This window comes from Centruroides sculpturatus, unplaced genomic scaffold, assembly GCF_000671375.1.
Source record: "Centruroides sculpturatus isolate CEXI.00-Female unplaced genomic scaffold, Cexi_2.0 scaffold3, whole genome shotgun sequence".
NCBI classification, from domain to species: domain Eukaryota; kingdom Metazoa; phylum Arthropoda; class Arachnida; order Scorpiones; family Buthidae; genus Centruroides; species Centruroides sculpturatus.
In genome coordinates this window covers 735,012-796,649 of record NW_019384366.1, presented here as the reverse complement: position 1 = coordinate 796,649, position 61,638 = coordinate 735,012, and the positions used below count along the sequence as shown (strand labels likewise).

Here is a 61,638-nt window from a genome sequence, read left to right as displayed (position 1 = left end):
AATTTGATAACATTTATATATAAATAAAAATTATATATAGATCTACATATGAACAGATATTATTTCTCGTTAACTTTACTTAATATATCTGTTATATTATCCGTGAAATGAAAAGAAATATTTTTAAATATTAATATTCATTTTCATAAAATTTAATATTTTTTATAATTAATTATGTTTTAAATCATGTAATCTAATGATTAGAAAATTCATAAGACCAAAAAACAAGTTATAAGGTTGTTAAAATCCATACCCTGAAAAATGTCACTTCATATTGAGTTATTTAATGAAAACTTGCTGAATTAACATTTTATTGGAAAGAAATCGAAGATTATAGATTAATTAAAAGTTTGCAGAATTTTTTGATTTATTGATTAATCAATTAAGTGACATGATAAATCACTTTTAAAGCAATATAACTACGTGCAGTACAATGATATAAATATATTTATAAATCAATACCTTTTAAAAAGAGTTTTAACATGTTTAAAATGAAAAAAAAAATGTAGCGAAATGTGCATGTAAATTATTTCCAAAATGTATGTAAATATTTTATTTTAAAAAAGTACATTAAAAAATACATTAATAATATTGAAAAAGCCTGAATTCCTTTAAGGTAAAAACTTCTTTATGTTCATAGAAAGAATTAGTCACATTATTTTCGATTGTCGAATGACACGTAACCTCAACCTTTTAGTTAAAGTTTTACTTCAAGATGTCAAATAATATCTTCTCGTCACTCTTCATCTTTAGCCTCTTGACATCACAGCATCAATCTGTCATTTTCTTTTAATATAAATATAAAGTGAAATTTTAACGAATGAGAAGATACTTTACATCAATAAATCAAATTTATTACATTTTTTCATTCATATTATTATTTCTTTTTTGTGTAAACACCTAATCATAATTAAGAAACAAACTTAAGACTTGACTATTAAAATAAGTATTTAAAGTAAGTCATGGGAGTGTTACGATGCTGGAAGTCCCTATACGTATCAAACTGCGAGCAGCGTGATTTTTCTTGTAAGACTATTTAACTAAGTAAAATAACTGGTAATTACATTAAACTTTCATAAGAATGGAAAATTATTAAATATTTTTTAAAACTGATAGATAAAATAAGCATTTAAAGTATAGAAATATTGATATACTCTTCTGTCTTTTAAGATATACTCNAGTAAAAATATATAATATAACAAAGTAAATAATTACTTGTAAGTATTATATTTGTTTATGCTTATTTGCACCACATTCTTACTGTAAAAATGTATTAAGAATTATAAAAAAAGGAGTTCCAATAAATATATAATAGTATTAATTGTCTTATTTCAAGCGTTAAATTGTAAATTTTGAATAAAAATGTACAAAAATTGAAAGCAATAATACCGAAAATTCAATACTTTTTCCCAATGCAAGTATTGGTTGCAGGAATGTAAAATTGAATGTTATCTTGCTTTTGATGGAAAGGCATCTAAATGTGTCAAAAGTAAAATGTTTCCATTTTCTGCACAATCATTCAAAAAATACTACTTTTTTCAATCACGAACAAAGCTTTTTTTTTTTAAAAAAAAAATACAAACATTTTTTTTGTTAAAAATATTTAAAATAAAATATTTAGAATAATATTGTATAAAATCCATTTATTATCTCCAAGTATGTCGAAACTAAGAATATTAAAATTTAATATTATTATATAAATATTAAATTGTGTACGAATAGCTTTAAAAACTTAAGAGAGTGAAATCTCTTTGTACAATTTCTACATCCGTTTTGATATAAAAAAATAGTGTTTGGAAAATACTAAAATATAAAAACTGTAAAAAACCCACAGTAAAAAATTTTATAAAGTAGAATAAAGAGATCAACGTAAAGATTTACAAATAAATCTTCATGTTGATCTCTTTTATTCTACTTTTTATTGGTCAAGATTCAAAACCAGCAGATTTGTTTTTTATTTATTTACTTTACTTTTTTGGTCTTCGTTTCTATCGAAGAAAAAATAAATAAAAAATAAAATAAAATAAATTGCAGATTCACAATAAATTGCAACTCGGATACTTCAGCAAATAACTATTACTATCGTTATAAATAATATCTCAATGTTGATTTTTTTTTTCTTCTAATGGCATCGTTTATAAGAAAACTTTATGAATTTTCCCGCTTACTGTTGAATGTATTATTCAACAAATATAATGTGAATAAGAAAAGAATTGAGTAAAATTACGAACAATTAAATTTTTTGGCAGAAAGGAAATGATATTCCGTGACTTTTATAATTTGATATAGATAGAGTCTGAAGTTCTTAATGACAAAAGCGCAACTTCACTCTCATTTTTCACTAAAATGTAAAAGTTATGCTTCCTCTCTCGAGTTTTAAATCCTTTAAAATTAAGCTATTCGTATTTTAAGAAAAATTGCTTTAAATATTTTGTATAATGAAGGTCATTATTGAAAAATCTACTACATATAATGATAATTTTCACGAACTTCGTGTATTTAAATTATCATTTCTTTGTATCCAAAGAATATCTTAGTAATTTCGTTGCGTCAAGTTGTCTCAATGTTTACATTATTTTATTCTGTTGTAAATCCAATTATTATTATTCTTTTATATATTTTGTTTAGTTTTAGTATAACATGCACAGTCATTATGGGAGATCCACCAATTACAATACAATGGCTACGAGATAATCAACCATTAGTCAAGCAAAATGATATCAAAATTCATAATTTAGCAGATTATTCATCGACTCTACTTTTTGAGGCAGTGAAACCTAATCATAGAGCTAACTATTCATGTCTAGCGAAGAACGAAGCTGGGATTGCTCAACATAATGCAGCAATGGTAATTCACGGTAGGGCTATTATATCACCTAGTGATATCTAAGCGACTAGTGTTTTCTGTTGTTCTTGGTAATTAAATATCTTCATAAATAATAAATAACTGTCCCTCTTTCGTCTTTTCTTCAAATACCTAAGACTCTTAACAGATGTTCTTTTAATATTATAAAATAATTTAATGAAAGAGTTTGATTCTTTGTGTATAATTAAGAATAACCTTACTATACAGCTGTTGTCTTTATCAATAAATCGGCAGATGTTCCATGCTTACTATAAAAATCATAAAAATACGAACTTTATACTCGACAAGAACAGTAATATAGATGTAAAAAATTTACGTTTTATGTTCTATATTGAAAAATTGATATCGTAAAAATAATGGATGCTCTAATTTTCTTGGCCAAAATGAAGAAATTGCGTGTTAGATAAGATTACTTTAATATTTTCATGTTAATTTTTTTCGTGTTTCTATTTTTTTTAATTTATCAAAACTTTAATTACTCATTAAAGAATTAAATAATCGTTAAATTCTCCTTGTTTCCATCGGATTATAATGCAATTTGTTAAATGTAATCCTTATATAATAATGAAAATGTTCACAAATATTGATTAATGAATCTTTATAAAAATTACTTTTATATTTTTAATCTTATTTCAGCTGTCATCGAATCATTAACTTGAAAATTTCTCATTTTCTTAGTTATTAAAACTTTTCTTAGTCAAAAATGGGAATTTTGAAATGTTTATTCCGTAGGGTTTTCTTTCAATAAGCATAAACAATAAAAGTAATCTTGGATTTTTGACAGCCAGTTGCTGAAATATGATTGGTTGCTATCAGCATGTTCTGTTGGGTGTCGTATTTCACTTCTTGTTGGATGTGTTCCGCAACATAAACTTGCCCTGAACTAAACATCGTGTATATCTGAGTTATGTTTACCAATCTGGAATAATATCGAGTATATGATATAGTTCATATTACTTTATATAAGTAAAATAAAGATGTTTAAAATATCAATAAAATTCATTTAACGTTAACAGCTTTTAAACAAATTTATTAAATTAAGTATATTTCTGTCTTATTGTATTTACATTCCAAAAAGATATCTGACATTATAAAATTTAATATTAAATGTTAGGCAACAATATTTAATAACGATTATATATTATAATATTTTCTTCTTCTTTATAATTAAGAATTAATTAATTAATAAATAAAACGTATGTTATAACGTTTGTATTATTCAAAAAATAAATAGTTTATTACTTACATTTACAATTAAAGAATAGTTTCTACTTTTTAATATAATTAATTAACATTAATCATGCTGGTTTAATTTCTTTAACTAAAAAATTGTTATTATTGTATTGTATAATTCTATCTATGTTTTAAAATATATTGAGATTCAATATAACATTTTTTGTATTCCATATTTTCCTGCATAGTCCAAAGCTTAGCTCATTATTCTATGATATTTAAGGATCTTAAGATAGATTTAACAACTGCTAAATACTCGATAAAAAAATTCGAATTTAATGTATTGAATGTATTTACAAGTTTAAACGAAGCTGTTTAAATTACAGTAAAATTTTAATTATAAATATGTAAAAAGTTTTATGTGAAACATTTAACTTATTAAGATTAATCAAAATTCTTACATAATTTAAGTAATTGAATTTATTCTACATTATGTTTATAAATACTTTAATGAAAATTAATAATATATTTTTAATAATCACAGGTTTACTGAGCTATAACTATATTCTACAATATAAATCAGATAAAATCATACTAATTGATTTCTTAATATACTATATTATAACATTAAGACTGAAGTAACAGTAATGTATATACAATTGATCTCAATTAGATATAGATTTTTAAAATAAAATTTTATAATCATTTAATTATAATGATTACAATAATAATAATAATAATAATTTAAGTTGAATATAGCAACGCATTCTCATCAAGAATCTAAATAAAGATGGTTGATATCTTCAGTGATAACATAATTACATCATAATTTATTTTTAGTGTCTTGTAACTCGAATCTAATTGATGAAATTTTTAATTTTCTTCAAAGAGATTTACCACAATTTTACCTAATCTTTCTACATATCAGAAAGCGGTCAAGTAGCTAATTGATGCTCGTAATTTCATAAAGTTTACACATCCTCTAACACATTTCACTCATTTTATTTATGAGGCTGTCTGTCATGAAGTACAGTCTATAAAAATATTAAATATGACGAAAGTTTATGTTGGAGATTTGAAAATCCGAAAGGTAACAATAGTAGCTATAGGAATATTAGAATTGTCATATATTTCTGTACCAATTCATTTCTACTGTTTCATTTATTATATTTTGTATTTTCAGATAGTTTTGTATTTTTCAATCGATATGGCAGTATCGATTCGGATTTACAACTTTCTTTACTATATTTCTACTTGATATCATGTGTAGTTACAGATAATCATATTAAATTCAGTTGTTAAACATGAAACTAATGTTTAAAAGTGTTATTCATAGACTTTTCTATAGTAAAATTTTTTCTTCTAGAAGAAAAATTCAAAAAATAATTTATTTTTTTAGAGGAAAAAAACCAATAAAATCATGAAGTTGCGTACAATTCTCTTGATGATAACAACTTGATCAATACAAACCTTCTTTGTATAAATAAAATGGGCTGGTGCAATTTATAATAGATAAAAATATTTTCATATATTATAATCGTTCGTAAATTGACTGAAAATAACGTAAATTATGATGATGATGATGAGGAATTATCTTTGTCTCTTCTTTGAAAAAGAAAATTAATTAATTTGTTTACTATAAAGAATTTTAAGGGGTTATAATGCACAATTTTTGTAAATATTCCTTATGAAATCAGATGAATGCATTTATATTTCATTGATAATTGATTTAATTTTTATTTAATAAAAATANTTTAATAAAATAAAATATTTTTAATATTAACTTTTATTGTATAAATATATAATTACATTATTTTAAATATTTATATAAAAAGTATAAAATTGTAAACGCATATGTAAAATAATAAAAATAAAATAAAACATTTAAATTCAATACTTTTATTGAAACAAAAAGGTATTTCTTCGAAAACAAGACATTAAAGAATTGTTACATTTCGAATGCATAAAAATCAATAAAACGAGATTAATAAGGAATAATTTTAAAGTAGTTTTCTAAATAATGGCTTGTTTTAGATGCTTTAAAGATTTATTAACACTATTACTTGGGGTTTCCAACCTAGTAGCTGAATACCCCCTGAGAGATCAATCGATTTATCTGGGGGAAGTCGATAAATTACTCGGGGTCTTTTATTATTCGATGGGAAAATTAATTATTATGATATTTAAAATTATACAGTAATAAATACAATAATTATACTGTCCCACTATATATAACAGTCTCACTATATCCTTATAGTAAAGATGTTACTTTATGTAACATAATTTAATGGACCTTCTTTCCTCTTTCTTATTTTCTTCCTCATCCTTTGTTTTGCTCAGCTTAAACCCTTGAGTTAAAATAAAACTGTTGTGTAAAATATAACAAATTAAGTCTATATAATTGTAAATGAAGATATAAATGATAAGTTTATTATATTTTAAAAGATTACATAATGTTTTTCATGCTTAAACGATCGTCTTTTAAGTAAAATCTTATATTTAAAAAAAATGTCATTCTATTTAATATAAATATTTCAAAGAAAATATCGTAAACATTTGAATTTGTATTAAGGAAATGCAAACACAATACATCATTAAAGAACTAGAGAAGTGATTAACTTCTAACTCCAAACAGACTCAATGGGATCTATAGAGGTGGATAAAAATAAACGTCATTCAGTCTCTTGGCAATTTTCTGCTTTCGTAAAGATCTTATAGAAATAAGCTAGTATTTCAAATATAATCTATAAAGAGATAAAATATACACGAGAGAATTCATTTATTTCTTAAATCACAAAATACGAACGTTTTTTGAGGTTTTTATTTCTATATTTAGAATATCAAACTGAGAGATAACATTTTAAAGCTGAAATATCGAGGGATTTACTACATTTTACATATATAAATCATTAATTTTGTTGTTATAATGTGAAACTTATATCCAGAGTAGTTCGTTTTGTTGTTTAATGGGTAATATTATATAAAGGAAGAAGATAATATGGTATCTTATTACAACAACATTTTATATACTACTTGAAAGTATATAGAAGAAAAATTATTGTTCAAAATTTTCGAAGGAATATAAATTTAAAAAATTATTTATATAATACTATAAAATATACAAAAATAAATTATTTTTACTACAATTAATAACTTTTATAAAACAATATTTAAATGTAAACAATTTCATTTCGTACTTTTTGCATGAGTAAAATACAGTACATACCTTTAATTCTTTATCTTTCTCCTCATTTTTTTTTTAATAAAAGGAAGCGACAGATGTTTAAAAATATGTTAAAATTAAAAAACTAAATACGATACTATTAATATTTATGTAAATAAATTTAAATTTCGAAGAGATTATTTTCCTTCATAAATAATTTATTCATTTAAACGCGAAAATGAAAGTAAAAATTATGATAAACATTAAAAATATTTATAATCTATTTTTAAGTATCTTTGTGATATTTTAAATGTTCTTACTGTTATATAATAATAAATATAACTTGTGAATTTTTCTTTTAATTTATGTAATAGTAATTAACTACATTAAATCTTTTTAATGTTACATGTAGTGGTTTTTTTCTCTTATTAATTGCATATTATATATAAGATTGAAAACGTATTTTATTTTTCTATATTTGTTCATTTAGTACCACCAAGATGGAAGATAGAACCAAGGGATCTCAGCGTAGTTAAAGGGAGAAGTGTGACTATAGACTGTCAGGCTGATGGATTTCCTCCTCCAAGGCTAAGTTGGAGAAGAGCAGAAGGTTAGAAAATTTATTATTTGGTAACTTAACCTTAAAATTAATATCTTGAATATTTTTCTCATTTTTATATATTGTCTACGATAATTATTACAATTATAATTTACTTACTCTAGGAAATATTCCTGAGAGTTACAAACCAATAAGCAGTAATTCACATTTACACGTTTTTGAAAATGGTTCCTTAACAATTTTGGAAGTAGAAACGGATGATTCCGGTTACTATTTATGTCAAGCATCGAACGGAATTGATTCAGGATTAAGTAAAGTTATCAAACTTGACGTCCACAGTAAGAAATTTTCTCTGCATAAATATATATATATATATATATACATAGTTTTATGATGCATATTTTATTAGGATTATAAGTCTGCATAAACTGCGTTGATTGAATTTTGTTGTAAGCTAATGTAAATGGTATTTTTTTTATAGTTGCTGCTCATTTTAAATCGAAATTTCACGCCGAGATCGCTAAAAAAGGTGAAGATGCTAAGCTAAAATGTGAGGCATTTGGAGAAAGACCTCTTACAGTTGTTTGGTTGAAAGATAAACAGCCTTTAGATATAACTGAAAATGTAAGGTAAATGATTTAATTCCTGTTCACTAAAAATTATCTATTTTAAATACGAGTATTTAAACAGTTTAAATTAACCTAAAAAGTGTAAATTAATTTTTTTAACCGTCATTTTATCTCATCTTTATAACTTTATTAACATCTTAGTATTAGAAGTAAATAAATATAAAATATAAAGTTTAAAACAAAATATTTTATAATTTCNATATATTTAGATGGGTAGATATAATATCAAGAGGATGGTATATTTTTAATTATTTCTAAAGCAAACAAGAGAAACTTTGATTAACTTTATTTTCAGAAAAAATAAAAGAAAAATTCAAAATTTATTAATGTAAACTTTGAAACTTTTGATTGCTTTCTTTATGATAGTAATGATCAAAAAACTTATTTCCGGAAAATTTCCACAAAGAAGGATTTCAAATGTCACGCATCCCACTTTTCTACAGATGTATTTTTATTCATTTAAGCACATAAGTCATTTTATATCCTTATCTTACATTATCCGGACTTAAAAAATATTCTTTATATAATATATCTTATTTTATTAATACAAAATGTTCACACTTATCTGTAATTTGATTAGAATTAGAAAATAATCTCGAATTTGTCATAATCTTTTTATGAGGGTGACAAAAAATAGCATTTCATAAATTACAGATAAGACAATAATCGAGTGCATTTTTATCAATGAACATGCAATTAAATGGAATTTTATCAATTAAATTTTATAAGAAAAAGTGTTACAAGTAAGAAAATTTCTTTTTCATCTACCTTTTTTTTTCTAAATTTGAGCATTCCTAAACGTTGTAGTTTATCTTTTATGTCACGTTGGAATTTAAATACATTATAAAATTTTTATTGTTCCTTCTTCGTAATTTTTTCTTTATTTCTGAAAATTAAATTAAATTTTTATTTTTTCTACAAACAATTAATTTGATAGAAATAATAAATCGTTTCTCTTCAGCAAACGTTGATAATTTTATTAATAATTAATAAATTATATGATTTATTTTTTACTTTTTAAAATGATCAATTAGATATCAGGTTACAATGATTGTAATTCAGAGTAAAATTATTCATTCTTTTGCGAATTTTATACGAGAAAATCCAAAAGAAAATATTGTGTTGAAGAATGGTTTTTCCACACTTATAAAGATCAAAACTCACGATAGAAAATGGGGAAAAGAAAGTCTGTTTTTGTTATTTATTAACAGCTTAACCCACAACACATATATAAACTTCCTTTTGCTCCTACAAAAATATTTCACCAGAAAATCGCCTTCAATTGATTTCTTTCTTCTTCTTATTATTTTTTGTTTTATTTTACTTATTTAAACAAGTATTATTACTAGAATTCCAGAAAATAACCCATCTCAAAAATGAAAATAGTTTTTATTACACTTAAAAACAAAAATATGTAAGAAAATAAAAATATTCTTTATAATATTTCCAAATAATACGTTAGATAATTTACTAAATATCCAGAAAATTGATATATTTGTAAGAGCAGCCATTATATTACAGTGAAGGTAAGGTACTCATACGTTGTACTCTTCTACCTTAATTAACGTACCGACATGAAGCCGATATGGTGCCTCTAGCATAATTTTAAGTATCAGAAACGTGTGATGAATAACCTTCACACAATCTGATGTGATAAATTAGTAAAACTTAAAAACTGTAAAGGTATAATTTATATTTTAATGAATAAAACAATTTAATGACTATTTTAAGCATAATTTTTAATGTTTCGCTGTTATAAAAGGAAAAAAATTTTTAATATTTTGTCATAATTTTCTTTGCTTAAATAAATTCAAATTGCGATTAAACAATTTAATTATAATTTATTTTTATTGTATAATTTTCATGTAATTTTATAAAGAATTCTTTCAGCAATATCTTCAGCATAATTTATTGACATATTTTATAAAAATTGACCATTATAAATGAAATGAGTAACATTTTATGATTTTTTTTCGTTTTAAATGAACAAGGTGACAGAAATAATTACTTAAGCTACTTAAAATGATATAAATAAATCTTTTTCTAAAATATTCTGATGAATAGATAATCATGATCTAAAGTATTTCTTTATTATATGTTAAGGTAACTTTTGACAGCATTCACGCTCTCGAGATTAAGATCATTAATTGTCCAAGAGAACAGTGAAAGGTCGGCTTCAGGCAGCAAGTTGATTAATACGAGAACCTCCGATTTCAACCTGTTCTAAACGGAAATCCAACTTCCTCAAGTTCCTAAACAGTAACTGAATTGGCAAGGGAGAGTTGCCTTGGGAATGACCAATTACTTCCCTAATTTACACCACCGAATCTCGTTTTGCCTTCATCCTTTCACGTTAGATGGAACCTTACTAATTAATTATCCAATTTACACACAATTTTGAAACTAGCGAAGTATATCACTAGTAAAATCCAGATTAGACCTTCCTTTGAAGTCTCGCATTCTTTCTCCCGTTATTGGCATCCTCTTAATGATCACTAAGATGATTTTCCTTAATACTACTTAGTGCTATATTTTATACAGTGATCTAGATACATTGTAAAGTATTATCTTTTTGTTTACTGAAGAAAATATATTATTCAAATTGCTTTTGTTATTTCTTCAAATTGCTTTTAGAATATCATTATAGGGAGAAGTATTATTGCAATTTCTTAAAACTATAAAGTAATTTCCTTGAGAAGAGTAGGTTTAAACGCTATTAATTTAAATGATGACAATTATAGACAAGCTTTATCTATTAATTACAATGCACTTTTGTTAATTTTAATTATTTTTTTTCTCAAGTATTTAACTGGCGAAAATTACGAACTTTTAAGATGACTTAAGCTTAAATTATTATTTATTGTTAAACTTAAAGAAAAATATCCAAATTTAGTGTTTTTTTCTGCATCAATAAAGCAACAAAAAATAAGATGAATTCTGACACATTCAATTCACTCATGATAGAAACTGTTGACAGATGCTCCATCTTATTAAAAATTGTCAACTTAATTAAAAATTATTCACCAAATCAGTTTTGAAATTTGATGAAGTTTATAACATATTCTTTTTTTTGACAATATAAATTTATCATTTAGGCAATTTTTATTAAAATCTTTTGAGGAAGTTGCTTTTATTCCTTTCATAAATGCTCAATTAGTTACAGAATTTTCACTTGAAATACGAAGAAAAATTATTATAATTAAAATACAGTATACACGAATTACTTATCAACTTTTAACCTTTTGATCTTCTAATTTTATAATTTGTTTATTCAGTTAATTATTTTGTGCGATTATGAAACAAAAGTATCATATTCTCAGCAACAATGCAATAAATTATTATTAATAATTACAGAAGAGGATGCTTGTCGTCTATCTTAATGCGAAATAGATTTATTGTGTGTTTTAATTATTCTATTTAGTTTAACGCTAAGAAATATATATATATATGTATACATAAAAGAGATTTATATCGTTAAGAATTAAAATTCTAACAATAAACTGTGACAATAGAAACCTTAATGACCATGATAAATAAATATCTTACGCGATGCTTTCATTAATGTGTCTTAATGGTCTTTACACAGAATCCTTATTGTTAAACTCTTACTAGTTTTGTTTTGGTAGAAAAGCCGATAGATGCTCATTATAATCTGAATTATCATTAAATGTCTTCATAAACATAAAGATATCTTTTAATGAGATTTTATTTGAATTCATAAGTAACTAAAAATGTGTGTATGTGTGCGATGGATATATGAGAGAGAATATTACAATGTAAATAACTTAGTTTTATAAACCCAGGAAGATTTTAAATGTGTGAAATTAGAGTTTAAAGATATTTAAAAATTGTTCTAATTAGTTAAAATCTTTTAAAACTGATATTTTATAGATATAATTTACAAGAAACTGTTTTCAATAATGCTACAATATCGGAACTGATACTTTACACTGCTGGAAGAAGTGATTCGGCATTATTTACTTGTATTGTATCTAACTCTTTCGGTAGAGATGAGACGAATATTCAACTTCTCATACAAGGTATGAAATGGTGTACGTATACTTAATGTAAAATAATATACAAGTATAGGTTTTAATTATAAATGTATTGTAATAAAAACCATTCCAGATCAATTTTATAATTTTCAGAACCTCCTGACAGCCCTCAAGAATTGAAAGTTACGGGATATTCGAGTAGAACAGCGCACATCAGTTGGTCACCACCTTATAGTGGAAATAGCCGCTTGACAAAGTATCTCCTTCATTACGAAGCTCAGAGACGAGATAAATCCAAACCAGGTTAATTTTATTATCTTAAATTATCCTTAAGAAACAAAATAAACTTTAAAATATTACATTAGAAAACAATAACTAATAGCTAAGATACACATATTTTCACTTACATCACTTAAAGTTTGATAAAAATAAAACTTCTTATTTTCGATCCCATTATCTTATAGAAAAGACGAAGACATTAAACATCCCAGCGACTGAAACATCTTGGTCGGTGACAGGTTTACATCCTCGAACAAAATATATTTTTAAGTTAATTGCCGTTAATGCACTTGGTCAGAGCGAACAGCCCGCTAAAGTGTCTGTTGAGACTGACGAAGAAGGTAATATTAACTATACAAAATGGATTCAAAGTAGATAAACTTAAATATAAGTAATGAGAATTAATGTCATAATATATAATAGCATTTGGTTGAATTTTTAATATTTATTCCAGCTCCTGGTAGTCCTCCTCTTTCTATTCATGCTACTCCATTATCAGCTAGTACGATAAAAGTGACTTGGAGTGTAAGATTTTCTTATTAAATCTATTTTTTTTTCTATGATATTTACAAGATTATACTTTGGATAACAAATGAAAAATAAGCTTTGATTGAATTTTATTCCTACAGCCACCCGAAGAAGATATGCAATATGGAAAAATAAGAGGATATTATGTAGGATACAGAGAAGAAAAATCGAAAGAGCCTCACACGTATAAAACATTAGAAGTTGGTTCAAAGTTTAAAGAAGAAACAATATTAAATCATTTAAAAAGATTCACAAAATACAGTATTAGAGTTCAAGCATTCAATTCTAAAGGAACGGGACCTCCTTCACAAGATATAATTGTACAAACTTTAAAAGAAGGTTCGTAGAATAATTCATTTAGCAATTTATGAGAACGGACTGTCAAGTTGCAAAGTGAAATATAAAATAATATATTTTAATGTAAATAAAATTATCCGCATTTAATTAAATTTCACTTGAAACATAAAACTCTTAAATTTAATTATAGATCTACCAAAAACCCCAACTCCAGAATTAGTAGCATCGACTTCATCAACAATAACACTTAAATGGAATAAGCAAATAGGAGATGAAAATTCTTTAAAAGGTCGGTAATAAAAATTACTACTTGAAAAGTTTATTTTTATTATATTTGTAATTTATATTTTTAAATTTGTGTATTAAGTTAATTCTTTTATCAAATTAATATTTAATTCTTAACTTTTTTTAAAATTATTAAACTTCTGAAAGTTGATTATATTCTTAATCGTAATTAAGGCATAATGAGAATTTTTTTATTATTATAAAATCATTAAAAGATTAATTAAATTAAATAACACCAACTTAAAATCAATTGTAGAAAGTGGTCTTTAAAAAAATTATCGACTTAATATCAATAATTCAGATTTAAAGGTTGTTTTCTCATATCATTATGATAATTGTTTTAATTGTTTTCTCATATCAATATGAGAAAACAAAATACGTGAATATTCATATGAATATATGATAGATGATAGATGATACATATATTTTTGCAAAAAGTATTCAAATATATTAAGAAGGGATATTTTAAAATTAAAAAGTAGTTCATAAATTATTGAGAAATTCATAGAATTTAAATAATTGATATTCTTTCAATGAGTTACAATAAAATAAAAATCAGTCTTTATTTATAAAACTTTAAAATAATTAAATATAGAATTAATTATATTATATAATCAAGTTTTTAAATAAATTTGACTAAAGTAGGAAGTGTTTCTTTAAGAGAATTAACAAAAAATTACTCTTAAATTCGATTAATCACTAATTAATCAAGTAAAGAATTAACATGTTGTATGTATTTTTTTATTGAATTACCACATACTAAACAAAATTGTCTCTAGTGATATATGTCTCTTGACTTAAGATAATGCAATTAAATTCAGTACAGTTAATTTTTCAACAGTGTTTACAGCGTTGTTTAAGTATCGAGTATCAATTAACTTTTTAAATTTATTTATAGTTATTTTTAGCAAAAAAAGTTAAGAAAGTGAATTTAATCACCCATTTCTAATTTATTAATGTTAATGGTGAGAAATTCGCACTATTGGCCTGTTAAAATTAGCATAATTATATATATTATAACAAACTATTATAACTATGTTAATAGTTACAATTTAAAGTACTGTGTACACAATTAACTTCACTTATCTTAATAGAAATTTATAAAAATAAGTAAGTTTTATAGAAAAACATATATAAAAAATATACACTGTTGAATTTTTATATAAAAATATTTTTTTTATTGATATATATGTTCAGCTAGTTTTTAACTAGAAAATGTTCAAAGATTTTGTCAGTTTATATGAGGTAATAAACATCATCTGACATCATGAAAGTGGTTAATGCTGCTTCAATGATATAACTTCAGCCGATTTTGCATTTCTAAACTACTTTTACTGCATATAGAAAACATGTAAATATTTTCATTTTGCCTGTTGTCTGTCTGCGGGTTATATAAGAAACATACCGATTTTTGTATTTGGCTAATTACATTATTATCATTTTAACAAAAATTTAACGAAAAAATGACAAACGAAAGCAATATAATTTGCTTAAATTTTAATAAATTATGAAAAATGACTTTTTATAATGTATGCTGTCTAGCAGTTTTCATAAAGTTTGCTAAATTAAGAACTGCTAAGATTGCATTTCTTACTCTATATCCGCCATTCATATTCATTGCCTCATTTAATTTCAGCTTCTAATTGTCCTCTTATTAAATACGAATGTAACATTTTATCATTACTTTTTAGACAGTCTGGCGCTTAAATTTATCATTAATTATAATTTTCTTTTGTTATATTTTTTAAAGACTATCTAATGCATTCTTTTCTAAACGACAAACTATATTTACGTTTATTTATCATAACAATTCATAAAAATCAATAAAAGCAAAACTGAATAACAATATTTATAAAATCGTCGATCGTTTCATATCTTTATATATAATTAGATGGGTAGATATAATATCAAGAGGATGGTATATTTTTAATTATTTCTAAAGCAAACAAGAGAAACTTTGATTAACTTTATTTTCAGAAAAAATAAAAGAAAAATTCAAAATTTATTAATGTAAACTTTGAAACTTTTGATTGCTTTCTTTATGATAGTAATGATCAAAAAACTTATTTCCGGAAAATTTCCACAAAGAAGGATTTCAAATGTCACGCATCCCACTTTTCTACAGATGTATTTTTATTCATTTAAGCACATAAGTCATTTTATATCCTTATCTTACATTATCCGGACTTAAAAAATATTCTTTATATAATATATCTTATTTTATTAATACAAAATGTTCACACTTATCTGTAATTTGATTAGAATTAGAAAATAATCTCGAATTTGTCATAATCTTTTTATGAGGGTGACAAAAAATAGCATTTCATAAATTACAGATAAGACAATAATCGAGTGCATTTTTATCAATGAACATGCAATTAAATGGAATTTTATCAATTAAATTTTATAAGAAAAAGTGTTACAAGTAAGAAAATTTCTTTTTCATCTACCTTTTTTTTTCTAAATTTGAGCATTCCTAAACGTTGTAGTTTATCTTTTATGTCACGTTGGAATTTAAATACATTATAAAATTTTTATTGTTCCTTCTTCGTAATTTTTTCTTTATTTCTGAAAATTAAATTAAATTTTTATTTTTTCTACAAACAATTAATTTGATAGAAATAATAAATCGTTTCTCTTCAGCAAACGTTGATAATTTTATTAATAATTAATAAATTATATGATTTATTTTTTACTTTTTAAAATGATCAATTAGATATCAGGTTACAATGATTGTAATTCAGAGTAAAATTATTCATTCTTTTGCGAATTTTATACGAGAAAATCCAAAAGAAAATATTGTGTTGAAGAATGGTTTTTCCACACTTATAAAGATCAAAACTCACGATAGAAAATGGGGAAAAGAAAGTCTGTTTTTGTTATTTATTAACAGCTTAACCCACAACACATATATAAACTTCCTTTTGCTCCTACAAAAATATTTCACCAGAAAATCGCCTTCAATTGATTTCTTTCTTCTTCTTATTATTTTTTGTTTTATTTTACTTATTTAAACAAGTCGATATTGATAAATTTTGATTTTCTCTTTTAAAAACATTAAAAGAAAATTTTTAAAATTTACTTGATTATTTTTATACATAAAAAAAGATTTAAATAATGATAAAAGAGATATTTTTTGTAAATTTATGAAGTTCCTTATGAATAATCAAAAATATGAATTTTATATCGTTACAGTTTTTATATTTTTTACAAAATTTGATATTCATTAAATTTATTTTTTTATGCAATGGCAGAAAATTTTAATTAGTGAAGTAAGACATCATCATTTTAATTTTTATGACATCAATTACTTGACAAAAGAATTTTCTTACAAGTGCTTAATTAATGACGAAACAGTCAAATTTATTGCTTAACTAATATTTAATTATCATTGTTATAAATTGTTATATCTTTATTGTTTCACTAATTTTGAAATATAATCACTTTTAATTATAACAATTACAATAATGATATTATAATTATTAATCATTAAATTATCAATAATGTCTTTTTTTTAATGAAACGACATTTTGAAATGTATATTAATTAACATTGTTTTATATTTAAAAATACTTTTTATAAAGTATAAAATTAGGAAGATTTCACATAGAAATTTGTAAAAATCGATACATTCCTTGAATATAAAAATTTCTGAAAGAAAATTAATGTTGAAAATCTATATATATGTTATTTTATTCGTATGTAACTTATATTTGTAAGAATATTTTTAGATGTTTTTAAATTTAAAATTCTTTATTTGTTAAAAATAATGCTCTTTTGCTGTTTCTCTTCTCTTTAATCTTCTGCTCTTTGCAGAATTTATTATAAATTATTTTTAGTTAAAAGTAATATTTTTATATTAATATAAACAATCGATTTTAGGAATAAAAACATTGTAAAATATTGATAATGTTTGATTATTTTAAATTATTTAATTATGTTTTAAAAGATTATGTAGGCTATTACAGAGATTATTAGAAAGAAGCAATGATGATATCAAAAGTATTGTTTACTTCTGTTTTAGATTTTTTATTGATGAATTAATGTTAAGGATTAAATATTTTAGTAAGAATAAATACTGTAGACTATGGATAACTCGAAGTGAAAAAACAGATAAAAATTGCTGGGTTAAACAAATTTCGAGGTCGAAAATGTTATTTTAATAAGATTGGGGAATATTACCGTACAAACAGTATTGTTAGACCTATCAATAAATACATTAATTTTTGGATAAGTATATGCATAAAATAACAAAATATTGACACTATTAATGAAAAAATACGTTACATGTACACGAATTTGTTGTCGAAGATTCATTATTTCATGATCAATAATATTTTCGATGGAACCGTCCGCCTCGAAAGTATCTTGTTTTATGAATGATGTAGTTTTTAGAAAGCCCCTTCAACATCGAAAGCTTTTCTGGCTTCCGTTCACGTTAGGGTGCAGAATATTTGTCATTGACGGAATTTACAGTATTTCTTCTTCATCATTATCGCTTATTTCTTGCGCCTGGTTCTTTACTTCAGCAATGATGTCGTCCTAAGAAAGTTAGGTTATTGTCAACGTCAACAAATCAACAAATTGCTGACCAAAACCAGCTTTTTTAAAACAATTTGGAATGATGCTTTGTGGAAGTTTATTCCTAGCTTTATTAATTATTCGAATTTCATCCATTAAGTTTACTTCCAAATTCATGTGATTCATCTTCAATAACATGCAACAGCTTTCGCATAGTAAGCTGTTGCATGTTATTGAAGATGAATCACGTGAGTTTGGAAGTATATCATAATTTAATGTTTTAAATTCATTCTTTGATCTAAAGGTTGCCATCTAAAAGTTGTATTTGGTGATAAAATTTGAACATTTTATGGCTTTCAGAGTGGGAATCGTCGAATGTACACTGTAATTGTCGATAAAAAAATAATTTTGTCTGTTTTCGGCAATTATGAGAATGTCTAACTTTTTAGCCTGTTAGAAAAAAGTTCTGACCTCATCAATACTTTCTTATTGTATAGGTACAGTACCGTCTTGGCATTGCGGAAACATCGAGGCTTTAAAGATTTTCCAATTAATAACGATGGCAGTTTTCATTACGTGTCACGTTCGCTCCCAAAAGAAGAGTTGAACGTTCTTTGCTTTTTTCCATCCGTGACACGAATCCAGCTTTGAACACTATTGTTTTATCTGACAAACATTTAAAAAACTAAGCTCGTTTCGGCTGTGTTAAAAACGTCATTCAATCTATAATTCTGTACAATTTCTGTTAACTTTTCAACCACTTCGCGCAATTCTCTGCTCGTACTTCTTCACTTTCATTACATTTTTTATTTATTTCCATAATTTTTCATAAATTTATCCAGCTACCCGTTGCTTGCTACGAATCCGTTATTTTTCAGCTGTTAACCGAATTGTCCAGCTTTTTCTTCTAAGAAGTTTTTGTTTCTACATTGTACAAATCACTTCAGCATACACTTTTCACATTCACATTTACGTTTTCTTTTGTTCTATCTAATTCTTTTGTTCAGTGAAGCTTTCCAAAATCCTCTCCTTATTTTTCAGATATGTAGAGAGAGTACATAGCGAATGTCAAATTCTTTCACAATTTCGGATTTTTTTCCTTATGTTTTGTTCTACGATCTTTATTAAGGAAACTTTTCTGCTATTGACAAAATCTTTAATTTTCTCTTGTTTGCCATTTCTATCTATGTCGGCATATCACTTAATCAGTTTGTTGACTATTTTCATCCAAAGAAATTTGGAATGAAAATGAACAATACACTGAAGGACAATGAATGAAAATGATCAATACATTGATTAACTGATTACAATCAGCGATGAAAATGTTATCATACAATTCAAATTTTATAATGAAATTTATACAGTGTGAATGTTTGGTTTCAAATAAAGAGATACATACAGACAAAATAATTAATTTCATTGGCCAATAACTCATTAAGTAGTCAAATCACAAATTTATTTGTTACATTTTTATATTTTCAATCGAAAATCCGTAAAAACAACGGTTTTAAAGATCTATGAACCAATTTGCATTTAAGAATAAGAATCACTTTGAGAGTAGAAACGTAGTTAAAATTTTTAATTTTATATCATGCAATATGATATAAAATTATAGACGTGATAAAATTGTCCGTCATTTTGAAAACGTAAAATAAAAAAAAAAAAAGACAAAATTAGGCACAAAATGAAGTCTCCTGATTTTAAATTTCGATTTAAAGAAATTTGACTTATCAAGAGTCTACTGTATGTTTGTTTTAAATGATTACTTATTTTAAAGATAATGTAAAATATTTTTCAGTAAATTATTCTGTTTTATTTGAATTAAGTAAAAAATTAAGATTTACTATTTGCATTTGCCTTTATAATACTGTAACGTGCATTTAAAAATATAATTACAAAACAGCACAGTTATATTTAGAAAAAGAAATAATTTAATATATATATATTCGTTATGGGCACATTAATAATGCCCATAACGAAAAGAGAAAAGATCGATAAGCCTATCGTGGATTGCGCCATACTCGAAATGGGGCGCGAATTATTTTATTACCAATAAAGGAATTTTTCGAAACAAATCACACGAAACTTCCTGGGGCTTTTCGAACCACTTGGATCGTATCCTGGGTCCCCAGAGAAGTAGGATAACACTTTAACCACTTAGGCCAGGGATCTCCAACATTTTTCTGAGAAGGGTCATGCGAACTGTAAAAAACAAGTCCCGTAAGAATTCAATGTAATTTAAGGTATTCGACGAATAATATTAAGATTTTTATTTCCGAAAAACTAAGAACATAAATCAATATGAAATTTACAACTGCTTTCTCGAAAGAATGTCATCAAAATTGGGAATAAATTTTGTGGCAGTCAGTATCAAAATCTCCAGTAGATATTCTTTGGATACTGATATTTTTATGTTATATCAATATATTTCATTTTCAGAAAGGTTTGTTCTCAAAGAAACATTACGTAGAAGCAAAAATAGAAAATATCCCGGTGCAAACTTCTTAAAACTCTTAAAAATTCTTTTCTGGCAAAGATTTGTAAAAATTTAACAAACTCCCTTCTTTAGATACGTTTTTATCAAAATTATTTGTAGCATGCCCTATTAAATCTAGTTGACTTTTTAAACCTATGTTTTGAACTACAGTGCGTCCAATAAAGTTAAGAATACCCAACATTTTATGAATAACTTCAAAGTTCTAGGAGCTATTACTGTCTGTGGGTTGTATCTTATTTCTTTCAGAAAGGCAGACTTATACACTAACTGTTACGATTGTAATTAAATTAGAAGGCTACTTATTCATAAGAAAATGATTTTTTAGCGTTCGATAATAAGAACACTCAAAAATTTAATTCATAATTATATATATTTTTAATTTAATTTTAAAATATGTTTAACTGGATGTCTATGAAACCAAGTCATCTAATTACAGACATTTGTTATTGTTGCCATGGCACCAAAAATTGTCGTATATTTCTATAACAAGGCATTGTTAATTCTGAAAGGGCAAAATGGTAGGTCAAGATACTTTTAGCGTTTGAAAAGGGTGAAATAAGTGTTTTAAGTGAAGCTGGTGAGTCAATAAGATCTATCGTTAAAAGAACAGGAAGATCGATTTGCTTGATCAGGAATTATGTGAAATTAGGGGAAGTTAAGAAGAGTCTTGGAAGGCCTCAAAAACTTGCTTCTCGTAAGAAACGAACAATTTTAAGGGAAATTACGAATGGAACAAACTGTCTCAGAAATATTGCTGCAAAACCGGATAATGAAGTAAGCTTGAGGAGAGTTTGGAACGTAGTTCATGCTGCCAATCATCTCAAAAACACCAAAAGAAAGTCGGAACCAAAGTTCACAGACGAGCACATGGCTACCAGACTGACTTGGGCCAGAAATTACATGACCTGAAAGGAACAGTGGAGGAATATAGTGTGGTCAGATGAGAAGAAGTTCAATTTAGATGGGCCTAATATGATTAAGAAACGAGAGGGAAATATACTCCAAACGACAAACAGATAGAGGTTCCGTGCCTGGTTTGGGCTGCCTTTTGAGAGCGAGAGAAATCAAATATTGTCTTTCCTTAAAGAAGGCATAATGCTAAAGGATACTTCCTGCAGATAGAAATGTAGCTAGTTTTTTTTTAGAAAGATTGAGGTGTCATCAGTGGCAGTTGCAGCAAGACAATGCTCTCATCAATACCGCCGACATTATCTGGAAATGGTTTCTGGCCAACGGAGTTTAAGTAGAGATTGTCCAGTCATGTCACCGAATTTGAACCCTATGGAGAATGTTTAGGAACTTCTGGTCAGGTCAGTCTAAGCAAATGGAAATAAAAGTGTTTTATCTTTATTGAACGTACTGTAGTTTGAGAAAACATGCTATAAACAATATAATATAAACATAATATAAACAAACTACATGAGTCGGATAAATATGCTTCGGGAGTCTTATTTGGTCCGTGGGCCATAGGTTAGAGATCACAGGCCTACATCATCCGGTCAGAAATAATTTAATGTTTATTAATTATTACATACAATAGAAGTTTTATATGATGCCTAGACAAGAATGGAGATTAGGAGTCTCTTTCATAAAGTATATACAGTAATACCCCGAATTTACGCGATAGGTGGGACCGAGCGATAACCGCGTAAGTCGAATTCGCGTATATCGGGGTATAATTTCCCAATTTGTGTAAAATCCAAGTCGGTTGTATGTAAGCTAATAAATGTTCTCGTTAATCTTATCTCGTCTTTTGATTCGTTCACGGTTACAAGAAATCATCACATAGAATCTCTCAAGTCTACATAGATATAACAAACACAGAAATAAATAACACAAAATAAATTGCAGCTGTGTCGATTCCGCGCGACACATCCGAACATGTAAGCTGAACAATAGGGTGGGGGGAGTGAGTAATCAAGAGTTGCGTGGCGCTCAAACAAGAGACGAATCGACGAGATTTGAAAATCGCGTAACTCCGGGTTCGAGTAAGTCGGGGTAGCGTAAGTCGAGGTATTACTGTATAATTCTTTAACTTATGTCATTCGATATTTAATATTATATAATGTGTAGGATTTTGCTCTCTAATGGTCCAGTGGATGAAACTGCTGAACACTGATTCATCAACAGTCTTGACCACTTGAATTTTCCGGATTTTCTTCACATGTCTAACACTTGATAAAGCCAGTTTTCCATAGAAAGTCCTTCGGAAGGCATCTCTTGGCAGATCGTCCATGTGTTTTTTTAACTCTTTCCTCCCTTTGGGCGCTAAAAGGACCTTTAAAGCAAGCCCATTAAGGGTTTGGCCAGGCTGACAATAAGGCACCGTATTATGAGAAACGGGGCCCAATATATCCGGAAAGACAACTCCCGAAAAATTCCTGGAGTTTTACGACCCTTCTGGATTTGATCCCGATCCTCTAGAACGCGTTGTTTGGACGGCCGAGCAATTAAGATAGGTCTGCCACCTTAATCGATCGTCCATCCTGCTGTTAAAATAAGTTTGACGGTACCTACGAGTAGGTATACTCAAATACTATTTACAGGGGTACCAATTTACTTGTTATCAATAATAGACCTGTATATGTGCAGCGCACAGCTAGTCTATTTACAGTTCTTTGTATTGCGTTAGTCCATCAATACAATACATCTAAATTTTGACCAATGGATCAAAATTAAATATCGAAAACACATATATGTCTGGGGTTCTAAATTGCGAGGCCTTAGACAAAAGCCTATGTTGCTTATGCCTAAAATTACTAAGTAATTATATTATATTTAGTCAATTTTTATGACTAAGCATCTTTGTCTGCAATAATTACATCCACTTTCTATTCTTTCGAAAAATTTAAGAAACATAAAAGTAGTATACATTGTCTTAAATCAATTATAATTATTTACGCTATATTTAAGCGTAATTATAGCGTAAACGATTATAATTAATTTAAGACAATGTATTATTTTTAATAGTAAAAAGTAATTTTAAATGTATTAAATATAAATCTTTGAAATGGAAAGAAATTCTTATAATTCTTATTATTAAATTCACTGTTTTCAAAACAAAGTTCGAATCTCCTTTTTTTTATGTTCTTTAAATCATTGTGACATTAACGTGTCATTCTTCGCTTGTAGTAGTTTGAAACCATTTTCCAGTGCGATTACCTCAGACATTCGAAAATTTAACTAGATATTGGGCATGACAAGTCTTTGTAGACAATTGACGTCGTGCCAAAAGCCAACGGGTGATCTACATAAAATCAATAACCAATTGAAAATCGTATGGAAAAAAATGGAAAAATTTGACTAAACAATATAAATAAAATATTAAGTATATTAAGTATATTACTAATGATAATTTTTCAATATATATATATATATATATCAATCATATTAATAAATTTATTTTGATAAAAATAGCGAGTAGAAAAAGACCGATGATTTATATTTAATATACAGGTATTTTATAAATACTTTTTATATTAAAAATGATACATTGTCTTAAATTAATTATAATTATCTACACTGTAATTATGCTTAAATGTAGTAAATTTTGAGATATTATACGTGATTATCAATAATGAATTGTTTAAAATTAATTATATATTCAACTTTTAATCAAAAATTAATTTCGTGAATTGTTACTAAAGAATCATTGTTAGCTGCGAACAGAAAATTCAATGTTCAAAGTAATAATTTATCTAACATAAGAGGATAATTGTATTATTCATGTATTTTAAAAATAAAACAGAAAATTTTATTGGAGAATTTGTAATTACTTCCATTTCCACAAATGAGAGAGAATAAAATAATTTCTACAGTGGATAAAAGTGTCGTTTCTTATGGCACATTCAGATTTAAAAGAAGACATTTTTCAGACAATTTGATATTTTTCTATAGTCTAACATAAATAGGATGAGTCAAAAGTTGTTTAATACGTTAAAATATCAAACTGAATTGGGCAGGGAAATATTTGCATGATAGAAACAGATTATGCCGTCTGGTTGACACACAAACATTGTTGCACCTGAGCATTATTATATTTCTATTAAGCAAAAATTCCCCACTTCTTCGATTTTCTAAGAGTATTAAGCAACTTTTGACTCCCTCGTGTATTTTGTTTATAGTATCTCTTTATAACTTCATAAACTCTCAAAAATATAAAATATAAATAGAAATGTGAACGAAACTGTGTGATACTTATTACTTACTCCTTAAATTTTAATTCTTTTTATGTGTACTATGCCATTTTTTCTTATAAGATTTCGAAAGAGATAAAATCACATATTCTATTAAGATTTAATATTTTTATACATTAAAAATATATTGAATTTGTTAGAATCAAACTGTAATTTTTCTTTACGAATTAAAAAATATTTTTCATCTACACCTACTCGTTATAAATTAATTAAAACTAATTTTTCTTAAAGTTTTAGTTCTCTTTTATGTTATTTTTTTATCAGTTGAAGATATTACAAATTTAGTTTTGTTCGGAAATAATTCATTGTAACTCAAAAAGTTTTGAAATATACATTGTAAATGCTACATAATTCTTATCTAAGTAAGAGTTAATGAAAATAAAGTACTGGTATCTGTATTTTAGATGAAAGATATGGATATTAGCTAAATGCTAAAATTGATGCTTAATAAGAATAATAAATTAATACGTCAAGTTAATTAGGAATTCATTAAATTTTATCTATATACTGTTCAATTTGATCAAACATACTTAAGAATATAACAAATATTAACATGTACTTAAGTTATATATACTAAATATTTTTATATTAAACATTTATTTAATTTATTGAAGTTGTAAAAAAATATTTTATTGTAAAGTTTATAAGGAAATAAAATAATTCCTTGTGTAAAATCTTCCTAAGGTGTATAGTATTATATTTAATAGCTTGCATTTTATTTTCTTCACATGTCTAACACTTGATAAAGCCAGTTTTCCATAGAAAGTCCTTCGGAAGGCATCTCTTGGCAGATCGTCCATGTATTTTTTTAACTCTTTCCTCCCTTTGGGCGCTAAAAGGACCTTTAAAGCAAGCCCATTAAGGGTTTGGCCAGGCCCACAAACGGAAATTATGAACTTATGCCTACGCATTAATGGCTAACCTATAAGTGTGGCGTATACTGTAGGGCTCACCACATAGTATATGCAGGGCTCACCACAAAGTACTGTACATGCAGGNATCGTCCATGTGTTTTTTTAACTCTTTCCTCCCTTTGGGCGCTAAAAGGACCTTTAAAGCAAGCCCATTAAGGGTTTGGCCAGGCTGACAATAAGGCACCGTATTATGAGAAACGGGGCCCAATATATCCGGAAAGACAACTCCCGAAAAATTCCTGGAGTTTTACGACCCTTCTGGATTTGATCCCGATCCTCTAGAACGCGTTGTTTGGACGGCCGAGCAATTAAGATAGGTCTGCCACCTTAATCGATCGTCCATCCTGCTGTTAAAATAAGTTTGACGGTACCTACGAGTAGGTATACTCAAATACTATTTACAGGGGTACCAATTTACTTGTTATCAATAATAGACCTGTATATGTGCAGCGCACAGCTAGTCTATTTACAGTTCTTTGTATTGCGTTAGTCCATCAATACAATACATCTAAATTTTGACCAATGGATCAAAATTAAATATCGAAAACACATATATGTCTGGGGTTCTAAATTGCGAGGCCTTAGACAAAAGCCTATGTTGCTTATGCCTAAAATTACTAAGTAATTATATTATATTTAGTCAATTTTTATGACTAAGCATCTTTGTCTGCAATAATTACATCCACTTTCTATTCTTTCGAAAAATTTAAGAAACATAAAAGTAGTATACATTGTCTTAAATCAATTATAATTATTTACGCTATATTTAAGCGTAATTATAGCGTAAACGATTATAATTAATTTAAGACAATGTATTATTTTTAATAGTAAAAAGTAATTTTAAATGTATTAAATATAAATCTTTGAAATGGAAAGAAATTCTTATAATTCTTATTATTAAATTCACTGTTTTCAAAACAAAGTTCGAATCTCCTTTTTTTTATGTTCTTTAAATCATTGTGACATTAACGTGTCATTCTTCGCTTGTAGTAGTTTGAAACCATTTTCCAGTGCGATTACCTCAGACATTCGAAAATTTAACTAGATATTGGGCATGACAAGTCTTTGTAGACAATTGACGTCGTGCCAAAAGCCAACGGGTGATCTACATAAAATCAATAACCAATTGAAAATCGTATGGAAAAAAATGGAAAAATTTGACTAAACAATATAAATAAAATATTAAGTATATTAAGTATATTACTAATGATAATTTTTCAATATATATATATATATATATCAATCATATTAATAAATTTATTTTGATAAAAATAGCGAGTAGAAAAAGACCGATGATTTATATTTAATATACAGGTATTTTATAAATACTTTTTATATTAAAAATGATACATTGTCTTAAATTAATTATAATTATCTACACTGTAATTATGCTTAAATGTAGTAAATTTTGAGATATTATACGTGATTATCAATAATGAATTGTTTAAAATTAATTATATATTCAACTTTTAATCAAAAATTAATTTCGTGAATTGTTACTAAAGAATCATTGTTAGCTGCGAACAGAAAATTCAATGTTCAAAGTAATAATTTATCTAACATAAGAGGATAATTGTATTATTCATGTATTTTAAAAATAAAACAGAAAATTTTATTGGAGAATTTGTAATTACTTCCATTTCCACAAATGAGAGAGAATAAAATAATTTCTACAGTGGATAAAAGTGTCGTTTCTTATGGCACATTCAGATTTAAAAGAAGACATTTTTCAGACAATTTGATATTTTTCTATAGTCTAACATAAATAGGATGAGTCAAAAGTTGTTTAATACGTTAAAATATCAAACTGAATTGGGCAGGGAAATATTTGCATGATAGAAACAGATTATGCCGTCTGGTTGACACACAAACATTGTTGCACCTGAGCATTATTATATTTCTATTAAGCAAAAATTCCCCACTTCTTCGATTTTCTAAGAGTATTAAGCAACTTTTGACTCCCTCGTGTATTTTGTTTATAGTATCTCTTTATAACTTCATAAACTCTCAAAAATATAAAATATAAATAGAAATGTGAACGAAACTGTGTGATACTTATTACTTACTCCTTAAATTTTAATTCTTTTTATGTGTACTATGCCATTTTTTCTTATAAGATTTCGAAAGAGATAAAATCACATATTCTATTAAGATTTAATATTTTTATACATTAAAAATATATTGAATTTGTTAGAATCAAACTGTAATTTTTCTTTACGAATTAAAAAATATTTTTCATCTACACCTACTCGTTATAAATTAATTAAAACTAATTTTTCTTAAAGTTTTAGTTCTCTTTTATGTTATTTTTTTATCAGTTGAAGATATTACAAATTTAGTTTTGTTCGGAAATAATTCATTGTAACTCAAAAAGTTTTGAAATATACATTGTAAATGCTACATAATTCTTATCTAAGTAAGAGTTAATGAAAATAAAGTACTGGTATCTGTATTTTAGATGAAAGATATGGATATTAGCTAAATGCTAAAATTGATGCTTAATAAGAATAATAAATTAATACGTCAAGTTAATTAGGAATTCATTAAATTTTATCTATATACTGTTCAATTTGATCAAACATACTTAAGAATATAACAAATATTAACATGTACTTAAGTTATATATACTAAATATTTTTATATTAAACATTTATTTAATTTATTGAAGTTGTAAAAAAATATTTTATTGTAAAGTTTATAAGGAAATAAAATAATTCCTTGTGTAAAATCTTCCTAAGGTGTATAGTATTATATTTAATAGCTTGCATTTTAATATGAAAGAATAAACGTATAAATTTTTCCAACCTATTTTCTCGAAATGAAATTTTTCGTGTTACGTGTTAGGTTATACATCTTCATACACATTGAACAATAAAATCCAAATTTTGTTAAATATTTTAAAATTTATTTTCCTAAAATGCTGTAGTTTAATTGAAATTTTGTTTCAGTAAAGATATTAAATATTTGAGTTTAGAAAATATTATAACTCTTCATTAAAATCTACAAGAATAGAAGAAACCCTCCAAAATAAAAAAAAGTATATTCATAATTATTTTCACACATCTCAATAATTGTGTTCTTGAGATGTGTGAAAATTGCTGAAAATTGCAACTCCATTAAAACTAATTTTTTTTTTTAATTTAAGCTCTCTAAGATGTTATTTTTATCAGTTGAAGTTATTAGAAATTTAGTTTTGTTCGGAAATAATTCATTATAACTTGAGTTGACTTTTATTACTTTTTCGGCTCTGTGGAAACGTATAGCGATCGCTCAGAGAATGGACCCTGAATATTTTTACATTTTTCGACTCAAGACACCTTGAAACATCGAGAAATGCAAAAAAAAATTTTTTTCTGTATGTATGGATGTTACTATGATGGGAGGCACGTTTTGTTCACCTTCTTTGAAGCTTAATAACTCTCATGTTTTTTGTCGAAAATTTCTGAAATTTTGCAAGAGGCTTTGTTTATTAGGAGGATTGATGCTATTAAATTTTGGTGGTTAAAAATCGAAGGGCTGGGGATATAAAGGGGGGATCGTTTGTCTTATCTCCAGTAGGATCAGACTTAATGACGATTTTACTCGTTATTAGCATTTACAATTTTTTTTATAAAACCCATAAAATTAAGCTCTCGCCATTTTATAATAGTTACAAATATGAAAAGTTGTTAAATAAAACATTATAACAGATGGAGCCACCAAAATTTTAAATGTTGCCTGGAAAGTTACAAACTTGCTTACAAAGTCTTTTGTTATGGATCACACATAATTCAACTTAAGAAAATTAGAGCTTACTAGTTATAATGATAAATCTATAATTGATTTAAAATAATCTATATTCAATATTTAGATAATATATCGAAGCAGCATAGTTCTAAATAGAAAGTTATAGTTCTATGAAGATTAGTTATAAAATTTCTTTCTGAACAATTTAGTATGTCTAGGAAAAATATGGCGATGAAAATATGTAGGATGTTTTTTAAGTTATGCCCGATTTCAAAGTGCTGTATCATCCAGAATAAACATTATATCTTCATGAAATAAATTGCAAAATGTTACTTACACTTTAAAGTTTGACAGTGACGTACAGCTATTCAACGCCAGACCTCCAATCGTGTTCCAGTGACGTCTAAAAAGTTTGCTCGGAATCCCAAATTTGCATGTAAACGATGTGCGGGAGTGTAAAATGGGGATCACCACTTCGCCCCTCTGGTGAGACATTATCTAGATGAACAATTTGATGAACAACGGATTGATTGTAGGGCACAGTTGGTGATTGGCGTTGAACAGCTATACATCGTTGTCAAACTTTAAAGTGTAAGCAGCATTTTACGAGTTTTTTCATGGTGATGCGACGTTTCGTCTGGATGTATAGCAATTTGAAATCCGGCGGGAGTTAAAAAAACACCTTGTATATCGGTATTTCAATTAATCTTAATATTTTGACTCTTTAAACATACAAATTAGTCTTATTTCAAATTAGTAGTAAATTTTGAGATATTATACGTGATTATCAATAATGAATTGTTTAAAATTAATTATATATTCAACTTTTAATCAAAAATTAATTTCGTGAATTGTTACTAAAGAATCATTGTTAGCTGCGAACAGAAAATTCAATGTTCAAAGTAATAATTTATCTAACATAAGAGGATAATTGTATTATTCATGTATTTTAAAAATAAAACAGAAAATTTTATTGGAGAATTTGTAATTACTTCCATTTCCACAAATGAGAGAGAATAAAATAATTTCTACAGTGGATAAAAGTGTCGTTTCTTATGGCACATTCAGATTTAAAAGAAGACATTTTTCAGACAATTTGATATTTTTCTATAGTCTAACATAAATAGGATGAGTCAAAAGTTGTTTAATACGTTAAAATATCAAACTGAATTGGGCAGGGAAATATTTGCATGATAGAAACAGATTATGCCGTCTGGTTGACACACAAACATTGTTGCACCTGAGCATTATTATATTTCTATTAAGCAAAAATTCCCCACTTCTTCGATTTTCTAAGAGTATTAAGCAACTTTTGACTCCCTCGTGTATTTTGTTTATAGTATCTCTTTATAACTTCATAAACTCTCAAAAATATAAAATATAAATAGAAATGTGAACGAAACTGTGTGATACTTATTACTTACTCCTTAAATTTTAATTCTTTTTATGTGTACTATGCCATTTTTTCTTATAAGATTTCGAAAGAGATAAAATCACATATTCTATTAAGATTTAATATTTTTATACATTAAAAATATATTGAATTTGTTAGAATCAAACTGTAATTTTTCTTTANTTAAGATGCAGCACTGATAAGCACTGCGATATAGTTTCATTCTCGCGCTATTCAGTTTCTTACTTTCAGAATCTTACGTTTTTACCAAAATGTAAGGCGCGCTTGCATTTCTTGACATTTTAGTAAAGCACAGATGTTGAAACTACCCCTTAAGATTCAGCTCTGCAGCACTGCTGAATGCTGCAAAGCTGAATCTTAATGGGAAGTTAGTACGAAATTTAACTCCCTCTAGCGCCGAAACAATACGTTTGAAGGGTTATGACGTTTTTGTATTCCCTAAGCTTCTAGAATACGCTGTAAAAATATTGCTATCCATTTATGATGTATTCCATTTTCATATATTCGAACCTGATGATGATCAGTTAAGTGGATCGAAAACGTTCGTTTTTAATAAAACTCCCTCAGCAAGCAATAAGGTGTTGGTTACGTTATTTGTTTATTTTTGCTGGGTACGATTGTATTCAATATTAGCATGGTGTATACATATACGAATAAATCGTACAAGCAACAAAAAAAAGAAAGAAAAAGGTCAACAGGTTGCGCACGATATCCCCTGACGGCGAGTCGATTCCCGGACTATCCGGATGGATGGTAACACTATTCCGTGCTCATTTCAATCGGTACGAGTCGTAGGTGCACGAAAATATGAAATATAATGGTTCAAATTCTTACAAGATATTATTATTATTTATTGTGAAATTTTGCCGCCCCTGCCGCCCCACCACGCTACGCTACTGACTGTCTTAGTTATAAATCTTAAAATGCAACAAATAAGATGTTAGAAAATATATTAACAATCTCTATTATATTTAAATAATAAGATCATGTATTTTGATATTATCAGAATACAATTTTCATTAAACAGTTTTGTTCGCAGTAGAGTGTATTTTATTATTTGCTCGATTTACCTGGATAAATGATACGTTTGAAATTTCAAAAGAGGTAATGTTTCTATCTATTCTTCTTTAAGATAATTATTTATTAAAAGAAAACTTTCAAAAAGAACTTATATAATGAATAGAATATATTTATAACTTAAATTTTCTACGAGTTTAAAGGATTCGATTAAACAAAGAAAATAAAAAGAAAAATGCAGAAACGAGTTGCTTAACTTTCCTGGCTGTTATGAGGTTTTATTTTAAAAATAACATTTATATTATTAATCACAATAAATAAAATTATGCGTGGCACCATCTATTATGAGATTCTGTTATAAAAAATTCTATATTATTATTATAAAATGGCAAAAAGCTTAATTTTGAGGATAAAGATAAATTTTATTTTTATTTTTTTAATGTAAATGCAAAAACGAGTAAAATCTTCATTAAGAGTTGACCCTCTTTATCTCTCCACTCTCTCGACCGTTCATCACCAAAATTTAATAGCATCAATGTCCCTTACACACAAGCTAACATGTCAAAATTCATTTCTTAATCTTTGTTCCATCCTGAGATATTAAAGGAAATAGACGCGAACATATACACATACATACAAATCCACGGAATGTTTTGCCGTTTTTATGACTTTTGGGTCAGCGGAACAAAACGTGGAAATTTGACACGATTCCAATACTTTCTCGTTATGTGTAAGTACTGTACAGTACATAACAGCCGGAAAAGTAAAAATATGTTATATTTTTTATTATACAATACATACCCTATGACTATAATATTTCGTCCTATTATAATTTTTTTAAGGAATGATAAAGTTACAAATCTTTTTATAAATTTGTCGTTTTTTCTTAAATAAATTGCTTTAAACAAATACTTTAAATATGAAGTAAAATTTATTTTTAATAAAATTCAAAACAAACGGTTCAGATTCAGAAATACTGATATAACACTTTTTTAAATTAATATGCTGATTTAAATACTTTACTATGAAATTAAACAGAATATCTTTGACGATTTAAATATGCTATTCGTTTTCAGTAGAGATTAAATTAAATTAATTTGAAATTTTCATTATCTAAATAATATGAACGTTAGAAAATCATTACTTAATAATGTTGCACACTGTAAAATATAATACTGTATATAAATTATATTTATACACTCAACATATTGACTTAATGTTAGAATCAATATGTTATAGAATGCAGGGCCAGCTCGAAGGTGCCTTCTGTTTGTTTATTAAGTTAAGGCAACACAACAATTGGGCGATCTGTTTTGGGGGGTTCCGGGAGGTCTTTTTAAGGGTAACTAGCCTCTATTCAGGCGTTACAGATGTGGAGAAAACCCGGAAAACTCCACGTGGCCAGCCCGTTGTGGAGAGGTGCGAAACCACGACCGAACTCCCAGTGTTCAGGAAACGGTACCGCTTGGCCACTGTTGGCCGAGGTACCTCGTTGCCAGGTTGGTTTTACACCTGATTTTTTTTTTTTTCAAATTTTTAAGTTTTATAAATTTTACAACAGAGACATGTCTAATAGAACATATTTAAAAATCTTATATAAAATTAAATTTAGATTTTCACGGTTTATCCATTCCAGGCCAGACATACCTGAGTGCCAGGTAATACGAAGAAATACACATCAAATATGTCACATACAGTCAATAAGAATTGCATTTTCATTTAGGACACATGATCTATTATTATTATTCTACAAATCATACAAGTGTAACATTGCACTCCAGCAAACGGGAAGTCTCACCATTATTTCTCTTTCGCTTCAAAGGTTTAATCGGTGATTTGAAATATTTACAGCATATTTTGAGTTGAAAGTTAGTCGTAATTTGCATATATTTTGAGAATAGTTGTATATTTATTAAATATTTTCCTAATTACTTTCGTATTTATAGTTGTTTGTGATTAAAATTATTTCTATTCCGGGCGATAATAATGGCGGTATATTTGGTTCCATTGTAGTGTGGTTCTATTTTATCTTTTAAAATTTACTTTCTTAATTTTTAAAGTAATTTTTAATTAAAATGTATACATTCCATACTTTTTATCTCAAGAATCTGTTTCGCGTATGGCCAGCCAATCTACGCAATTAATTTTAAATTATTCGTTGCTTTATAAACATAGGGATGTCCATAAATTACTTAACGATGATGTGGGTAGGTATGCAGATTATCGTTACAACGCGGTGTGTATAAAAAGACGTTATGTAACGACAGGGTAGGACTTAACCTTTTAGTAACAAAATGATTCATTTTTGTTTTCGAAGAGTTGCATAGCTAATCGTTACTGCTTTGCAAATAATTAATAAAATAATGCAGCGTCCAGTACTCCATGCTGTTTTATTTCTTAGTACAATTAAGAAAGTCGCTGGAGAATATGTGTTATGTAATTCTGGATTGGGTATGTTTGATGTCATTACGGAGCATTATGAGGGTAAGATGGTAATTTAAAAGTATAAAAATAGCGTTCTATAATTTACGGACGATTCCGTATGCTGATTCATAATGATCCTTATAATTATTTAATTTTTACGAAAACAAATACAATTCACGTTGAAATACAAAAGAAATTTAATACAGACTGATACCTTAAGATGCAGCACTGATAAGCACTGCGATATAGTTTCATTCTCGCGCTATTCAGTTTCTTACTTTCAGAATCTTACGTTTTTACCAAAATGTAAGGCGCGCTTGCATTTCTTGACATTTTAGTAAAGCACAGATGTTGAAACTACCCCTTAAGATTCAGCTCTGCAGCACTGCTGAATGCTGCAAAGCTGAATCTTAATGGGAAGTTAGTACGAAATTTAACTCCCTCTAGCGCCGAAACAATACGTTTGAAGGGTTATGACGTTTTTGTATTCCCTAAGCTTCTAGAATACGCTGTAAAAATATTGCTACTTCCTCGCGAAACATTCTGTATATAAGGATATATTTTATTTTCGCTGATATATACATATTCTATATTTAAAATATAGAATATTTTATAGTTATATCTATAGTTATATCTATATAGTTATATAGTTGTATAGTTATATATGTCGGGCGCTGTTAATTACTGTTAATATCATGATTGTCATCAACATATTAAGTCTAACATTTTTTAAAACAAAGAGCAATTAGGAAATGCTTAATATACATGGAAACATTATTCTATTCTATTCAGAAGTAAACATGAAGTGGTTCGTCGATCATTTGTCTTTTGCATCCACCCAACATGTAAACAAAAGCAAGCTACCTCAATCATGTGATGGATTTTTTGACTTTTGTTGGTCTGGTTATCCAATTTTAATAAAAGATTTCAAACTGGAGAAGGTAGAAAAAGAATGAAGAGAAAACAGAGGGACTAAGACAAAAAAGAAGACGGATTCGATTCTTTCTGCATGCTCTGATCAATTAGATCAGAGGATATAGAAAAATCAGAACGACTATGATCAGAAGTTTTTTTAAATAGCGCTTTCCTTCCTGTCGGATCAAAGAAGACTTTTTCATATCCATCATGAATTTGGTCATACCACAAGAGATCGGCCATATGGTGAAGTACGGGAAAGACCTGTCTGGATCAAACCATCCATGAAAAGTAGTGAGGATTTGATATAGATTCAAATCTGGGTATTTCAGAGCGGCAAGTTGATGTTTTTACCACACCAGCCAACCAACCACTGAGATGGAAGATTCTGTTAATGCATCAGAACACGGGAACGACAAATGCAATAGGAAATAGGAGAAATTGAAGTAAGGAAAACAGTTTCTCTTCTCGAAGATTAGTGATGTGTCACCGAAAAGTGACAACTATGCCTTCCATTGGACAAAGTTGTCATCTTCCTCTAAAGAAGAAAACCGATAAAACTGGAAAGAGGATAGCGAATCCACTGAGGGTCAACATTTCTTACAATTGAACTAATCGACCTCAGATTTCTACTTCCTTTCCTGCAGTGGCAAATTAAACACCCGAAGACACTAAACACTAAGTATTGTAGCACCTTAGATATTCCATTTAATATGAACAAATGAAATTTAATATCCAATTATTTCTATTGGGGTCATTTAAGCTTGGAAGTTCCTAGCAAGCGATTAGTTTGCTAATAGAATAATTTCTCACTAGGCCTGCATGTGGAAAATGATGATTTTGTCAGCGCTTACCTTGACAATCATAATTTTAATTAGAATGTTTAGCTTAGAATGTAATTAGCTTTTGCCAAGTCAATAAAACAGCACAAGAAAACCAACTCATCCCTTCAATAACAGAAGGAAATCATATAAGATATTATGTATAATTGTGAATAAATTTGTATATAATTGTATCTATTTTAACATGTATTTCGTGAACCCGTGGCATTTTCTGAGAAGTCTACGCTTCATTTTGTAACAAATTTGCTAGAAAATATATAAATATTGCAAACTACAAAACTAAATAAAATAATTTAATTCTATTTTTATATATAATAAGTTTTGATAATCATTTTTTAAATCTCTTTACATTTGTATTTGATTTCAATTTATATTTCAAATCAAAGAATTTAATTTATCAAATCGTTATAAAAACAAACACAAATAAAAGATTAATATTGTTTAATTTTCTTCTTAGAAATTAAATTGTTAATTAGCAAGTTATAGTTTTCTTTTTTCTTTGACGCAAGATCCTATTAAATGACTGATGTAACTGAAAAATTAAATTGCAGTTACTTAGAATAATAAACGAATAACATTAATAAAAAAATGAACGGAATAAATTAATATTACATTAGATTAATAATTACCATTTACATTTGGAGTATTTAATTTATACTATTAGAATATCAACTACAAATGTATAATATTCAATTTAAATCCTTCAATTATAATCTGATAAAATGTAAGTTATTAAAATGCAATATTCAAACCTAATATTAATCATTTTAATTTTTTTTATCACTTATTAATTTAAATTTTAAATGTTTTTCAATTATGATTGAAAATTATTGATTTTAAATGAATCAATCATTTAAAATCAATAATTGAAAATTATTGATTTTAAATGTTTATCAATTATGGAATATTAAATTTTTATAAATTTTCTTATAAAATTTAATTTTTAAGCTATTTTAATTTAATTATATAAACATAATAATTTAACTTTACATAAATTATAGTCTATTTGTCATTAATTAACATCAATCAATTAATATTGTTTTGTTTTTTATTTATAATTCTTTAAATTATTCATTTAAAGAGTTATGTCATTGAAATATTAATTATTATTTAACAGTTTAATTTGAAAACTATCGCTTCTTTTAATTTAAATGAGCCGAAAGAATATTTAATGGAAAATATTGTTTGATTAAAATTAATTAAACTTGAATTCATAAAATATTTTTGTCTATTTAGTAAGTCAAAACATTATTCAAATTTCTGTTTTCATTTACAGAAATTTGAGAATTTATCAGTAAACTTTTCTTACGTTAATAGAGGATTTCCTAAATATACAGGATTCCAATGACAAAACTATCACTTGATCAGAAATTTTGAGATAAATATTTTCTACAAAATATAAATTACTTCAAGAACTGAATCGATAAAGGATTTCATTGTAGATATTTATTTCAAACATTCTTGAATTTAAAAAAAATTAATATTATTACTAATTAATTTTTATTGTTATATTATTTATAATTAATTGTATTAAAGATAAAATTAAAGAGAATAACAATCCATGAAATCAATACGCACAAACCAAATGAAAAGTGTTTCATGAGTTTTGTATTTTGAATGGAGTTCACTCCCGTTCCTCTTCAGATAAAATTAAAATGCATAAAAATGAAAATTTCTTTAATTAAATGAGAAACCAAATATACATGCATATGTCAAGTTAAAATGAATTTTCACAGCTACCATTTATGTGTTGGTTTTGTGGAATATTCTCTTCAATCTTAATAATTTACCAATTTTCTTTAGTTTATATATATATAAATCAATAATAAAATAAAGAACAAATTAAATTTTAAATATTAATATACTCTAAATTGATAATATAAATCGTAAGAAGAACTCTATTTTTAAACAAATTTCGTATTTTAAGCTATTATCATTACTTTTAATTCACTTTATCTTATATTTTTATTTAATTTAATGAAAAAGAGTAAAAATATACTTGAAATAAAAAAAAATATTTTTTTTGAAATACTGTTGCTTTGCAAGGTGTTTTCTTAATTGGTTTGGACGTTTGAACTTCAAACTCCTCTTCATTAAAGATAGAAGCAAGATTAAAGAGTTTAAATTACTTATTTTTATATATTTTTTCCCCTTACTACAATTTTAAATTGGTATTTATTTATTATAAAAAATTATATATTTTGTATTGATTGAGATTTATTCTAGTACTGTAATAAAGTATTTTATTTTGAAAAAGGAGAGTTTTAATGCTATATATCAATATACAGTACTAGAATAAAATTTAGTCATGTTATTAAGTTTTTACTTTCCCGACTGTTATGTATACATAGCAAGGGAAATTATTGGAATCGTGTTAAATTTGACCCGAATATTTTGCAAATCTTCATGCTTTCAGACCTTCTGAACCCAAAAAAGCTATTAAAACCGCGAAAAATTTCATGGATATTCATGTATGTGTGAATGTTGGCGTCTATTTCCTTTAATATCTCAGGATGGGATAAAGAATAAGAACCGAAATTTGTCACGGCAACTTGTGTATAAGGTGTTTTAGTGTTATTATATTTTAGAAGTGAAAGGTCAAGAGAGTGGGGATATAGAGGGGTCGTGTTTTATCTCAAGGGGGATAGGACTTAATGAAGATTTTATTCGTTATTATTATTTATACTTTGATATAAAATTCATCCCTATCGTCAAAATTAAGCTTTTTGCCATTGTATAGTAATGAAAAATATAAAACTTTTTATAACAAAATCTCATAACAGATGGCGCCATGCACAATTTTATTTATTTTTCTTAATAACATAAAAGTTATTTTTAAACTAAAAACTCATAACTATTTATAGTTATTCAGTTAAAATTCAAATTTGATATTTGAAATTAGTTTTATTTCAAAATGATTAGATTTTAAAATAATATGAAAGATAAAAAATTTAATTTTTAAAGTGAATTACAATTGATCATATTTTATTCATATATATTTTATAGTTTTATATTAATTTTATATAACTAAATTCACTTTATATGTGCGTTTCATTTAATAAATAATATATTCAAGTGAATCTTTTACATAAGAAAATATTTTATAACAATAAATTTAAGATTGTAATAGCTGTAAAACTTTAATAACTTATTTGCAACTTAAAAATATTGATTTTCTTTTAGAAATGTGTAAGTGAATAAGACAAATAATTCAGCCAGCACCTATATAATTCAATTATTGAAAAAAAAAGTTGAAGAGAATTTCTCGTCAATAATTTCCAATAATCGCCATAATTCTCTCTTTTGTGCTCTAATTTTGAGGAATAATTGAAAGTGTTAGAGCTTTAATTTTAAGGAACAATTGAAAGATTTTGAGATATAAGTTGAGGAATATTTAATTTTGAAGAATAATTGAGAACTTTTAAGCCATAATTTTAAGTTCTAGACATATATTACTTTCCGATTTATATTTAATACCTAATAAAAAGTAATCTACAGCTAAAGTATTATATATTCATTAAAATTAATTATAATTAATTAGCATCCTAGATGAAACAGATCGATCAGAAACAATAATAAAACTTTATTACAGAAGAAAATGTTTCCTTAAAATTTAGTTTTACAAAATGACGAACGATGGTGCAACCAAGTTGTAGACTAAATTCCTGTGGATTTTCGCTAAATCCCTCTCACTATGTTTAAGTGATCTGTGAAGTACGATTCAGAGATAAGAAACGTCAACTATATAAAATTTATGAGGTCTTATTTTCTGTCATCCAAAAGTATCTATATTTTCTAAGGGCAATTTCTAGAATCTATACGTCTTTGTGATAAAATTTAACTTTTGTTAAATATAGTCTTTTAGTAAAGCATTTTTTAAATATAAAATATAAAAAATTTGTAAGTAATTTTGACATTAGAAATTAAACTTTATATAATAAAGTTTAAACAATGACAGAAACGGATGATGAATATCGCACATTTACATCATAATTCAAGAAAGTTATAAATTTAACAATGTGATTATATGGATGATATATTATGGTTGTCTTTTCGAACAATTTAAAATATAAATTGACAAAAGTTGACAAGCCGCAGCGTTAGCTTTTATTAGAAAACTGTCGCCCAGAAACTTATTATAATAATACTTGCTTATCGAAAGATCTGTGATGGAATTTTACAATATCAAATCAATGTCAACAGTGACAACTGAATCGTCATTTGTTACACTTATTTGATATTGAAAATTTAAAATCTATAATCGAACATTGCATTACATACTTACTGATTCTAATATCCTTTATAAATCATTCAAAATTACAGGAAATAGTTTTCGTTCTTTTTAAATTCTCTTATATAATTTATGAAAAAATGTTTATTTTGTTTATCTTTAAGTTTTATAAAAGAGAAGTACAGTACATTTTTTTTTTCAATTTCTAATAAAATATTCCATTATAGAAAAGAGAAGAAACGAGCTACACTTATTAATAGAAATGTATAAAAGTTCTTGTTTTAATATTTAAATACCTATATTATTAGATATTGATAGCCGTATAAATGTTTATAGTAAACAGTGATATAAATAAAATTATATTGTAAATATATTTATATATTTTATGTAACGGTGAGAATACGAGGTATTTAAGACTTACAAAGAAATTTAATTTTTTCTCATTAAAAACATGAAATATTTGATTAGAAAGTGAAAAATTTAATACTAAAAATAGCATTATTCAAAAATAAAATATTTAAATTTTGTATAAAATTTTGTAAGCAAGTCTCTGAATTCTTTCGGTCCAATCTTGATCAAACTTGGAATAAGAATATTTCAAGTTTGGTCAAGAATATTCAGTCCAACTTCGATTAAAGCGCTCTTGTAAATGGAAAAAAGACAATTAGAGGAGAAGGTGGTATTATGGAACACTGCGGGTATTATGGAACCACCTCATTTCGAACTGATAATAAAGGCAAACTGTAGCGGAATGTGGCTGAACTGAACTAGGCAGACATCCATAGCAAGGGGAAAACCCGTTTTACTTCAGTTGAACGGTTGTCCGTATTGAATCAGCAAATTTGTTTTTTTCAAAATTCGCAAGTTTTGAATGCTAAGTGAATTTAATTATTTTTAAAATATAAATCGTGTAATTGTAGGTTCATTGGTGCATGTATTCCGTTCCAGAGACTTAGGGGTACGTATTAATCTGTGTGATGTTCACGTTTTTTAAATTCTGGTCTTGACAGACATAAGTTAATTCAAGATGGCGATGCGTAAAATATGGACCCCATTGGTGCTTTTACAGTAATATGGAACTCAACTCCTCCGAACTTTCTATTTGCAAGCAGACATTCCTCCAGAGCAATTTGTGAAAAAGACACTAGGTAGAAAGCCAATTCTTCCTGAGAATATCGAAAAAGAGCTGCTGGAATATATATTGTTGATGGAGGTCATATTTTTCTATTATAAAAGCATTTTTGCGATAAAATACATTGGAGTAAATAATTTTGTAATTATTTAACATTTTTTGTCCTTTCCTATTTGTTTTTGGCTACATTAAAGCATTTTTTTGAAAATATACAGTAAGGTTCCATATTACCACCCGATTTTCTCTAAGCCTACTTTCGGACTTTTTGTACAAAAGCCTTCAAAAACCATACTTATAATTACACTAGCGAAAAATCCAATTAGGAACATTTAGTTTACTAGTTACCGGTACTTTTCGCACAAAAACTGTGGGTGTAGTTATGATACCTTGTTTACAATTCACTAAAATGTAATTGGGGTTCCATAATACCACCTTCTCCTCTAATACTTATGAACGGGCCATTCCCATAAATATTAAATAGAAAATCTTTTAGTATCTGTAAATTATTAAATGTATGATTTACGTAACAAACAATACTAAATTATGTAATTTTCAAACATTCAAACTGAAACTTGTACGTAGACCTCACTACTACATAATATTCTTATTTGCAGCAATTCAATTTAGCGCCATACTCGATTTAGTGACAATTTTAGAGAGCAAACAGTAGCACTAAATTGAAGTTTGATTCCATATTTCGAACATACAAACAAAACTAACAGAGATATTGCTGACATTAGCTGCTCTTATGACAGGAAATGGCCTCGAATATATATTTTTATATAAATTTATTTAAAAATTTAAACGTTATTTAAATTTCACAAAACAATAAAGTTTTATATAAACGAAAACTTATTTCTCTTATATATTTTATGGGAATTTTGAATAAAGAATTATCTATATAAAATTACTGCTTAGTTTATTGTAAAGCATATAGTCATTTTAACAATTTAAATACGATCAATGTTTATAATGTCATAAAACTAACTCATTCAATCTATAAAACTATCGTTTAAAACTTTACGTAGTCACTACATATTTAAATTTATTGCAAGTAGAAATAAAGGCAATTTTATAACAGTGTCAGAATAAATTTAACATGTTTTCCCTTGCAGTAAAAATATTATTGGTATATTTAATCAAAATTTGGATTTATAATGTATTTAATATGTTAAACTAAATATTTATATTGCAAACGTTAAGCTATATTGAACCTTGAATGATGTATATGACTAAAAATATCCCATAAGTTTTATATTTTATATAAATTGAGGTTCAAAAATCAGCTAACCGTTATAAAGACTAAATTTCTGTTATATTCAAATCCTTTATTGCTTACAACTTCATAAAAAATGCCAAAAATAATACTATTTTTGTTTAGTATATAAGCTACAACACTTTTACACAAATTTACAAACTGTTTGACAGAAATTCTTATCAAAAACAAAGTTAACTGACTTTTGGGTTACCCGCTATTTATTTTAATATTTTTACTGTTTACATATAATAAACAGTATTATTGTATAAAACCAATATATATAAACTAATTTATTATATAAAACCATACGTATAAACTAATTTATGGCAGTGATATTAAAAAAAGTGCCATATAGATATAAGTATAGTGCATTTAATAAGTTTGTAGAGTTACTTTTATAACGATAATGGTAATATCATTATTATAATAGCAGCATTTACATAACTAAATCTTAATTTTGCAAGTACTGTACATTACTTATGCCTTTAATTTTATATAGACCTATAAAAAGATTTATAATAAAAATATTAAAAGTAGGTGAATGATATTATAAAATTCGATATTAAAAGAAAAGGAGTATAGAAAATTTCACTTGTTTTTATTTTCACTTGAAGAATTTATTTTCGTCAATATATTGAAAGTTGTTGGTCGTATTCCAGGTGTTTTTTTATATTATCGAAAAGAATACGGTGAATGGAAAGAAATAGAAGTTCGAAGTGAACAAGACAGTTTCATGTTTGAAAATTTAAATTGTGGTATGAAATACGAATTTTATTTAACTCCATTCAACGACGTGGGAAAAGGAGAAAAGAGTGATATAATATTTGGACGTACCACAGGAAGAGGTTAGTAAAATTGATTAAAATTTAAATATATAATTACATTAAAGTAGTTACATTCCTTTTTAAAATTCAATATTATCTAGAAAGTTCAATTTATAATTTATTATTTAAACAAAAATGGAAATATAAAGAATAAAAGGAATTTTTGTGATTCTAAAATAATTCAATAAATCTAAGTTTTGTTCGCCTTGGGCTTTTCAAATTTGAAGTAACTTTAGAAAAGAATGAAAAACCTTCTGCAAAGCGTTTCCCCAAGGATCTCATTACACAACTAGGGAGAAATTTCAGTATTACTTTCTCTTGTATATAAGCTTTCTTTAAAGGAGCTGATCGTACTGTATACTTTGCTTGCAAAGCACTTAAATAAGCAAGATTTACAACCTCAAAGGTAGTTTTCAATGATTTACCATTTTCACAAAAGCCAATTCACTTTTTTTTTTACCTTTAGATATAACAATCGATAACTTCGATAAAAATTCTCTGGAATGTATGTATATTGCATAATTCGTATTCTGTGATCAGAAACACGTAAAGAAATTTGTATCGACATTTCCTCTTTCTTAATATATATACATACATACTTCAGTAGATGCACTTATATTAGAAATTCTATTTAATTCATATATTAAATGAAAACGGTTTATTTTCTAGAAGTAATAGATTTATCGTAATAGGTTGTTGAAGTTTGTTTCCACTCAATTTAACATTTATAGGAGCATGATTCATTAATGAGCAACCGTTAAAATCAATTTAGACGTTTCATAAATTCATAACAAGTTCAATAAAACATTGCATGCTTGTTGTCAAAATTCAATCTTTAAAATTTCATAATTAACTTAATTATCGAATAATTTTTTATAAATTTAGAAAATATTAAACATAATATTTACAATTGTATTGTAAATATTTCTTATAAATTATAAAACTTAGATTTATAATTAAAATAAGTTTGAAAATTAATTAATTTAAAAATATATATATTTTTCCTTGTGAAAAATTAAATTATTTAAAGGAAAAAAATTTATTAAAAGTGAAAACTAATGTTTTATTATAACAAATAGCTATCATTAATCTATTTTTAAAATAAGTTTTTACATTACTGAAAAAATATCGCATAAGAAAGTTATATTTTATAGTTTAAATCATATTTATAAGCATTATAAAATATATATTATAGCTTAAATGATTTAAAAGAAAAGTTAAAGATACATTTGCCTATAATATTAAATATTAAACCTAGCAGATAATCTATACATTAAAAATGTAATATGAATCCTGCTATCAATACAATCTTTATGAACAAAGTTTAATGAAATTTACACGTGAAATATAGTATTAAGAAAGCTATTTGTATTTAAATTGTTTAGAAACAAGATATTGATGAATACATTTCGAATGCAGATCTAATTATATCTTTATTAACCAATTTGTTATAAAGATATGAAAAGAATAAAATTCGTTAACCGACTCTATCATTAAAGAGCAGAGTTAAAGTATAAATGTTTCCTTGTTCAAACTGCAACGATGATGACATATTCGACGAAATTCAGCTATTGAGTTACCTCATAACAAACCGTAAATCGTGTTATATACCCTGTAATTATGTTTCTAATCAGTAATAAAGAGATAATGGTTGTGGTTTCTGCATCGACGTCGACGTAAAACGTTGATTCAGAAACTAAACCAGAATTAGTTACATACGTAGACTGAACACATTCTCAGAGATAATTTTACTAAAATCCCTCAGGAACTATAAACATTTAAGATAGATAATGCATATTGACTCATTCGGAAGCAGAAACTAATACAAAAGTTAATGAAGTTTATAGTTATTAGATATTTGACTGCGTTGGAAGTTTGACCTTATGTTTCATGGTCGAAATCCGATTTCAATCGTAAAGTTTAAGAGTTATGAAAACTTAGGTGACAATTGATTTATGAAGTGTAACTAAGTCTTTCCAAAGATAATTCTCTTATACCTCGAAGATTATATATAAATATTTTCTTCTACTCCAACAATAATTACTTGGCAAAACTATTGAAGTAGAACTTTATTTAAATAAACGGATTTTAAGATATTTCAATAATTATTTACTATTTTAATTGAATTGAAATAAATATTTTGGTAGATTAATAATTAAAATAAATATTTTTATTGTCATTAACTGACAGCATTTAATCCAGGGGTTCCCAACCTTGTCTTAGCCATCCCTAGAAATCAATCGATTCATCTGGGAATTGATAAATTATTAGGAAAATTTGAAAGTTAGTCAACACGTTTATTTTTATTATATTTAAAAATGTAATAAAAACATGTTTCTATGGCTTTAAATTTTAGTTTTCTTTAATTAAAAGATGCTATTAATTATAATTCGATTTTTTAAATTTCATCCAATTTACAAATTCATCCTTATTTTTGCATCAGTATAAAGAATCAACAAGCAGAAAGAGCTTGGAAGCTCCTGATCTAGTCAATTATTACATGATATATGAGTAATTAAAGTTAAAAATTAATTAATATTTTTAATTGTTGTAAATATTTTATGTATTCTACTTATTTATCTCTTTGTTAAGTAATTAATCTGTTATTAACAATAACAGAATAATTTATTTTCTAATTGTTATTGCTACTAATTAATAAATTATATTATACTATACAGATTAGGTGCCCTTTTCGATTGTGATCTAATAATTCAATTGAATATCGAAACTTAAATGATTACAATTAAATAAATGTAACAACACTAAAACATTATCTAACTACTATAATAAATTAATTAATAATAAACAACAGAATATAAATTTAAATATTAAGTAATTAATTTATAAATAATTTTTGCTCTCGTGAAACGTTTAAAAATCAATACTTGTTTATTTTTTTATTTGCTGTTTTTACTTTCTGTTAACTTCTTTATTTCTTTCTATTTTATTTTTATTACAGCACCAGAAGCACCCGAAAGAGAGAATCTTTTACAATTTAATTCAACTTCGATATCGATAAGGTTGGATAGTTGGAAAAACGGCGGATGTCCTATTAAATTCTTTGAAATCCGTTACAAACAGCAAAAAGAAAAACAATGGTATAAGAAATTCGATAGAGTTAACGCTAACGAAAAAGTATTCTTAATAAAAAGATTAAACTATGGTACATCGTACCAATTGCAAATCACAGCTCACAACGAAGCTGGAGCAACACAAGCAGAATATACATTCTCGACACCGCCACAAACAAAAGGCAAGTTATTTTTAATTAATTTTATGCTAATAAGTATCTTAGAGCAATGTGGTTACTTTAACGGTCATCACTTTTTGGTGAGGGTAAAAGTACCAATTTAATTGAGCTTAAAACTGACAAGTAGATAACGAGACGAAGGAAAATTTATAAAACTTATTTTTAGTTCCTTTAGAAAGTTTCTTCTTCAATAGAGTTTTTATAAGACGTTGGAGATCTTTTTTTTACATTAAAATCACTAATTAAACACTTTGTTAAGCTTCCTTGGGGGGGAAAAAACTAATAATAACTAACGTTGCAATATTTAAAGTGTGTCATAATTTAAATTTTGCATTTTTTATTTTACGTTTTAAACATTAAAGTATTCAAATGTAAACTATTTTAATATTTATTTTCTATATTAAAATAATGGAAAATATTTTAAAATTGTATATTTTATACTCATTTCCATATTTTAAATGGTTGATAATATTACGATCATTGGGCTGCAATTTTTTCAAATTTCAGTCTAATAATCGAACTTCCGACATGATTTTAATTCAAAAATTTCCTCTAGAACGGAGTTATATAGGTAATGGCATGACCTGTTGTTATCAGGAATAGTATGATGTATAGTACAAGGGAAAGACACTACTAATTTGAGATCGAGAGCATATATTTTAATTTACTGTATATAATATAATTAATAAATAAGAGATGTTGTATTTTTAAAATTAATGTTTAATTATAATCGAATAAAATTACGTTAAAATAGAGTAAATTAGAAAAAAAAAATGTTTTTAACGCATAAAAATATATAAAGAATAATTTATCAATTGCCCCTTTTTTTATTTACAGAAAGGAATTATCCGGACAGTGTTCTTTTAAGTAACGAGAGATCTCCATTTTACTTGGAATTAGAAGTTATCTTACCAGTATCATTATCTATAGTCGTTGTTCTTGCAGTATTAGTGCTTGTTTGTATCATTATGAGAAAACGTACACCTTCAGAAAGTACACACAGCGGTCTTTATGGTCAGACTTGTTTTATTTTAAGATTTTGTAATGTTACGAATTTTAGACATTGATGAGATGGAACATATGCATTACAGGAAGTTCCACTTATGAAAACAGAAAAGTTCGAGGTGGACAAGAAGCTATGCTATTGGCAGAATTAGAAAAAGCAACAAATCAGAGATCAGTTGGTAGGAGCGAACCTACGTATTATCCAAGCCCTTATGCAACGACACACTTAGCTGAAAGTGGAGAGAGAAAATTGGTGGATGCAAATTGCAGTGATGTAAGGGAAGACTCGATTATAAATGTTACGTAAGATTTTAAAAAAACCTTTCTTTTCAGTATACAGTTAGCTATTTTTAGAAGAATTCCTACTTAAAAGTTATTTATTCATCTAGATTTTATATCCTTTTTCTAATTAATAATGTGATAAATTAATTAAATAAACTAATCTAATCAATATAAATATTTATTATATTTTATTCTCAGTTTTTACCTCTTATTAATGGCATTATTAAAAATTAGAATCGTATTTTAGATATTTGAGGAACCGCAATACGCGACTGTAAAACGTACTCCAAGACCTCCAAAGTCAGATGTTCATATTTATCATTATCCAGGTAATTATAATTTATACAAAATATTATTTAAATAATTTCTACATCTGTAATTATTTATTTATTTTTCTATATTTAGTTCATAATCCTGTAGATTTAGCAATGTTGGATGATGCAGACGAAACCTCTTCTCATTGGGGTGGGCATTCTAGAAGTAGATCAGAATATCGAGAGCATTCTGGAAGATCGGGTACACCAAACTTTTATTTATTATAAAAAAATGGCGAGTAGTTATGTTAAATTCAGATTAGTTAAGTCTTTTTTTTTGTCATTATTTTTGAGTTAATGTCATTGTTTAACGTGCGATATTTAAATAATATCATTTTTTCTATTTGTTTCAGGAAGACACAGTGCAAGACTCGCCTCGCAGTAATCGATATACAAGAAAATAAAATAATAATAAAATAAAAAAAAAATCAACCGTGCGGAATACAGAGTTATATCATTTCTGTCATTTCAAAGGATCAAATGTCGTGTCTTTCTTAAAGGGACATCCCAAAAGTTTATTGAAAGAGTTGTTTTGTTTTGTTATATAAAACAATCCAAAATAAAATTCAGGGATTTGTAATATGAAGTTTATTATTGTGAAAGTTGAAATAGTTCTGTACATAATTGTAATGTATTACATGATTTATTAATGAAATTGAAATTGTGTACTCTTTCTTTACCTGAACAATACACTTTACAAATCGTTACACTTCAATTAAAAAAATTTTTTTAATATACAAGGTAGTTCAAAAGTTAGTTAACAATTATAAAAGCTAAATTACTGTCTTATTCAAATACTTATTACAGTTAAAACGCCAATAACGGTCACCTCCTAACAACGGCCATTTTTTATATTCCCGCTGGTGGCCGTTGTTTAGAGGTTTGGCTGTACTTACAAATGGATAAGTAGTACAACTTCCATTAGTTTTGTAAACAAAAAAACACGTTGCTTTAAACTCAATTTACGATTTATTTTCGCAAGTTTATCTGGGTTAACTGTTAAAAATACAGTTAACTGACTTTTGGGCTACATTTTGTATAACGTGCAAAATTGTTCGAATTATATTTAATACTTAAATATATGAAAAATGATGCGAAATTTTATAAAACTTTCGCTAATCTGATGCTCAGTTGCTTGTGTACTATTGATATATTTGATACTAAATTCCCGATACAAATGCTATAGTATATATAGATATATTTTTCAGAGTTAATATGATTAAAGTATAATAAAAATAAATATGCTTAAATCACAGATCCATAATAAAAAACTTCTGGATTTTTAATATTAAATAATATTAAAAAAATTACTTGCACTGTTTTCTGTTGATGAGGTTTAACGCAAACTACACTACTTGTGCTGCCATCTGGCAATAGAAAACTTAATTAAAACTGTAATTAATTAAGTTTTTTTCAGAAATAATATGAAGATAAATTTCTTTAAACTATATGAATTATAAAATAAAAATTAAATTAAATGTAATTATTTAATGAATTAATAGAATTTAGGATGTTCTTAAAATGTATTTTATATTTTTATTTCATTAATAATTGAGGAAGGAAATATTTTACTAGGAAATAGAGCTTCGTTAATTATTATATGAAATATAATCATAGGAGGTTTCATATATTTAATGATGTAATTTTGATAATAGAGAAGTCAGTCTATCATCACTGCACTTTGCAACCTGAAACTATTAGTAAATTGTGATATAATTCCTATCCACGATTTATATACGTAAGTTACATGATAAACATAGGGTAATTAATAATTTGTTAGATAATATTACGATAGCAATTTGATATATTATTTTACATCAATTACCAGTGCAAAAATTGAAGTTTCCTGTATTTAAATTAAACAAAACTAAATTAATAGCTTTGAATATTCTCATATAAACTATAAATTTAAATATTTATTTATGTAAAAATTTTCGGTAACGTAACTCCAATTTTCCGTTAATTTCTCTTTACTTAAGTTATAAATTTCGGATTAAAATTCCAATACAGTGAAACCTGTTAATGCGACCAGCTCAAAGGGGTCGTCTTATACAGGTGGTCACATTAGCAGGTTTCACTGTGTTTAAGCAACAGAAATAGCCAATTTAAATTTTTTAATAAATTTAATTATATATCATCATCATACCTATTTTAAAAATTTTAATAGTTAAAAATTACAAAATTTAAAAAAATATATAATTAATATTTGATAGGAATCAAAATATAAAGTAATATGCAAAAATTAACACAATAAATAATTAAATTATGACATTTTAAATTTTTATTTAATATTATTGATACTATTTCTGGTTTCTTTATGTCGTATATATATTTTGAGAATAAATTAAGGAGATAAAAATATTGTTTGTTCACACGAAGAGGACACTAGAAAAGAATTTGATGACGTAAAATGCAGGTCAAATTTAGCTCTTTTGCTGTTGTAGCCACAGGCCAGTGGCGCGTTATAGATTCATGGGACTAGGCGAATTTAAATTAGGGGCCATGTACAGTGTTGACTTCAAACATTTTTGTTCAGGAAATTTTCGAGATAATTCCTCCCAGTATTTTCGTTCCTTTTTTAATGCGACCTCTGTGCTGTGCCAGTGCACCCTGCACCGGCAATCTAGAGTCTCCAAATATGGTCTAAATTTAAACTTTGATATTCTTAGTACAGTAATGAACTTATAAAAGATTGGTTTGAGGCCTCTTGTTAGTGGGGGAGCCCCAAGGCAATTGTCCTGTTTGCCCATATAATAACGCGCCACTGGCACAGGCTAGAATGCCGCCTTTTCAGACATAAATCTGGCACTAACTTGGACTTTATTACGGAATATTATACTAAAATGTACTAACTTTAGTACATAGCTTTTAAATACGAAAATGATACATTTTACTAAACGGTACAGTTAGCTTGCATGATATGTTTTGGATTTAATTAAAAATTACATCATACATATTGAATTATGTTTACATTATAAATGGTTAAGTCAATCTATCTGATGTAATTAAACTATTTAAATTATCATCTTTGTTTACTTATACAGACATAGCAATCAATTATAAGAAACTTATAATAGATGGAATTACTGTATTTGTTCTTTGTGAAATTCTTACATTGTCTACCAATTTTGTTGCCCCTCAAATTCTGCCTCCAGACCCGGGCCTACTGTGTCTATTTAGAAATCCAGTGTTGGTCAAATTAAAGTAACTTATTTTTAAAAATAATGGAGTTCTAGATTCAAACCAACTTAGTTTTATATACTGCTTTACTTATCCATTTTAAATTTGATTTAAAACTAGCAATAACTAAGTACAATAGGGGCATTTAACTTACATCTAATCGAAAGTATTCTATGATGAAACGATCTGCATAAAATTTTTCATGGTTATTTTCTAGAACACCGCGGACTACTGTAAAATCTAGAAACTTCACGCCTCTTCTCGATTTCTTTTCACTTGGCACTTTTAATTATTAGGAATTATATTTTTAATTGTAATTTCTAGAACAAGTTACCAAACTGTAGGTAATAACCAGCGTAGGCACACCTATCATTGGCGTTTTGCCAACTATCTTAGACTCATCTTGGAGGGGAGGTTGGTAGAATGCTGTACAGAAACGCTCATTTGTTGTTAATAGAGAATTTAGTGTAAAATTTAATTTGTCTTTTCGTATTTTTTTGTGTGTTTTTTATTTTACCGTGGAGGGTACATCTAGCAACAAACCCTTTCACGAAGGAACAAAAAAAGACTTAGTATAGCATTCAATTCTGCGAAATGGAATTTCAAAATGGCGATTTAATCACTTCTGTCGTTCATTCCACCAAGCGTGTAAGTCAGATTGCTGGAGTATCATCATTGACAAGAATAGAGAAGATTTGCCAAAACGCAGGCAGTGACGATGAGCAAAATTTTACTTCACACAGATATGCTTTGAAAAGAGGACATTCTGGAAACAACGGTATTAGATGGTGTTGATTGTGATGTGATTAAAAGTCCACAGTTTCTACGTCGAAGACAAGAAAGTCCCATCAATTCCCAAATTATTGCCTGTCTTAAAAGATCAATTTTCCTTGGGAAAAAAGACGGCCATAATATATAATAGCCTTTCACGTAAATATTCTCTTTCGTATCTGAAAAGTCCACATCCTTATTTTACAAATAGAACGGTCTAGTTGGCGCATGTCTACGTACTTCGATGGTCTCGGCTAAGTTGGCCGAACAATGATACTTTGCTTTTGTAATGTCACAACCTCATCCATCCAAAGATTCATTACTGGATCTTCTAAAAACGAATTTAAATTTTCTAAAATTTCAAAGATGCAATATCAAATTTCCCCAAGCAATACTGGATATCTCCGCTAATCATATAGCTTCTATGTGTGATTCAACACAAACATTGGCCATATGGTGCAGCTTCTACTATTTCTACCTATTATATTCATCATTCTTTCCTGACACGGGAAGCTATCAAGTTCGGTATCCAGGGACGCTCTCTGCTTTGACTCAACAATTTCTCGCATGACCCCTAGGTCTGTACCACACGGAGAAAAAATTCTCCTTCCCAAAGGAACTCCAGAAAGAAGTTTCACATGTCAGCGTCATCTCTCTCCTGCTCTTCACTTCGTCATGGCTGACATTTGCAGTGTGAAAGACCACAGTGGTCATTATTTATGTAGGCCTACGCTAGTAATACCCTGACTCTGGCTTGAGACTACTCCCATCAAGATCTTCACCTCAGTACCCAAAATATGGATATAAATCAAGCGCGATAGGCTAACTCCAACTATCTCGACATCCAGCCGAACAGTTCAAAGTTATGCATATCTCTTGTAGCATTCACTCGAATATTTGTTAATGCTAGCTCTTCACTTAGCGCGATCGCGTCGCCGTCAACTGATGCGTGTGTAGGCACATAGAGCGAGGCAATCGCTTCCCTATGTCTACAGACTTTACGCAAAATGGAAGGCGATTTCTAATGAATTATGGGAATTTTTAAAATATATCCTAATCTTCGCATTTGGAATCAAAATGTAAAATCTGTGGTAATTTACCGGTAATAAAAAGTGGTTAAATTTGCAACTCCTAGCCTTTACATGCATACTTGTAACATTATATATAAGAAATAATGCTACATTTATTTAATGTATAGCCTGTATATTCTGTAATATACATCACACACACATGACATACCTCAATTGTTTATAGTTTCAGATTGTACAATGATGTTAATTTGATTAAAATTTATTAAAATAATTATTAAATTTTAACATTATACTATACACTTATATTAACTATATTTTAATAAAAATTGTCTGAGTAGGTTTATATTTCGTATTATGTTTAGTCATATTTTATCTAATCTGAATGAAGTGCAGTGACTATTTATCTACGCCTCTAAATATTGTATTCAAAAGTTATTATATGTATTATATATTATATTGAAAATAGACATTAGATTTAGACAATGAATTTACTAGTCTTATGATAATTATATGTTAAAGTTTTATCGATATATCTAAAATGTAAAAAATTCCAGCAACGAGTTGCCTAACTTTCCCGGCAACATTTAAAACTGCGCCTGGCGCCTTCTGTTATGATATTTTATTTTAAAAACTTTTTATATTATCAATTATTGTAAACTGGCAAAAAGCTCAATTTTGAGGGTAGAAAGGAGTTATATCAAAAATGTAAATTGCATATTCTGAAACCGTGTCTTTTTTTTTAATCTGTTTTTACTGTCACAACTAGGTGCGTAGAGAGACACTGGGCATTATCTTTTTGGCCAAAAAGATATTCACGAATAAAGATTGATGTCAGAAATGCCCAGTGTCTGTCTATGCACCTAGTTGTGACAGTAAAAACAGACAAAAATGTAAATGTTAATAACAAGTAATATTTTCATTAAGTCCGACCCACTCGAGATAGAATACATGACTCCTCTCTATCTCCCCACTTTTAACTACGAAAATTGAATAGTATCAATCCCCTAATACACAAACTTCCCTGCAAAAAGCATAGGAGTTAATAAGTTTCAAACAAGGTATACAAAATCGTGTTCCCCACACACTAACATTCATACATACAGAAAAGAAAACCCGAATTATTTTGTACTTCTCGACGTTTCAAGGTGTCCTGAGTCCAAAAATGTAAAAATCTTGGGGGATCATTTTTGGCCGATCGCCATACTTTTCCTCTGTTATATGTAAATGCCGGGAAAGTGAAGAATATATATGCTTTTTACATTTCAGATAATAATATTTACGATAAATAATATTTTATAATTTATTAAATGCATATAAATGGCTTAGCTTATGTATGATATTTTTTAATCCATGCTCGTAGACTTAAGTTATAAAACGTAAGACAAATAACTCAGATTTTAATACTTTAAACTATTAGCTTTTACATTTAGCTACATTTTAGGTTAAATTAGATTAAATATTAAGATTATAACAAATACACAATGAAATTATTTTCATTAAAATAAATGCATTAAAATCTAACAAAATAATTTTTCTGTCAAACATCTTTCTAAATTAAACTGAAAATTTCACATGGAAAAGAATGAGTGCTGTTTAAAAATATTTGTTTTTCTTGATTTCTATCAAATATTAGATACAAAGGAATGAAATTATTCCTGTTTATAGACGAATGAAAAAGGGTATAAATATATTTCTCAATTCAATAAGCTTAGAGTAAATACTGAATTCATATATATTTTAATTTAGGGGAGATCGGGGCAAGATCGGCATGTTAAGCTTTACTTAAATTTTGTGTAATAAATACTGCTGTAAACTGAAAAAAAAGCTTTGCATATTGTCTATTGGAATGTTACCTTACTATAGAACTGGTTAAAATCAGTTTGGAAATAAAAATAATTAAAATAATTACAACTTTACAAGAAGAGAGAAATTGACNGTTAATACGAAGGGATTGAATTTGAACGAAAAGATCTGCAGAGGTCTGACACGTCACAGCTAATTTTAAAATGTTTACGGTCGTAGTTGGCAGACAGCAGAAAGTTACATCGACTTTTTAAAGTTGATATGGATAGAAACAAGTTAATCTGCGATTTGCTCTAAAGATGGACGTCGGCAAAGTTGGCTGTAAATCACATTCAGTTGAACAGAAGCAAGTAAGAGACAATTTGCGCATAATTAAGTGTTCATAATGTTCAATTAGGAGGAAGACAAGTATTCAGACGAGAGTGAAATAAAAAATCAAAATAATCATACAAGTGTTGGTGTCAAAAATCAGCAGAATCGTAGCAAACGTCAACAGTCAATGTTTCATGAGTATTTCGTAAATTTTATTGTAAAAACTGTAAATAATTATAATTATTTCTTTACTTGAACCGCGAAGTGTATACGTTAACAAACACAAATGACTAAAATCATCTTTACTATGCAAGTTTGCCATTTATTTACTCAATACTTCTAAGGAACATGTTTCGATTAACGTTCTCATCAGCATGGAACTTCCTGGTTTAAACACAATACAACCACTTTTTGAAACTCAAACTTTAATTTTTCCTTTTTTTTCCCATTTACCACTTGCCGATATTTCCACACGTTATTACAAACAGAATATATAAAATTAATATACGTAGCATTTGAGCGATTGGAATATGAAATAATTAATTCAGATATACGGGTATATTTATAAAATTGATATTTAATTGAGACCTAGCGTTAGAGAAATCTCTTCTATGTGGCTTACAGAATTGTGTTCGTACTCAAAATTTGATTGATCGATTTTGATTAAACTTTCCCATTTTCCATTAATTGCGATGAGGAATCGAAAAATGCAATAAAAATGGTGGTTTCTGACTTCGTTTCCCAGATACAGAATGGGTCAAAGTGACAATGTCCATGTTCCCTGACGCGATTGAGCGCACTTCATGAAATTTAGAGGGAAAGTTTTGCGCGCGACTAACGGAAAATAGGCACCTAAAACTAATAAAGCATAAGAACAAAGCAATCAATGCCAAGCGAATGTAAGGATCGCCTTTTTCGTGCCAGCAGGTACAAAGATCGCCTCTCAAGTGTATGGATTGTATGGCAAGCATCTATTTACTTTCTTAATCGCATACTTTTTTTCTCACATACGCTCTTACATATACATTCAAACACGTGTCAGCGCTCGGGTCAGGTGGTGCGAAAGATAATTGATATGTACTAATACTAATTAAAAATGTTTAATTACAAAAACTCAACGCTCCGCCACAATTCTATCGCAGTACGACAAAGTCACACGGTGTCCCAAGTCTACTGGATAACACTTATTAGTAGATATCGCGAAGAAAAAAATTTCCTCAATTTATCATCCTTTATTTTATAAATAATCAACACCTTGTATACTTAGCGTATATTAAGACCTGGGTATTCGGTTCGATCGTGAGTTCTCTTTTTAACAAAGACATTGAAGTTAGCAGTATTGTCAGAAAGTATCTTCTTGATTTGTTCTAAAGTTTCCTGTTTTTATTAATTAATTAACATACAGTCAATAGTAGATTATGAAATTCTATAAGGGCAAACCTTTCTACTCGCTGAAATAATCAACTAGTCGAGTAAAACTTATTTTCATTAACAGTAAATTACGTAAGTTACGTAATTTTCGCTTACTTCGAACAGCGAAATAGATAGGATCAGATTAAATTTACTCTCTTTTGACACACGTTTTGTTTATTTTGAGATTATTTTATAGATTTTGTAGTGGACTTTTATTCTGTATTTTATTTTGTTAAAACGAATCTTTATAATGTTAGAAATAATTCTTGGTTTAATATGTTGTAGACTGGATTATCGAGTTTTCAAAAATTGTATTTGTATAGAATTTATTCCAAAGTATTGATTGCGAAAGATCTCTGTTTTTAACTTGTAATATATATATAAATACGAACGTGAATGGTTAATATTAATATATAATCATTTTCTTTTTATATTTTATTAAATTTTTAATGTAATTTACATACAGTACTTTTTTGTAATTTATTATAGATATTTTCCTGTTTTTCTGAGAGGCAATATTTGTCTTCAATGATATTGCTTTAAAAACTTATATTTTTTATATTTATATATTTAATTGTCAAATTTTATAATACTCAAGATACTAAAGTTTTACATTTAGGGGAGACCGGGGCAACTTCGGCATGCGGGGCAAGTTTGTCAAGCGCTTTTTTTAAAAACAAAATTAAAAGAAGACTTTGGTTATAGGTTAGGCAGTTGAGTTTTATTGGTGGCTTGTTGAGTGTAGTGTTTTTATTGTTCTCCAACAAGCGTAGTTGAATTATCAAGCAAATTTTCATTTTCGTTCAATTCCATATAATATTTTTTTTCCATTTATATTGAATTGGCAGGTTTTGTTATAATTCCATGATAACGAAAGTTACTTTTCCTGTTAGAAGGATGTAACTTCAACTTATTCACGTGGCCAGATCGTGGCTTGGCATTCTGTTCTCAGGGTTGTACTTAATGTTTCGAAATCATGACTAGCGGGGTAAGATCGGCAACATAAAGCCACATTAGAAGCAAAGGATAAAAATCAAACAGATGATAAATGAAAACATGTTTGCATTTGTTATTCATGTATATATGTCTTTGAACTTGCATTTCGTTGTAATAATATTAAATGGGTGTTGGATTTGTATTTCTTTGTTTTAATAGTGAATTCCAACTTATACATTGTTAATAACATAATTTTATATACGTGCCTATCTTGCCCCATTACTGTTGCCCCTATACCAGGGGCAACTTTAATAAAAATAATTAAAATAATTACAACTTTACAAAAAGAGAGAAGTTGCCGATCTTGCCCCTATACCCGGGGCAACTTCGTCAATTTCTTTCTTCTTGTAAAGTTGTAATTATTTTAATTATTTTTGTTTCCAAACTGGTTTTAACCAGTTCTATAGTAAGGTAACATTCCAATAGACAATATGCAAAGCTTTTTTTTCAGTTTACAGCAGTATTTATTACACAAAATTTAAGTAAAGCTTAACATGCCGATCTTGCCCCGGTCTCCCCTACGTTTAATATAAATTTTACAGACTGAGACAAATGTCCCACAGAGAGTAGAAAAAGAAAGTTTGCAGAGGTTGGAAAAAAGAAATTAGGAAATGTCGGAAAAAGCGGAGAAAGAACGGAATTTAGACCATAAAGTTGTAATGCGGAAGAGAAAGTTATCATTTTCTTCATCTTCTGTCTTTTCAAATCCCACATACTTTGGGCGTCCATCCGGGATGAGAAAGGATTAAAGTTAATACGAAGGGATTGAATTTGAACGAAAAGATCTGCAGAGGTCTGACACGTCACAGCTAATTTTAAAATGTTTACGGTCGTAGTTGGCAGACAGCAGAAAGTTACATCGACTTTTTAAAGTTGATATGGATAGAAACAAGTTAATCTGCGATTTGCTCTAAAGATGGACGTCGGCAAAGTTGGCTGTAAATCACATTCAGTTGAACAGAAGCAAGTAAGAGACAATTTGCGCATAATTAAGTGTTCATAATGTTCAATTAGGAGGAAGACAAGTATTCAGACGAGAGTGAAATAAAAAATCAAAATAATCATACAAGTGTTGGTGTCAAAAATCAGCAGAATCGTAGCAAACGTCAACAGTCAATGTTTCATGAGTATTTCGTAAATTTTATTGTAAAAACTGTAAATAATTATAATTATTTCTTTACTTGAACCGCGAAGTGTATACGTTAACAAACACAAATGACTAAAATCATCTTTACTACGCAAGTTTGCCATTTATTTACTCAATACTTCTAAGGAACATGTTTCGATTAACGTTCTCATCAGCATGGAACTTCCTGGTTTAAACACAATACAACCACTTTTTGAAACTCAAACTTTAATTTTTCCTTTTTTTTCCCATTTACCACTTGCCGATATTTCCACACGTTATTACAAACAAAATATATAAAATTAATATACAGGATGTACTGTACATAAAAGAATATAGCAGTTTGAATTCGTTATAGTATCACTTACATTAGGTGTACAAAGTTGGTTATAGGATAGTAGAAAAGAACAAGGAAAACAGTTTTAGTTGTTTGTACGTGATTGGTTGAATGATGTCACTGACCGCTGGATTGGTCGCCATGGACCCGATGACAGGGCTCCGAGTTTACGTGCCCCCAATGCCTACTAACCTGCCCGAGTTGAGACACAGGATTGAAAAAGCTGTTGCTATCACCACTCAAGAAATACTGGTTAAGGTATGGGAGGAATTAGCCTACAGGTTGAATGTATGTCTTTTAAACTATTAAACAAAAAGAACCATCGGACGAAAAGAAATTAAGAATCAAATTGTAAACTATCGTCACCAGAGGGAGGCTTTCCAAAATCTACATTTTCCAGCGCCTACTACATCGTAGATATAAAGCCGAAACACCCTAAGAAGGTTAGATGGTTTAAAAAAGACGTTCGTATGTCACCAACTCCATTTTTAGAAAAATTTTATATTTTTTAATTGGAAAATTTGTGTTTTTGAAAGGACTTTTTAGCGTTTTGGCGGCTAGTAGCCTAAAAAGGAAGGTCGGTCGCCAGGATTGTATTGTCTTAAACACGAAATAAAAATGGTGGTCCCTGTTTGGGCGAATTTTGTCTTTTAAACTATTAAACAAAAAGAACCATCGGACGAAAAGAAATTAAGAATTTATATTATATTGAACTGACCTCTTATGTTAAAACATACAGCACTCCACTATATCGATATCCTATCCTCGAGGCATCGTTCTAACAGCTTTTTGCCTATTTACGTGCTATTTTGCCCTTACTATTTCCGCCCACAAGTCATCTATCTCCATCCCATTATTTAAGTTAATGATGATGTGTGCATTTACAATCGCGAAATGTTCCTTGATACTTCGTAAAAATTTATCTTTCTCTTTGTGGATTATTTTTGCATTATTATTATTGATTATATATCCAAATTTATTACAATGCCATCGGTCTGGCCAAGTGGAGTTTTCCGGGTTTTCTTCACGTTTACAACACTTAAATAGGGGTCAGTATTCCATAGAAAGTCTTCCTAGGAGGCAGATCGCACACGTATTACTTTGCAATATACAAACAAACAAACTTCACATTTTTATAGCTCACCGGGAATGTGTCCAGGCGATTTGTTCAGTAATTGTACAGCTTATTGCATTTTGAATTTCTTCTTTCATTACATCTAGCAATTGATTTTTTCTGGAAATTAATTATGGGAAATAGCTAAATATTAGATGATTTAATCATATTGCTAATATACTGATTCCACATTTCTTGATTTTTTTCAAATAGGAAATAACATCTAAATAAATAATACTTTATATAAAGCAATTTTTTGAATCTTTAATAAAAAATTAAAATAAAATAGTGAAAATTAAATACAGTACTACGATTTAATCTATTTTAAATATTAGATTACCTTACATCCTTACATGTCACTTCTACATTATCTGAACACAAATTTAAGGATCGTTAATACAGATTAAGACTCAATATGACACCTGTTGTTAAATTTTAAAAAATCCCAAATTTTTTAAAGTCCACACGTTGTTAATAATTAAAAACTAATCGAAATTGAATTAATTTAAAAAAAACTATGCATCGACAAACTTTCGTTGGCACGTTCCGAATTCCTTTTTCTGCTGGATAACTTTTATATAAACTTATTAATTATGAAAGAAACGGTTACCATGTATTCTTAATACAATATTAAGAAATTGTAGTAATCCACTTGTAACTAGAGGATTTGATCCCGGGATCTCGAAAATCGGGATCCCGGGATCCCGACCACTTTTCAGTCCCAAAATTGTCGGGATTAAGTTTTCCTAATCCCGAGATTTTCGGGATTGACGTCATTTTAAAAAAAGTTGCAAAATAGACTGCATGAAGCGAAACGTTCAGTGCCAGTGCTTTTAACAGAATTGCTTGCCTATCATTTTAATATAAAATACAAGAAATTTTATTCCAAGCAAGCAGCAGAAATTAACCTAGCGGGCTTGCGATGCTTGCTTGGAATAAAACTTCTTGTATTTTCAACTAAAATGATAGGCAAGCAGTTCTCACTGGGTTACTTGGTAATATACTTCATTTTTGTATTT

The 61,638-nt window shown here is 27.3% G+C and overlaps 1 protein-coding gene across 1 annotated transcript; it reads left to right on the top strand.

The window, feature by feature from the left end:
• Nucleotides 1-2,638: 2,638 nt before the first annotated feature.
• Nucleotides 2,639-49,147, top strand: LOC111612530 (Down syndrome cell adhesion molecule-like protein 1 homolog). The gene is made up of 17 exons (XM_023353766.1): nt 2,639-2,858; nt 7,693-7,812; nt 7,926-8,099; nt 8,243-8,390; nt 12,282-12,430; nt 12,539-12,688; nt 12,850-13,005; nt 13,119-13,189; nt 13,294-13,531; nt 13,680-13,778; nt 43,521-43,706; nt 46,645-46,938; nt 47,773-47,949; nt 48,027-48,238; nt 48,470-48,551; nt 48,628-48,771; nt 48,890-49,147. Exons 1-16 carry the CDS (start codon nt 2,654-2,656, stop codon nt 48,762-48,764), a joined length of 2,598 nt encoding a protein of 865 aa, XP_023209534.1. The 5' UTR covers nt 2,639-2,653; the 3' UTR covers nt 48,765-48,771; nt 48,890-49,147.
• The last annotated feature ends 12,491 nt before the right edge of the window (nt 49,148-61,638 follow it).

Bases quoted from the DNA above. Each gene is read 5' to 3' on its own strand.
- LOC111612530 (XM_023353766.1), top strand. From the start codon at position 2,654: ATGGGAGATCCACCAATTACAATACAATGGCTACGAGATAATCAACCA. The intron at 12,431-12,538 runs GTATGAAATGGT...TATAATTTTCAG, and splicing joins TATTCAACTTCTCATACAAG to AACCTCCTGACAGCCCTCAA. The intron at 13,532-13,679 runs GTTCGTAGAATA...ATTTAATTATAG, and splicing joins TGTACAAACTTTAAAAGAAG to ATCTACCAAAAACCCCAACT.